At 33.9% G+C, this 59,375-nt stretch overlaps 1 protein-coding gene across 1 annotated transcript; it reads left to right on the top strand.

Annotated features, from left to right (window-relative positions):
• Positions 1 to 20,351: 20,351 nt before the first annotated feature.
• LOC114333101 (uncharacterized) lies at positions 20,352 to 49,253 on the top strand. Its single transcript, XM_028282932.2, has 3 exons — positions 20,352 to 20,496; positions 42,709 to 43,467; positions 49,074 to 49,253. The coding sequence occupies exons 2-3, from the start codon at positions 42,718 to 42,720 to the stop codon at positions 49,137 to 49,139; spliced, it is 816 nt and encodes a 271-aa protein (XP_028138733.1). The 5' UTR covers positions 20,352 to 20,496; positions 42,709 to 42,717; the 3' UTR covers positions 49,140 to 49,253.
• Positions 49,254 to 59,375: the final 10,122 nt, after the last annotated feature.

Consider the following 59,375-nt stretch of genomic DNA (forward strand, 5'->3'; position numbering starts at 1 on the left):
GACTTTTTGTTCTCTAGATCGTATAATTGTGTTAATCTTCTCAGTGAAGATTAGTTCTGGTCTCATCATAGCTGAGTTCATCATAAAGATGGTCTCCTCAAGTATAGTCCCAGTAGAGTTTGTTTAATTCGGCCGTCAAGTATTGTTTGCTTTGATGTTCAAGGTGGTCATAAAGGCTACCGCCGAAATATATATTTCCAGCGGAGAGAGACGTGTGATAGCCTCTAATGAAGCCATTCCTGTACTATTCAAGGATCCTGTTACATATAGAAACGCTTGTCTTTGTAGGGTGGTGAGAGTGGTAGCACAATATTGCAAAGTCGTCTTTCTCCACCAGAGTACTGAACCATAAGTGAATGTCGATCGTATTACTGATGTACATAACCAACAGATTACCTTTAGTGCTAATCCCCAGGTTTTAAATACAACTCGTCTGCAGTTCCAGTAAAGTCGCTTAGCCCTATTGGTTATATTGTTAAATGAGTATTCCAATTGAGTTTCGAATCCTGGGTTAGCCCTAGATACTTAAAGCTCATTGGTTCTTTCCAGTACCTCTCCAAATAATTTCAGCTCACTTAGTCCAGTAAGCTTCCTCTTGTTTGTAAAGTCTACCAGCTTAGTTTTAGAAGGGTTCACGGAGAGGTTATCTTTCAGACACCGGTTCTCTATATAATAACTGTAGGTACAGTTATACCTACAATAACAAAACCCAACGAAAATGAGTTAAACATGAAATAATAGATATAACATAAACAGGCAAATTGTATAAGAAAAATACTTAAGGATTATCCAGAAAATATTTTTAGGGATGCTATATCAAATAGAATCTAAAAAGAGAAAGTCAACAACATATTTATCAAATATTTGTTGTAAAAAGTTGTTGTAAAGACAATACTGCCAGAAGTGAAGGTATTCCTTGTTGGTGCAGTTTTTAGTATTTACGCTGATGATACATCTGTGGTAGTCTAAAAAAACATTTAATTTAGTCGAAGAAAAACTGATAACTATTTTAGAAGACTTAGTACTATCCTATGATAAAAACCATCTGAAACCCAACCCCCCAAAATACAAGTGTAACCTTAGTACCAAGCATGCTCGAAGGGCGCCTTATGCTGGAACACAACGAGACGTCAAAATAACTCAGGATACGTCTAGATATAACTCTGTCTAACCGATAAGTATTATTAAGGGGCCAAGAAAATACCAAGCGTAAGAAATAACGTTATCCGTAAAAGAAAACAAATACAAAATGGGGAGCACAATCAGGCATAGAGTATTTTTTGCCGCCGCTGAATATGGAGCGATAGGGCAAAATGTGCTTACCATAAAAACGTCGACGTGGCTCTAGATGAAATAAACCATGTAATATCGAGTTGCCTGAAACCGATACCCATTGATAATCTATAGGTGGAATTGCCGCACCAGGGCCGTCTTAACCCGGGGGTGCAAGGGGTGCGAGGCACCCGGGCGCCAAGTCCAAGGGGCGCAAGCCGAACACTTGCTAGGCTCCTTAAAAAAAGTACAAATAACAAAAACATATTAATTTATCGGTATTTTCTACAAAGGTTAATAATGCTTACTACACCTACGATTTACGATATGCAAATGAAATATGAAACCCATTTAGAATATTCTTACAATAATTTCAAAAAGGTGACGCGTAAACTACTATTTTGACCCGTGATTTTGACCAATATTGAATGTCGAGTGAAAATTATCAGTGTATCCGATTCTGCTGACAAAAGTATAATTATTGCCGTTTGGGGAGCTATGTATGATGTATGTAAATAAAAGCGACGCTGCGACGCATATAGTCGGTATTTTTTAAAGGTGGCGGTATAATCTTTTATGATAGGAAAATATAAAGGCTGATTTTCAAAAACCTAACTTTCTTAATTACGTTTGCGACAAGAAAGACGTTCATTACGTTTTTAGAAAGACACGAGAAAAGTTGTAGTCACTTAATTTCTATAAAAAAATATGTAGATCTAAAAAAGACTTACTAGAAAGTCATACCCTAGACTCTCTCAATCAAGCAGCAGTTGAACGTGAAATAAAAAGGTGGAAGCGGTTTTAGAAAGAATTGTCGAAATAATAACATTGTCAGCACGACAAAATTTACCATTAAGAGGAACCAGTCATAGGTTGTACTAATCGGATAACGGCAACTTTTTAAAATTAATAGAATGTATTTTCAATTTTTGAAATAATAATACGCTATCAGAACACATTGCAGGAATTCAAAGTGTTCACCATCGTATGCCTCATTATCTTGGACATAATATTCAAAGTGAATTGATAAGTGTAATTGGTGAAAAAATTAAATACACAATTATTGTTGATTTTTAAAAACAACCTAAATATTATTCTATAATTTTAGATTGCACACCTGATATTTCACACAAGGAACAACTTACTATTTTTTGTTAGGTTCGTTTATCTTCGTTTTAAATTTAAATTCGTCAATAAAGCTTGCCGAAGTTAAATAGCATTTTCTAGGGTTTTTACCGGTTACTGATACTACCGGACAAGGATTAGCAAATTATTTGTTAGAATTTTTGAAATTAATGAATACTGATTTAGATGATTTACGAGGCCAAGGGTATGCTAATGGGGCAAATATGAGAGGAAAAATATTGGCTTTCAAAAAAAAAAGAATTTTTAGACGAATCCTCGTGCGTTTTATGTTCCTTGTGCGGCTCACAGCCTTAATTTAGTGCTAAATGATGCCTCTAATTGCTCAATGGAAATAACAAATTTTAATTGTGAAAGAAATTTATGTTTTTATTCGCATCAACATTACGGTGGAATGCCATAATGAATGAGCAGATATGTACCCACCTTTACATTAAAACCGCTTTCAAATGCGCGATGGGAGAGTAATAATAATAATAATATCGCATGGCATTTTTGCCGGGGAGATCCTTTTGGATTGTTCCGGCACCATTTAATCCTGTTTCAAGTAACATCCGGCATCCGGCACTGTTTCAAGTAACTAGTGTCGATGTACACTAGCCCAGGGGGACCGACGGCTTAACGTACTCTCCGAGGCACGGTCAACGGCTCGTACCATTTTTGTAAATGAAAATGGATTGTTGTTGCCGGGGCTCGAACCAGTGCGCTCTGGCTTATGAAGCCAGGTATCATACCGCTGAGCTACGGCCGTCCACGATGGGCGAGTAGAATTGACTCATTAAAAATACTTCGTTTTAATATAGGAAACATTTACGATGCATTATACTCAATCTTTGACAACAAGTACAACAATGACACAAGCAACATTTCGAGCTCAATGATGACAAAATTAAAGAACTCTAAGTTTATCTGCTCTGTCGTGACATGGTACAATATTTTAGCAAAAGTTAATATTGTCGCTTTGCATACGAGCGATATTATTATTTCAAAAGCTGTTAAGATGCTTGATCAAGTTAGTAAAGGTTTAACCAACAACCGCACTGATACTGCGTTCGAGCAGATATTAATTTACTCGGTATTAATTGCTAAAGAACTACATCCCGAAAAAGACATTTCAATTACGAGGCTGCAGACGAACCTCTTTTAGACCCAAAACAAAATTTTAAAGTTAACTTCTATTATTATTAATTGGACATTGCCATTGCAAAATTAAGTGAGGGAACATAATTATAATTTTTCTTTCTTTTAAAGTATATCGAGTTGGACAAACTCGAGAAAAAAACTAGCGCATGGAAATATATCTGATATAGATGGTGAAGATCTATTCCATGAGTTAGAATTGTTACCAATATTTTTATAAATAGAGACACAACTCCACTCGATATTTTAAGTTATATTATATTCTAATAATTTACTCTCCGTTTTCCAAAATCTTTCTACATATCTAAGGATATATTTAACACTCTCAACTTCCAGTAACAATAGCTGAAGGAGAAAGGTCTTTTTCTAGACAAAAATTGATCAAAAATTATCTAACGCGCCACAATGGACCAAGACAGATTAACAAACCTGGCTTTAATAGGTATAGAAAAGCAAGTAAAAATAGATATCACCGAAGCAATAATGATTTTTGGCAACTTAAAAGCTAGAAAAGTTGATTTTGATATTATGTATGTATGTTTATGTATGTTTTTGAATACTGATACCATGTTTTTTAATATATAAAAATAAAGAAAAAAAACATAATTAGTTTTAATTCTATAATATAATCTTCTGACAAAAGGGGGCGCGAAGATGAGTCTTGCACCCCGGCGCCGTGGGTGGTTAAGACGGCCCTGTGCCGCACTACCTATCAAAAAAGCGGTTGCGTCAAACGTAAAACAAAAGAAGCAAGAGACGGATCAAATACACCTAGTGCAAACGTCTGCTACCATAATACATGTCCCTTCAAAAGAAATAACTGCTAGATATAAATTACCTGCGTTATGTCAGCAACTTATTCACTACAAACCCTGAAGAGGACTAAATCCTAAACGGGGACAATCATTGAACGCATTTCTACATAGCATTATATCTCTACACGCAAATCAAACAATGATAGTAGTGTCAGCAACTTGGAAAGATGAGACTACTAGGAGGCCGATACCTGCGATTGTAGCGAGGTTCAGAGTAGTCACCACCAACCAGCCATGCACAAGCATGAGAGAGACAGGGAAGGCAAGTAATGAGAATACTAAAAATAGTAGATTAGTGAATATATGGTGGTAGGTGATGATACATGAAATATTATGTACGGTTATAAATAGAAAGATTCAGGTTACAAACCTGATATTTAAAATGCGGATCAAAAAAACTGTACAGAATGTACAAATGGACATTTTAGAGAGCCGTAATCTTAGAATAACTTCCAAAGGAGTGTACAGGGTGTCTAAGACTAATTTATCCAGGCTATATCTCGTACATGAATAGATATTTTAGAATGGGACCAAAACTAATCTATTCCATTTGTAATACACTTTAATATGTCATAGAAAATATCATCCCCTAAATATTCATCCCTTAGGTACAATCCGTAACTCTAATTTTTTTAATAGCACCCTATACATTTTTTTATAGTTATGGATGTGGTCTTCTATCGTCTATTTAACAGATTTTTTAAAAATAAACGTAAGCAATTAAGAAAATATCAGTTCATTTTTGTTAAATGTGTCCCAGACTAATTTATCCAGGCTATATTTTTTAAACGAATAGAGATTTTCGAATGGGACAAAAACTGACCTATTCTATTTCTAATAAATTTTAATATGGGGTAGAAAAAAATGATCCCCTAAATATTCATCCCTTAGTAACAACGTATAACTTTAATTTATTTAATAGCACCCTGTAAGTAAGGGATGGATATTTAGGGGATGATTTTTTCCTACGCCATATTAAAGTGTATTGTATACACATGGAATAGATCAGTTTTTGTCCCATTCAAAAATCTCTATTCGTTTAAGAGGTATAGTCTGGATAAATTATTAGTCTTTGACACATAATTAACAAAAATTAACTGATATTTTCTTGGTTACTTACGAACCGTTTATATTTTTAAAAAATCTGTTGAATAGACGATAGAAGACCACATCCAAAACTATAAAAAAATATACAGGGTGCTATTAAAAAAATTAAAATTAAGGGTTGTAACTAAGGGGATGCTTTTGTAAGTAATATGTAGGGGATGCTTTTGTCTACGCCATATTAAAGTGTATTATTACAAATGAAATATATCAGTTTTTGTCCCATTCGAAAATCTCTATTCGTTTACGAGATATAGTCTGGATAAATTAGTCTGAGACACCCTGTATATAAGCACATCAATTTAAAGGAGGTAAAGACTGTGCAAAAACTTTTGAGGAATAAATGTAATATCAAAAGGTGTTTTATTATTAGATATTCACTTCCTGTGGTCTCTTTCAACAACAGTTTTTACACCCGTTTTAATATATTAATTATGTTTTATTTATCCTTCATTTTTTTATCAGTTGATATTCCCATTTTTAAATCCTAGTCCGGCACTGTGCTTTGCTCTAATAAAATATCGTCAATTGATGAGACCTGTTGAATCATGTTTGCTGTTAGTGTAAATTCCTTTCTCCCTTAATAGAAATTTTATTCTATTGATTACTTCTCCCACTCAAGCTAGCCACTAGCGGAATAATTTGAAACATAATATCTCGATTTTGCACAACTTTCAATCTTTGCTAACAGATGGCAGTGGAAGCTACAAAACAGGGGAAACATCTAAAAACAGAACATTTTTGGCAATAATTTGTATAATATGATGATGTTATTTTTGTTCCATTCCAGAAAAATAAACAAAAATAATATGAGGAGAGCTACGCGGACAACGCGGATATGCAATGGAAAAATTAACAGAACTAGTTAGAACTAGTTAGAAGAATATTCAATGTGCTCTTGTATGAACAAGATGTCTTTCTTCCTCTTCTTAAAGTCTCCTTTCCTATCGTAGGTTGGATATCATAATGGCTATGGTCACTTTGTTGGCTGCTGCTCTGAATAGTTGTAATGAACACTTAACCATTCTCTAAGGTTCCTCAGCCAGGAGATGCGGCTTCTTCCTATGCTTCTTCTTCCTTGGATAATTCCTTGCATAATAATTCTCAGCAACGCATATTTTTATCCTCTGGTAATGTTACCCAAATATTCCAGTTTTCTAGTTTTTATACTTTTCATAATTTCTAACTCCTTATTTAAACGTCGTAGCACTTCAACATTAGTAATCCTTTGAACCCACTGAATTTTCAATATTCTTCTCTAACACCACATTTCGAACGCTTCTATTCTTCTTATAATGTGTTGTCTCTTCAATGCCCAAGCTTCCATTCCGTATAGCAATATAGAAAATATGTAGCATCTTAGAGCCCTCAATGTGGGAGGCAACTGAAAGTCTTTGTTTGTAAGCACTGTCTTCATTTTTATAAATGCTTGCCTTGCAGTTTCAATTCGGACTTTAATCTCTTTGCTTTGGTCATTTTTGTCATCAACCCAGGTTCCCAGATATTTGTATGTCTTAACTTTTTCTATCTGGGTTTGCTCTATCATTAACCTTTCATTTCCATGTTCTGTTTTTGAGAAAATCATAAATTTAGTTTTTTTCTTGTTTATTTTTAGTCCGTATCGAATGAAATAATCGTTAATTCTATTTAGCAATTCTTGTAGCGATTCCAGGGTGTCTGTCATTATAACGGAGTCATCAGCGAATCTTATGTTATTTACTATTCTTCCGTTTATAGAGATTCCATCACTTAGCTCCGCTATCGCTTCCTGAAATATGTCTTCACTGTACAGGTTAAACAGTAGCGGCGACATAACACAACCCTGAATTTCTCCTCTCTTTATATAAATATTCTCGGATTCTTGTTCTTCTATCTTTATATTGGCCTTTGATTCCAATACAGATTGATGATAATTCGTAAATCTCGTCTCTCTATATCTCTGTTTTTCAATAATTTTATTAGTTTTTCATGTCGGACCCTGTCGAACGCTTTTTCGAAGTCGATGAAATAGGAATAAATATTCAGGTTCATATCTAAGCATCTTTGAGACAGGACATTAAACGCAAACAAGTCCTTTGCGGAACCCAAATTGGGTATCATCCATATCATATTCTAGCTTTCTGTATAATCTTCCATGAATCATCTTTAGAAATATTTTGAGGGTATGGCTTATTAGTGATATTGTCCTATAGTCCGAACAATCTTTGGCTTATATTGTTTTTGGTATTGTTACAAAGGTGGACACCAACCATTCCTGAGGGATTTTTCCGGTTTTATATACTTCATTTAACAAATCCAGTAGTACCGGTAGAGTTTCAGATGAACTAGATTTTCTGAACTGATAGAACACAAGATTTCCTAGATAAACTAAAAGCCAGACATGCAATAATACTGCAACCCTATAAAAAGGAGCAAGAAGTCAATGCATGTAAGCCAATATATCAACTGGACTGCAATGGGAAAATATATAAAAACCAAATTAAAAACAACCTCGAAGAGGAGCTAAATATGAGGTCAAAGGATAGCGCCCGTTAAGATAGGCAAAATACACTCACTCTCAGAATTCAATTTTTTTCATTTTTTTGCGTTCCATGTGACTAAAAAATAAGACTCAGCCCAATTTTAACCCTCCACCGACTACCCACCAAATTTTTAGGTTGATGGGGTGAGGGGGATGATTATAACGTAAAAAATGATCTATCTTAATGGGGGTACCCTTTATGTCTGACGTGGTAAAACAAGAAAACAACATGGGCTATCCTGATGATATTCTATATTCTATATCAAGGTCGCATTCAACACTTTCGATTGGTGTCAGATAATAACTAAGCTCGAGATAGCTGGAGTACCAGATTATATAACAAATATCATATTTATAAAAACATCTCACTAACAGATACGTAACAGTGACTTAATGCCTGGTTGCATCAACAAATTTTAAGCTCCAGCTTACCCCAGCTGAACTTATAGATAGGGCCGCTTTAAGTCTCACTTATACGTTACACTATAATTTTTTATTCTTATCTAAGTAATATAGGTGGCAATCCATGGTGGCAAGCTGAAAATTGATCTAAGACTCAATAGTGCAACGCATATGTTTCGTAAACTGAGCTTAAAGCACGTCTTAAGCTTAAGATCTGTTAATGCAACCAGGCATAAGAGTGCGTAAAAGGTACACGCGTATTTTTGGAGTCAGCGACGAGTTTGTGTACGAATAATCCTTGCTTAAAAAGATATAGATATTTATTTTGACAAATTTAGGAAATACAAAAAAAAATAACAAATACACGGCCCTACATAAGAACTATTAATACTAATATTAATCAATCATATTTTGTTCAAACATGGCATTATGTAACCTACACATCTTTGTTTATTTTTTTTTGTTAATGAAATAATAATTATTTATCTGTATAATATTAAGTCACACAATAAACATTGTTTAGCTAAAACAAGAGGGAAAATAGAACCAATGTAAAACATTGAAGCAAACATAATATTATGTAATTTTCTTTATTTTTATAATCTAAAAGAGACAGCATAGATAATCATTAAGAAATTTTATTACGGAAAAGTATTATTAGTTTACATCTTAAGTCATTTAATACATATTAACTAATTCACAGTATTCGGCAATAAAATTTCTTAACCATTAAAATATTCCTTTTAGGCTAATTGATTTCTTTATCACAAATAAATTAACAGAAAACATCCTCAGCGTTGCACCCGCCATGTTTGATATAGCGTTGTATTGTATATTTTTATAGAAGACGATACATTCAAGAAACCTATTATTGTTGATACATAATTATACACATTTTTAAAAAGGTACTTACATGCATAAAGTTCTACCGTTTTTGGAAGGCCCCGCAGTTGGTTAATAGCTCCTTTTTAATACTGTTCTGAAGCTATATATTATATACTTCTGTCCCAGCTTTAAATTGTGGCTTATTTTCCAGTTAGAATAATAAGCTCCTTTCTTTCAGAGTTGTCCATCATTATACCTAAAAGCATATAAAGATACTATTATGTTTCTTTTATAACCATTCGGATACGCAACAAGATTATTATTGCATCTTAAATTACTCAATTTACTTTTATTTAATACCTATATATGTACGTACCTTCAAAATATCCGTTAATTTTTAAAGAACACCAACAGATCCAAAATCCATCTATATGAACTAATATCACGCCATCTTGACAAACACTGACGATTAAAATATAAATTGTTAATCTGCGCAATTCTTTTGTGGAAGAAAATCTCTTTAAAAGTAACGTTTCGGCATTAGTGATACAGTTTTTATTTTATAACTACAGTTACTACAGAGGGTATTTCTGAAGAATTATTTCTTGTGTTTAAAAATATATATTTGACTGCAAGAAAATTTCTTGTTCACAAATATAAATATGGATTAACTTAACATTATATTTCTTATACTGCAAAATATTTGTTGTTTTTAATTTAAGAAACAAAAACTTTAGGATAAGAAAATTAAATGTAACCATTAATGCATTTCTTAGTAATGAAGAAATTATCTGTAAGAAATTATTAAGTTGTGTTTAAAAAACTCGTTTCTTTATATTTTATTCACTATTCCACGTTGGTAGACTATCAAGATACATTACTTCCAATTCATTCAGTCCTTTCAAAACTACATAAAGATGAATTAGACTTTATGTCACATAGTTTAATTTTATTATATTATTACATACTCTCATTCATTTCACAATACTATATACAATCATATCCTTCACACATATATCTACCTCACTAACAGTAATCTTTAGTTATTTAATTTTGTTAACAACTATTTTCCAACTTTTAACAGACATAATTATTCATTACAATAGTATAATAATAAATTTAACACAATAAATAGCCACCTTTTGTATATATACTGTTTTCTCGCAATATTCTACCGTTTACCTTCAACCTGTTGTCTGCTTGCCTTGTTAGGCAACCAACATTTCATCACATAAAAACACTCTTAAATTCTGGTTTTCTCGGCTTGTTTAGCTTTGTTTTTCCACGCAAGTCTAATTATCTTATTATGTAGTGTATTTCCTTGTTTCAACAAACTCAACTTTCATCTCGTCATTTCACATCCGATGACGTCACAACTTAAACCACGTAATATATCTGCATTAAATTTAATGAATCTATAAGTTATTCTGGAATAGAGAGTTGCTAATTTAAACTTTACAGTAGATTTTATTATTCAAATAATTTAAATTATTTTTGCAGACAATACCTTCGCATTTTATTAAAAAATCCAAAATCAAATGAAACTTTAACCAAAAATTGGCTTTATCTTGTCATGTCATGTCACCCTTGTCAAATTGTATATCCACTTCATAATTTCTCAGTTGGTCTGTGCCCATTGAATTGGCAAGTACCTAGTATCTTCGAGCAGGGAACCATGGCACCCTTTTAGCATGTGTTCCACTTTATCCATTAACATCGACTTGTAGTCATAACATTTTAACATATGTAAACCATATATGATGATGTTAACACTATTTACGGTGTGCTAGTTTCAAAATACTCGGCAGGATGTAAGTATTCCCACATTTTTCATTTTAACAGTCACATTTTTAACCTTTTGCTTTAATCTAACGTGGAAATACTTCATTCTAGGCACTGAAGATGTTCTGTTTAGAACGAAAACGTTCTGCAATCGATGACATTTTATAGTTTTTAAATAAACGATTTTATACCAGAATACATCTCGAAGTTTTTACTTCTGTATTGGTTTTTTACATTATTTACTTTATGCCATTTTGAGTAAAATATATACGGAAGATATTTTGTAATCCACCTGATTCTAAATCACGTTTTCAGTTAACGGCCCACACAAATTTACGCAACCGTGTGGAAGGAAAATTGACAGAGAAAACAATAACTACATAATTGATATTCATGTTTTAGTGGCTTTTTAATAAACTCTGTGTCATACGGATAGATCGGCCACGGGGATTATTGCGTAGAATATTCAAACAGTATGTTGGTGAATTTAGTTACATGTGAAAGCATTTGGGGTATTCAGTTTTGTACATTGTGTTAGATTTGATGATAGTTAATAATTTACTATTTTTATTGGGAACAAGCTACAGTTTTACTTTAAAATTAAGTTTAGTTGACGCCTCAATTTCCTTCAGAAATCATTCTTAGAATATTTCGTTCTTGATTTTATGTCGTCAGGAAATATTAAAAAAATAAAAAAAGTCCAGAATCGCCTGGGCTTATTCAAAATGTATATATGTTACAGTTCAAGTTGATTATCCAGTTGGAGTTGACTCCAACTAGTTGGAGTCAACTCTACCGGCTGGTTTCAGTAAAAGTTGATTATAAATATAAAATGAAGATTTATATTCAACATTTACTAGTAAAAGTAGACTCAAACTAGGAAAAGTATACTCTTCTCAATGCCATTTAGTAAAAGTTGATTCTGATTCACACTGATTTTGATTCTGATACTGAAGAAATTTTTGTTATTATTTTATTACTAAGCGGTTACATATTTTTAATTATTAATAATGAGCGGTAGGAGCGTATTGACGCAGCTATAAATGTGAGTGCGAGTGAGATGCATCATTGCACCATCTTGACATTTAAAAATTCAAACTTCTGTCAAACTACAAAAGTGTCAAAACTTTTTTTGGAATTTATTCGAAGTTCGGAAGAGGCGAAAGTTCTTCTTCTTGTAGTGCTTTCTCCTTTAGTGGAGGTTAGCGACTACACTGGCAAATCTGTCTCTGTCCAATGCGACTCTAAACAAAAATGTTGAATCAAGGCCGGTCCAGTCTCTGATATTTCTAATCCATGAAATCTGGCGCCTACCGGGACCCCGTTTTCCTTCAATCTTACCCTGGATGATCAGTTGCGTGAGGCGGTACTTTTCGTTTCTCATTATGTGTCCCAGGTAGCTAACTTTTCTGACTTTAATGATTTTAGCAGTTCCCTCTCTGTACCTATTCTCCTCAGAACATATTCGTTGGTGGTGTGGGTTGTCCAAGGTATTTTCAAGTCTCTTCTATAAAGCCAGAGTTCAAAGGCGTCCAACTTGTTCATCAATGTTGTGTTATGTCCAGGCCTCCGTTCCATACAAAAGTATTGACCACACATAGCAATGCAGAAAACGACATCTAAGGCTGATATTAATGCTACTGTTACAAAATAAGCTTTTCATTTTGATAAACTCCTGTCGGGCTACCTCTATTCTCGCTCTTGACTTCTTGTTTATAATGAAGTTGATTGTTGAACCAGCAACCAAGATATTTGTACTGGCTTACGTATTCAAGCTGTTGGTGTTTCACATATTTATTGGAAGAGGTAAATTTTTGTTCCTTGATATTCTTATAACTTTGTTTTTCGCAGTATTGATCTTCATCCCCATTTTTTCACAACTCTCAGTAACCCTATCCAACAGTATCTGCAGACTATGGTCCGAATCAGTCATTAATACTGTGTCATCTGCATAGCGGATATTATTTACTCTCTGACCGTTTATCCTGATTCCTTCTGAAGGGTGCGATAAAGAGTTCGCAAATATTACCTCAGAGTAGACGTTAAAAGTATGGGCGATAGCATACAACCCTGTCTAACACCTCGTTGTATTTCAATTGGCCTTGATGTATTACCATTGGTCTTTATGATTGCTGTCTGATTCCAATAAATAGCCTCTATAATTTTAGAATCTGTTTTGTCGACTCCGATGTCATTCAATCTTTCTATAAAGGTCATGTGCTTCACCCTATCGAACGCTTTCTTAAAATCTATGAAACAGATAAAAAGGTCTGCTTGCTGATCTTTGTGTCTTTGTGACAGAGTTTAAAGACAGAATATTGCTTCTCGTGTCCCAATACCTTTCCTGAAGCCAAATTGTTTTTGACCGGTGACCTCATCACATTTTTTATAATATATTCTGTTCTGTATGATACGCAAGAAAAGCTTCAGAATGTTATTTAATATACTTATAAGGCGAAAGTCCTGGCATAATTTGGCGTTCTTCTTTTTAGGTAGTGGTATGAAGACTGATCCAAGCCATATTTTAGGGAGAGTCCCTGTATTGTAAACATTATAAATAGTCCAAGAAGAAGGTCTAAGTTTTCCTCGTTGACTAACTTCAATAGCTCAGCTGGTATTTCATCTTTTTCTACAGATTTGTTGTTTTTTAGTTGACGTAGAGCATATTCCAGTTCGGACTTCAGTATTGGAAGACCATCGTCGTTTTCGGTATTTAATGTAGGAGGTTCTCTGATGTCATAGAAGAGTTCCTTTATATAGTCTTCCCACATGTTTATTTGTTCTTCAGGGCTTGAAATCAGTTTGCCTTCTGCGTTGATTAGATTATTTGGTCCTTGTGAGTATGTTGTGCCTGTGAATTCTTTGAGTTTCTTATACAGATGGAAGTCATCATGTTTTTATATAAGTTTTCGATTTCTTCACATTGTTCTGTCATCCATTTTTGTTTTGCAATTTTTATTTTTTGTTTAATGGTTCTATTTAATGCTAAGTACATTGCTTTGTGCTGTTTGCATTTTCTTCTTTCATCCATTAAATCCAATATTTCCTCTGTCATCCATCTTTGCCTCCGTGGTCGCTGTTTTGTGAGCATTTCAGTTGCCGTTGCAAGGGCGTGTCTGATTTCCTCCCGAAGGCGAAAGTTAAGGATGTTTAATTTTATGAAAGTGTGCTAAAAAACAATGCGAAAAAGTAAAACTCATTTAAAATACATTGTTACTTCAGACACACTTTAAACTCTTCATGTACTGCTATCTATATTTACAATTTTCACACAATAAAACCTTTACATCAGCGGTTCTCAATCCTTTTGAGTCATGTACCATCTAAAGTTTCTTTTATTATATTTCTATATTTTTAGATTGTATAATCAAGGCTTACTATGTACTACTATTTTAAGTTTTTGTGTGTTTTGTGTACCACCGCAAATAATGATATGTACCACCAGTGGTACATGTACCACAGATTGAGAACCGCTGCTTTACATAATATGAGATAGACTAGATAAAAATTATTTTTGTGAACTTGGTTAACAAAAATTGGTTAAACAATTTTTCGACCGCGGTACCGCGTGACACCCTGTGTATTTGTTATAAGGATTGTTATACGGATGTATTTCTTTGGGTAAGTTTGTGCAAAAAATCGAATCAGAATAATTTACCTAACGGGGGCGACGTTACAGATTATACTAATAAGTAGTTGAAACGGTCAAAACAAAGAAACGCACACTCATCAAAAATGCACTTGAGATTCTCGTATAATCAACATTTACTGAATCGATCCAGGAAGAGTCAACTCCAACTAGTAAAAGTTGATTTAAATTTTTAAAATCAACTTTTACTGCTCGTTTCAGTTGGAGTTGACTCCAACTAGTTGGAGTCAACTCTAACTGAGAATCAACTTGAACTGTAACATATACACATCGACGTTCGTTTCACTTTATGTTTTGTTTGAAAATGAATCGTGACGCATGGGAATAGTTATAGCGGACAAACAATAACAGCTCGATATGGTTTAGTTGGCTTAAAGAAAGTCATATATGCATTCTCTGATGATAGCCTAAGAAGGTTTGAAACCAGTTAGAGTGTTTATGACGCTCTCTGAACGAACTGATATATAAGACGGCTTTTGGTGTCGTTTTGCAACGAAATAATTATTTATAATAAATTATGTTAATGTTTATATTACTTAATAGAGAATTGGATAACCTTTTAAATGAGCTAGCACACAACCCCTAGACTAGCTTAAAAAAATTAGCGAATATGTCATCTCGCCCAGATGGATGACGTCACTCGGATGACATATATACCAAAATATCATAATTTAAAAGTACAAATCGACATGTTTCGGGATTTTTCCTTAAAGTCACACTTATTCCTTCTTCTTTGTCAGAAAGTGCATTTCTGAAAATTCTTTCGGAGTAAACGTTGAAAAGCAGGGGCGACAAGAGGCATCCTTGCCGTACTCCTCTTTTAATATTAAGAGCCTGTGATTCCACACAATCTACTAAAACTGAGGTTGTTTGATTCCAATACAAATTTGCAATTATGCGAATGTCTCTGCCATCCAAGCCGATGTCTTTTGAGCTTCGATCAATATAGAGTGCTTAACACGATCAAATGCCTTTTGGAAGTCAATAAAACAACAGTATATGTCTACAGATCTAGACTATATAAGACCCCGAAGAGATTCTAATGTATTTTTGAAAATCGTTTTGTTATAATAAATTAAAACTGAATATTTTTTATATAGTACCTACACCGAGAGAAAAATATCTTGACATAAAGAAACTTTATTAATATTTAAGAAAGATCGACATGGCATATTGCCTAAGAAATATTATATCTTTGTATGTAAGATACAATTTTCTAAAATATTTCAAACACATTTTAATATACCCAAAAAATATATATTAAACATGATTGAACTATCACTTTCTTGCAAACTGCAAACCCATTTGTCAGAAAGAAATTATATTTGTCATAAGAATATATTTTCTTTACAAAACTCTTCTTTCTGAGCAATAATATTTCTTAGTAAGGAATATTGTTATCTTACCATTATTAATTAATGTATTTATTTTTAAGAAATATATTTCGCAGCCATAATTGTATATTTAGAATTAAGTTACATTTCTTAAAAATAAAGTGATATTAGATACGGCGAAATAAATTATTCTGTTAAGGTAAAATTATCCTTTATTAGATAGTAAAAACAGGATATAAAACGTTAGATATTAATACATACAGATAATTTCTCCACTCTTAAACCACTGGCTTCTATACAATAATAAAAGGAAGGAAGGGTAAATCCAACTTCCTTAATTTTTCCTTCTTTTTGTTAATAGCATATTGCATATCAGCAATTACCTAAAACAAAACAGTTATGGAGAAAGAGTAAACTTATTTTAATAAAAAAAAAATTATAAGGATATAAGTACATAATTATTTTGACAAAAGGAAATACAAAAAAAAACAAATACACGAACCCACATAAAAACTAATTCATTTTTTGGTATAAGAACGGTAGGTATCAGTAAAACAGTCTACAATCCAAAAATATTTCTTGGCATTTCTACAAATAATAATCAATCATATTTAGTTCAAACATGGCTTTATTTATCCTACCATCTATGTTAATTTTTTTTGTACTTACATGAAATATTAATTATTTATCTGTATAATATCACACAATAGACATTGTTTAGCTAAAATAAGAAGAAAAATACAACCAATGTAAAACATTGAAGCAGACATATTGTAATTTTATTTATTTATATAATCTAAAAGAGACAGCAAACCTAATCATTAAGAAATTTTATTACAGGAAAGTATTATTAGTTTACATCTTAAGTTATTTTATACCTATTAACTTATTTAGTTTTCGGCAATAAAAGTTCTTAATCGTTAAGATGTTTATTTTAGGCTAACTAATATTTCTTTATGACAAATAAAGCACACGCCATGTTTGATATAACGTTGAATTGTAGGATTGCATATAGAAGACGATACATTCAAGAAACATATAGTTTATACATAAGTATACACATTTTTATAAAGGAACTTACCTGTATACAGTTCTACCATTTATGGAAGCCCCTAGTTAGTTCATAGCTCCTTTCAATATTGTTCTGAAACTTAATATTAGATATATTATTCTCTCCGAGGTGGAAGTCGAAACGTCAATAAAATCATTTTCTAAATTAAATTGTGGCTTATTTCCCAGTTAGAATAATATCCTTTCTTTCAGAGTTGTCCATCAATATAGATATCTAAAATGCATATTAAGATATTATTATATATTTCTTTTAGAACTACATATTCGGATATGCAACAATATTATTATTACATCTTAAAGTAATCAATTTACTTTTATTTAATACCTATCTACATGCACGTACCTTCAAACTATCCCTTAGATTTTAAAGAATACCAACAAATTCCAAATTCCATCTATGAAAATGAACTAATGCCACGCCATCTTGTCAAACACTGAGATTAAATCACAAATATAGTGAATAATGGTTATACTGCGCAATTCTTTTGTGGAAGAAAATTTCTTTGCATGTAACATTTCGGCATTAATGATAACGTTTTTATTTAATAACCACAGTTACTAAAGAGGGTATTTCTGAAGAATTATTTCTTGTGGTTTAAAATATTTATTTGATTGCAAGAAAATTTCTTGTTCACAAATATAAATATGGATTAACTTATAATATTTCTTATACTGCAAAATATTTGTAGTTTTCATTTTAAGAAACAAAAACTTTAGGATAAGAAAATTAAAATGTAACCATTAATGCATTTCTTAGTATTGAAGAAATTATCTGCAAGCAATTATTAAGTTGTGTTTAAAAAACTCGTTTCTTTATATGTGTGAAGCGGTATGTTTAAGTTAATAATATATGATATGGTAACTTTTAAGATAGATAGCTCAAAGAAATCAGTGTGTGTGTGTTCACAAAGAGGGGATGGCATTAGATAAACTTTTTGCCACAGATATTTGAAAATTGAAGATTGAAGATGTCATATTAAATTTTTATTTTAGAATCTTTAAGAAATTGTGTGATAATATCATTAATAGTTTTGGTATTGAAGCTTAGTAGATGTGAAATATTCAGCGGTAAACTTACATTCCGCTCCTGAAGTCTAGCAATTAGTGCTTTCGTATGGTTTTTATTAAGTTCACAATTAAAGATTATATGATTTAAATCTGCAGTAGAGTAGTTATCACATGAACAGAGAGAGTTGATACGCATTCCTATTTTAGCTAAATGTGCAGGAAAATTGCCATGGTTTAATCTTAAGCGACTTAGGGATGTGGAATAAAACCGAGTAACGTGATAATCAAATATGTGTGGGATATTTTGCGGAAGTTGTGGGTATATGTAAGTGTATGGATTCCTCGAAGTTTGTACAAACTTAAGCCAAATAGTTTCCCATTTCTTTCTTAATTTTTTATGCAATTCTGGAATGTAATCGCTGGAGATTGTTAAATCTACTATTTCATTTAAAGTTGCCGAATTCTTTGCCATTTCATCCACTATCTCATTTTCTTTGATTCCAGCATGTCCTTTTACCCAGATAAAGACCAAGTCACTACTCTTATTTTTAAATCGAGCGATTGTCTTTCTAATATGGCATAACAACTCATTGTTGTGTTTTTTGGTTATTGGTTGTGATATTGCCTCAAGAGCAGATAAAGAATCTGATAGTATAACCGTGTCTCCAAAGTTCTGTTCAACCGCGTAAGTTAGGGCTCTTTCAATAGCATAAAGTTCGGCAGTGAAGATAGATGTACATTTAGGTAGTCTAAAAGAATTACCACTTTTTATATTAGAAACATAATAAGCACTACCTACACTATTACATGTTTTCGAACCATCTGTATAGATGTATTTATAATTAGAAAATTCAGATAAGATTAATTTTATAATTTTATTGTTTTGGCATGGTAGGTTTCTATATGTAGGTTTTATGATCTTTGGAAAGATTGCGATTTCCTCAATAGAAAGGTTATATATGGGTAATATTTGTTTAGTGTTAATGCTAAAGTTGTTAGTTTCTAGATAAGCATCTGTAAGAGGGGGAGAAGTTTTAATTCTCCAATAAGAATTTGTTAAGTTATATTCAGTGAGACTGTTAATTTTACTTAATAATTTATGTGAGTCTAAAGTCCTGGTCTTTAATAGAAACTTATTAGACAAGAATTCTCTTCTAAGGTTTAGAGGAGGTTCCTGCGCTTCTGCTAGAATTGCAGCACATGGCGTTGACTTAAACGCACTAATACATATACGTATTGCCTTATACTGAATATGATCGATTTTTGATAAATTAGATTTTGACGATGAACCATATAAAAAGCATCCATAATCAATGATTGACCGAATATACGATTTATAGAACATTAATGCTATCTTTGGGTCGGCACCCCATCTAGCTTTACATATGCAACGAAGCATGTTTAAACCTTTTTCGCATTTGTTGATAATGTGATTCACATGGAGTGTCCAGGTTAGTTTTTTGTCCAAAACCACGCCCAGATACTTATGGTGAGAGGATACATTAATATCAACATTACTTAAATTTATACTGGTAGGGGAACTTAACCTATGTCTAGTGAAAAAGGTGATGCTAGATTTTTCAGGGGATAACGTGAAATTAAAAGCCATAGACCATCTTTAAGAAATCAGTGTTTTAGGAGAAAAGAAATTGTTCTCTCGGCGTAGATAATAATGAAAAACTTATAGTTAAGTTCCATGAAAATTTTATAAGATTTTCATTGAAATAAAACTCAAAAACACAACATTTGTAAAAAAATTAAACTCATGAATTATACATTGTCCATTTTTTTTTCGTGGTCATTGTGGAAATATATTCAACACGAAGAAACCGGTGACAACACGAGGCCTATTCGACCTCGTAGTGCTCAAATGGGTAAAAATCTTACTTTATGGCGGTATGGAGTCAAATTAACCTTTTACATTTTTTTACAATAATTGGACTAGAGTACTTTATAAGGATTTAAACGGTACCAATAACATTAAAATTCGTTCAAAAATAAACATTTTACAGCATTAGCAGGTGGGGACGTTTTAAAAAAATTTCATCCTCCAAATAAAAAGTTTTATAAGCGTTCCGTCAAATAAACCGTTCCCGCAGGTAACGTGTTTTTAGTGCTAAAGTCAAACTTATCACAATAATATCAACCGTATAAATTGCATTGTCTAAATACTCGAGGACAAGGTCATAACGATTATTCAAAATCACAAACACCAATTTGGATTTTTCCCACATACCAACCTTAAAAACTGTATCTGTATCTTTTGAGATAAGGAAAGATAACTACTAAGATAAAATTTAAGCATCAACAAAAATTTAGAATGAGTTTAGTTGTTTGTCTAAGTCATCAATGTCAGCGAATTATTCATTAAGTTTGAACAATTTTATCAAAATATAGGTAACATCTAATAGTGATTGTAGTAGTTTTCCAGTAAGTACAGTACATTTATACAAGTTATAATAATGTCACACTCTTCGTCATATTCCAATCAAGTAACAAGGATTCACTGAATCATTACGAAACCAAAAATCCACTTCTGAAATCGTTGTCAAAATACAAAACATTAACAAGTTAAACAAATTTTGTTTCTGTTACTTGCTAAAATTTTTTTCTAACATAATTTAATTTTATCTGACTCATTCATATTGACAATGATTCAGATATATGTAATTAGGTATACATTTTAAAGTAGATAACTTAAAATAATTATATTGTCCATATTTTTGAGTTGCATTGCTGGGAAGGTTTTATTGGATAATAGTTCATGTATTTGTCATATTACATAAAATCAATGTATGATGATTTTATAATAATATGTATTTTATTGTAAAACATGTATCATCGATATAATAGTGTTATTTTATTTTAAATAATTTCCTCTTTTAGGATTTTTCAGTGGGATCTGCTTATCCATATTAACCCTCGTAAAGCGGTGCGGGGTGCAGCTGCACCCCAGGCCTCGTTTTTCTCACCCATCTTTTTTATTTTTTTTTATTTTTGTCTATTTTTTATACGCATTAAATTCAATTCTAAACGCATTCCACCCATTACAGCATTTAAAACACTTTGCGTTTACGTGCTTTTTTTGGAAAAATGACTGTAGGGTGCAAATGATGAAAATTTCATATCTTGAATTGGACGTTTTTGATGTTCCACCTGGAGCTAACAGAGCTCCTGGACAAGGTCGGTGTTACTTATATCAGAGAAAAAATACCGAAAGTCCCGGCATAACTGTATTGCGTATAAAAACTTTGTGTTGCTCATTCTGTGAAAAATTCCATGTGTTTTTCTTGCAACGATAAAAATTTTTTTAAGAAGAAATGAGTAATTTGTTTGTACAATTATGTTTCCTAGTATAATAAACAAGTCCTAATCATCTTTCAAATCAATTTCCCCGACGTTCACATATAAAAAAATGGTTATACAGATGGGGTGCAAATGCACCCCGCACCGTTGTTTACGTAATAATTTAAGCACCGCCTTGCGAGGGTTAAAATAAAAACTGAATAAAACGAAAATACCATTATTAATAAGTCAATAACATATCGAGCATTTATCATTTATGATTTAAATAACATAAAATCAGAGTTTGCTGTTAATATTCAGTGTAAACCTTTCATGTAAACCTGTATCATGTCGGGATAGTATCGTGAGGGTTTTCCTGGTTTTTACTGTTTTTTTTACTATGGAACCATTAGCAGGAAAATTTTTCTTTTATCGTTGCATGTGGTTATTTTTTTTCAATTCAAATAACATGCTATGACGCGATACTGGCGGGTGTTTTTGCTAATGCTGATTTCATGTAAACGAATGAGCTAACTACCTTACAATAAAGAAGTCCCAGAAGGGAAACTCAAAAGTATTGACAGTCGTTTCCCCTATCATTAAGTTAAATAAAATTAAATTATTGGGAGATTTATTCAACCAGTAACAATTTTTTTTTAATTTATTAATGTTTTGTATTCTAATAACCATTTCAGAAGTGGAAATAAAAACGTTTAGTAAACTTATTTTAAAGTAAAAGTTTGACTTATTCCTAACCAAAATAATAAAATATAGTTCTCTAATAAGTTGAGTGCGTTTAAAGAACTACTCAAGATGAAAGAACAGATGATCAGTTGTGTTTTTAATTATTTTTTATAAATATTTCAGAAACAATATTGCCATATTAACTACTTTTGTTGTATGTCTTCTATTAGTCATCTTTATCACCATACAGATAAAGTCCTTAGGGCCTCGTTCTTCTCAACATTCTTTAGACATTCCTGGAAAGGTTTTCTAATTAGGAGCACCATGTATCCACCTTAATTTTGGTCTGTACAGTTATCTCTTTCCCACAAGTTGCGCTGTTGAAATTCGTTTTAACGTGCTTTCTCTTTGGAAGCGCAGGCCATTATGGAGTTCAGACAAATAATCCCGGACAAAAAATCCCCACAATTTATCTCTGGACAAAAAATCCCCAGACAAATATTCCCGGACAAATAATCTCGGACAAATAATCCCCACAAATAATCCCCGGACAAATAATACCCGGGCAAAAAATCCTCAAGAAATATTTGCTGCCGAATAAAATTTTCCCGTGAATGCAATCGACGCAAATCTTTTTCAGCCTTAGTGCATGTGAGATTAGCGTCATCAAACTGCTTTTTCGTACTTCCGGGCCTAAAGTGACAACTTCACTCCCTTGTGACAGGTACTAAAGTGTCACATTTAATCCCTCCGGGATTAAATATTGACGAAACTCCCGGAACGATTAAATCACAAACAAACGAATTTAAGGGATATTTTATTGAAAAATATAATTAATTAGAATGGTAATTAACGTTAATATTCAAATTAATATTGTGACAGTAATTTACTTATATCAATATCTTCTCTAATGTTAATAACCGATTTCAGCATTGAGTAATGTGCCCAGAGAGTTGAGGCACAAACCGCTTTTGATTTATCATCGAAGTAGACTAACAGCGCATTTTCAGTAGGTTGTCTCACATTTTTTAAGCGGCACCACTTTTTAAAAGCATCGTACTGCTGCTCGTATAGTTTTCTAGATTTCGGTGGTAACAATTCTTCACCTACTTCGGCTGCTCTTTTATCAATATCAGATACACCTTCTTCACTCATGATACCAATAATTATCAATAACAATGTTTCTTTACAATGACACTAGTAATGACAATGTTTCTAAATTATAACTGTCACAACGCAATGTTACTATGGTAACTTATTTTAAAGACAGTTTATTAAATGAGTTGAAGAGAGAAAAAACTGATTGAAATTATTGAAATAATTAATAAAATCATACCGGAAGTACGAAAAGTATCGTATATACCTTGCGACTGAAGTACATTTAATCCTTCAGGTAAATTATGGCCCTCCCTGCGGTCGGGCCATAAACTTTACCTTCAGGATTAAATGTACTACTTCAGTCCCGCGGTATATAATGTACTATTCGGCAGTAAAATAATGACTAGCCATTAAGATTAAGCATGAATTGTAATTTCAATTACCAAATTTCGAATTCCAATTCCAACTCCATGCCGAAAACTTCACATTTTACATGACAAAAGGTGTGATTTTTTCAAAAATTATAGAAGATATGGGAAATATGCTAAGGCTTGGGAATTATGTTAAAAATATTCGCTTAAATCATTTGCTCACTCTACTTTGAATAATTCTGTTCAAAAAATTAACTATTTGTGATGATAACTGCTGGTCATGAAAACGAAAATCTTGATTGTAAAGGAAAAATCCCTGTTCTTTTTTGTGAAAACGTCAAAAATATTTAGTTATAATCAACATCAATGGCGTTATAACTCCTCGAGAGTCTTTGCCGCGTTTACTATTGCCTTTCATGTTTGTCGATTCTGTGCCACTATTTTCCATTGTCTGACTCTCATTTTCTTCTCTGATTGCATCTTTCCACCTTTTTCTATCCATTCTAAAGACCTTCTCCCATCTAGCTACATATGGTTTGATTTTTGGATAAATTTTTCGCATGACATATTCTGAGTCCAGGTTAAACAACAGCGGGGACAACGGATCCCTGTCTGAGTCCGGATTTTACGAAGACAGCATTTGATGTTTCCCCCTGTTCTAACTTGTGCAAAGGAGTCAGTTACACACATTTGCCTTACCTCATCCAGTTAGTTTCTTGGGTAACTGCGCCCAACTCGACCATTGAATTTCATAGTGTTTGACGACGATTAATTGAATCATAAGCTTATTTGAAAACTATAAAGATCTGATGCACTTCTTGATTATACTCCCAATCCTTTTAAGCATTTTTCTAATGAATAGTAAATATTTGATCAGCAGTCGATCTTTCATGCCTAAAATTACACTGGTACCCACCAAATATGGGTACGAATAACTATAAGAAAAGAATGCAACTTCATGATAAGGAAAGAAGACATACGTGAATGCAAGGACTGCAAGATAATAGTTGGTGAGACAGTAAGCCAACAATATAAAGCTGCTTGTTCTGGACATCGAAGTGAAAAGCGAAACTAAACAAAAATATCGGAGAGGACCACAAAATATCAAGTGGTGGCTGCTAAAAGATGAGAAAGAAGGTCTCTTCAGCAGAAGTATAGTAGAAAAAATATGTTGGAACATGGAAGCTCTAATATCATTTGGAGAAAAATGGCCAGTAGTATTAGAGATACTGCTATTGAAATACTTGAGAAAACGTCAGGAAAAAAGTTTGAGGATAAAGAGACTTGGTGGTGGTCAAACGAAGTACAAGGAAAAATAAAAGAGAAGAGAAAATTATATAAAAATGGCAAGAAACCAGATCCGACACAGATCTTCAAAACTATATGGTGGCGAAAAAGGAAGCGAAAGTAGCAGTAGCAAAAGCCAAAGCAGAAGCGTATTCAAACCTATACAATCAACTTGATACCAGGGAAGGCGAAACGAAGATATACAAAATAGCCAAACAGAGAGCAAAGAAAGCAAAAGATTTTAATCAGATTAGATGTATCCGAGATGGAAATAATAAAATACTGGTTCACGAAAGGGATGTCAAAAAGAGATGGAGAAAGTACTTTGACAGCTTATTAAATGAAAACTTTGACATACAGCCTGGAGAGTCCACGGAGACAGTAGCAGCAATGGTCACCAAAAGAACAAACTAGGAAGTGGCTTAAGCGATTCAAAAAATAAAGAAAGGAAAAGCGGTAGGACCAGATGATATTCCTGGGGAAGTATGAAGAACATTGAGAGAGACAGGAACAAGGTGGCTAGCAGGTCTATTTAATAGAATTATGGAAGTTGAACAAATGCCAGACAAATGGAGAAGCAGTATACTAGTACCTGTCTATAAAAAAGGGAGATATACAACAATGTACAAACTACAGGGCTATAAAACTGTTTAACCATCAATTATAAAACCACAGATGCAATTTTCATTATAAGGCAGTTGATGGAAAAATACAGGAGTAAAGAAACAAACGCTCACATATGGTATTCATTGATCTTAAAAAAGCATATGATAGAGTTCCTCGAGAGATCCTGTGGTGGGTACTCAGTAAGAAAGGAGTCACTGACGAATATGTAAAGATTGTGAGGGATATGTATGAGGGAGTAACGACTAGTGTTAGGACAGGTGTGGGAGAGACTGATAAGTCTCATGTGAAAGTAGGATTGCACCAAGGCTCTGTGCTTAGTCCGTATTTATTCTCATTAGTTTTGGACAAGATAACAGCGAAACTACAGGGTAACATTCCATGGTGCTTAGTGTATGCTGATGATGTCGTGTTAGTAGGAAATAGTGAAAGAGACTTAGAACAAAAACTGGAACAGTGGAGGCAAGCTCTGGAGGAAAAAGGTTTAAAACTTAGAAGGACAAAAACAGAGTATTTAGAATGTTCATTTAAAGATGGAGTTACTACAAATAAAATGGTATCTTTGGATGGTGAACTGATTGTAAAAAACAATAATTTTAAGTACCTGGGATCTTAATTACAGAGTAATGGAGAAATATATGGAGATGCATGCAGTAGTATTAGGGCTGGATGGATGAAATGGAAAGAAGCGAGTGGTGTGTTGTTTGACAGAAAAATTCCAATGAATCTGAAGGAAAAATTATATAAAACATCCATAAGACCGGCTATGATGTACGGCACTGAATGTTGGGCAGTGAAGAAGAAAGAGGAACAACGAATGCATGTGGCGGAAATGATAATGCTTAGATGGATGAGTGGAGTGAAAAAGAAGGATACAATTAGAAATGAGTACATTAGAGGAAGTCTAGGTGTGGCACCAATTGATGCCAAAATGAGAGAGCATAGGTTAAGATGGTTTGGTCATGTTCAACGTCGAGACGTTAATCACCCAAATAGGAAAAATAGCTGAAGTTCAGATTCCTGGAAGGAGTAGGAGAGGAAGACCAAAGAAGACCTGGGGGAGACGATAAGGCAGGACATGTTGGTAAAGGGGATTAACATTGATATGACCCAAGATAGAATTCTGTGCAGAAATGCAATTAGGGAAGCCGACCCCGCATAAGGATAAGGCAAAGGCAAGAAAAGAAAGTTGTAATACTTGGGCCACGTTATGAGGCAAAATAAATATAGAGTACTACAGCTAATCATTCTAGGGAAAATAGACAGCAAAACGGGTCCAGGGAGGAGGGGACACTCGTGACGCCGGAATTGCGGCAATGGTTCAGATTGTCATCCGCCGAACTATTCCGATCTGCGTAACAAAGTCAGAATAGCCATGTTAATTGCCAATGTTCGGGACGGACAAGGCACATGAAGAAGTTTCAAGAGAACTTAAATTTTATAATTTAATTTATAAAGTAATTATTGGTTTATACAGATTTGAAAACAAATTTTCAATAAATTTTCCCTAAATCTAATATTTCGTTCCCACAAAAACACGCAATTTTTTAATGAACTTTGCGAATTCTTTATATAATAAAATGGTATTTACAGAAATCCACGTTCTGTTGTTTAGCAAACAAATTTTTTATTTGTACTTGACTCTTGTAAATTTTTCACAAGAATTTAAAAGATATTTGATACATTATTATTACTTCTTTTACTTTTGTGTCGAAATAATATTAAATAACACGAAAGAATTCGCAATTTTATGTTGTGAGTTCATTCAGGCAAAATATCTTAAAAAGAATTCTAAAAATTTCTATTCAGATTGTTCCATTTTGGAGAAACTCGTCTCTAATACTTCAATTCGTGTTTTTGGAAATAGTCTGGGCAGATTATCGAAAATCGGGCCTTTTTTGTAAAAGTTATTTACCAGCTATTTTATTGCTGGAATCGAATTTTAAGATTGCATATACTATATACACTGCGCGTCAGAGAAAACGGGCACCCCGAAAAATGGGTCATTTTTGATGTCTCGTATCTCCTAAACCTATTTTCCGATTTAAGAATTTTTTGAAGTATTTTGTAACCTTATTCTTTGGCAATATTGCTGTAATAAAATTGTTGCTAAACAGGTAAATTTTCATTGTACACCGGGTGTACAAATAAAACTATGTTTTTTTCTTAAAGTTCGCAATACCCTGTGGAATATTCTAGCATTTATAAATACTGAAATTAAAACTACGGAAAGACGACAACTACTAACGCAAAACAAACGCCATACTCAAGAATACATAGAACTTAATAAAACAATTAGAAAAGAACTAAAACGCGACTTACAAAAATGGAACGAGAACTTAATAGAGCGAGTCATTGAAAACAACAGAGGCTTAAAATGTCTAAGACCCGCATTGGGTGTTCAAAAAATCATTAAAATTAAAGACGCCAATAGTAAGGAAGAGAAGGACAAATATAAAATAACAAAAATAGTCGAAGACTTCTACAAAAGCTTGTACAGTTCGCAAAGCCAGCCTAATGAATCAACAAAGGAGAACGTCAAAAGAAAAATAAAAAACGTGGGATCAGAAGTACTACCAAATATAAAGGGATTCGAAATAGAAAGAGCTTTAAAAGAACTAAAAAATAATAAAGCTCCAGGACAGGACGGTATAATTGCCGAGCTCTTAAAAACAAGCAAGACAGTAACAATCCCTATACTAACAGAGCTATTTAATAAATGTCTCCATAATAGCAAGATCCCTAAAGACTGGAACGAAAGTCTAGTAATACTTTTACACAAAAAAGGGGACAAATGTGACCTACAGAATTATAGACCGATATCGTTGCTCAGTCAAGTATACAAACTATTCATGAGAATTATTAACAACCGGTTGACCTACAAAATGGACAATTACCAACCAGTGGAACAGGCTGGCTTCCGCAAAGGATATAGTACATCAGACCATCTGCTGACAATGAGAACATTGATAGAGAAGGCAAATGAATACCAACTACCCGTATTTCTTGCCTTCGTAGACTATGAAAAGGCGTTTGATAGTATCGAGATGTGGGCCATAGAACAAGCTCTTAATAATTGTAGAATAGATTCGAGATATAGACAACTAATACATAATATATATGAAAATGCAACTATGATAGTACAACTAGACGAAAATACAAATCCCATCCCTATTAAGAGAGGCGTGAGACAAGGAGACGTAATATCGCCAAAGCTTTTCAACCTAGCACTAGAAGACGTCTTCAAAACGACAAATTGGTCAACCTATGGCATTAACGTTAATGGCAAGAAGCTAAATCACCTCAGATTCGCTGACGACATTGTGATTATAGCGAGCACATTCGAGGAACTGCAAATTATGATAGAGGAACTCGCAGGCAGCTCCCAATACGTCGGTCTAAAAATGAACATGAAGAAAACAAAAATAATGACAAACACAGATGACCCCAGACGCATAACTATAAATGGCAGTGAGATAGAAAAAGTCCAGGAATATATCTACCTAGGCCAAATCCTGAAACTTGACAAAGAAAACCAAAGTGCGGAAATTAATAGGAGAGCAAGACTAGCATGGGCAGGATTTGGAAAACTTGGTTGGATACTTAAGAACCGCAAAATACCTCAATATTTGAGGACCAAAGTGTTCAACCAGTGCATCCTTCCTATCATGATATATGGGTGTCAAACCTGGACCCTAACCAAGGCAAATATGAATAAACTAGCTACAACAGAAAGAGCTATGGAAAGAGCAATGTTAGGTATACGACTGTCAGATAAAAAGAGGAGCGACTGGATAAGATCAAAAACAAAAGTCGAGGACATAACAACAAAAGTTGCCAAACTTAAATGGAGCTTTGCAGGCCACACTGTTAGACAAAAAGACCAACGTTGGAATGCCACGATACAACATTGGAGACCTTACCAAAGTAAACGACCGAGAGGAAGACCACAGATGAGATGGGTTGATGATATTAAAAGAGTAGCCGGAACGAATTGGAAATATGTTGCTCAGGATAGAGACCGATGGAAGGAGTTGGGAGAGGCCTATGTCCAAACGTGGACGATAGAAGGCTAAGAAGAAGAAGAAGAAATTAAAACTAAACTATAGCCTCAGATTTTAATAACATTCTGTTTTTTTTTTATTTATTCGCTTATGTTGGATAATATAAAAGTTAGGTTTTTTAACAACTAGCCATGTTCTTCATCAGCACAGGGTATTTCTGAATAAGTGCGACAAACTTTAAGGGATAATTCTGCAATAAAAAGTAATGGCAGTTTGCTTTATAATCGTATGTCCGCAAATGCTTCGTTTCGGAGATACAAGATGTTGAATTTTTTTTTACAAACTGACGACTTATTTATTGCTTTAAAACCGGTTGAGATACGCAAATAAAATTTGGTGAGTTTTACGACGTACTTATTGCACATTTTTGGACATACAATTAAGAATTTTATATTCACAATTGGCGTGCGTACGTTTAATAATATCGGTCATATTACCCGTATGCGCGCCAATGGTGAATATAAAATTCTTAGTTGCATGTCAAAAAATGCGCGATAACTATCTCTTAAATCATACCAAATTTCATTTGCACGTCTCAACCGGTTTTAGGACAATAAATAAATCGTCAGTTTGTAAGGAAAAATTCAACATCCCGTATCTCGGAAACAAACCATTTGTGGACGTAGGTTTATCATGCAAACGGTCATTACTTTTTCCTGCAGAATTACACTTTAAACTTTATCGCACTTATTTAGAAACACTCTGTACTGATGAAGAACATGGCCAGTTGTTAAAGTACCTAACTTTTGTATTATCCAACATAAGTGAATGAATGAACTAAAAAGATTAGAGCAGAAAAAAAGAGCAAACCAGATAGACGTCAGTCATTTATGTAACCTGGACGTAAAGGAGGAACTGCAAAGATGTATTAATAATAATTTGAAAATACTTCATGAAAGAGAAACATCTCAGCCAACGAACAACATAGATAAAAAATGGCAAAACGGCAAAAAAAACGCAAAAGAAAACCAAAAATAAAGCAAAGATAGATGACTGATAAAATCCTTCTTCTCATGGACAATCGGAGAATAATGAAAGGAAAAAACGGACAAAGGTATAAACAAATAGAGAAGGAAATCAAAAAAGAAATCAGAATAGCAAAGGAAGATTTTATAAAAGAAAATGTGAAGAAATAGAGCAATTGCAGGCAAAACATGATATTTTTAATGTACATAAAAAAGTGAAAGAACTTGCAGGTACACAAAAACGTAAGCAGCCAAATATTATGTATAATGTCAACGGAAACATAATAACAGAACTAGAAGAACAGTTGAAGACATGGAAAAACTATGTTGAAGAACTCTTTGCAGATGATAGAAAACAATCTGAACTAAGTAATATACAAGGAGACGAAGGTCCAGAAATAACGGAAGAGGAAGTAATGTACGCACTAAAAAGAATGAAAAACGGTAAAGCCCCAGGTCCAGCTGAAATACCAATGGAAATCCTTAAACTGATAGAAGAAGACTCGATCAACATTTTAGTTGAACTTTTCAATATCATTTATACATCAGGAAAAATACCACAAGAATGGCTTTTATCTACCTTTGTTATTATACCAAAAAAGATGAATGCCAAACAATGTAGTGATTACCGTACAATCAGTTTGATGAGCCATGTACTGAAAATATTCCTGAAAATTATACACACTAGCACTAAAGTACACAGAAAACTGGAAATTAACATCAATGATACCCAGTTTGGATTCCGAAATGGACTCGGAACAAGAGAGGCGTTGTTTGCACTGAACGTTATGTCTCAAAGATGTCTTGACATAAATCAATATGTATTCATGTGTTTCATAGATTATAACAAGGCCTTTGATAAAGTGCGGCATGATCATCTAATCAGACTCCTGGCAGAAAAGAATTTAGATAAACGAGACTTACGACTAATAGCAAATATGTACTACAATCAGAAAGCAATAGTGAGAGTAGAGAATAATACCACCGAAGAAATTGAAATAAAGCGAGGTGTGAGACAAGGGTGTATACTGTCACCAACCCTGTTTAATCTCTATTCCGAAGACGTAATGAACAGAACACTCTCTGAGCAATCCATAGGTATTAAAATAAATGGTGTTAGATTAAACAATCTGAGATTGGCCGACGACACAGTTCTGATCGCAGAAACACTTGAAGAGCTACAGATATTGGTGAATAAGATAGCAGACTGCAGCGAAGAATATGGACTATCTTTGAACACAAACAAAACTAAATTTATGGTAATATCGAAATCAACACGAAATGTCCAAAATTTATATTTACACAATGAAAGTATCGATCGAGTTAGCAAATACAAATATTTAGGCACTTTAATAAATTAAGACAATGATAGCTTAGAAGAAATCAAAATAAGAATAGAAAAAGCCAGATCCATATTCACTAAAATGAAAAGAGTGTTCTGTGGAAGAGATTTGAACTTTGAAATGAAACTTCGCCTGATGAGATGTTACGTACTTTCTGTGCTGTTCTACGGAATGGAGTCATGGACGCTGAAAAAAATTGATACCAAAAAATTAGAGGCATTTGAACTGTGGATGTATCGCAGAATCTTGAGAATATCATGGACGGAGAGAGTCACAAACGTCGAGGTCTTAAGAAGAATGAATAAAGAAAAGGAAGTCATATTTACGATCAAAAAACGAAAACTGCAATACTTGGGACGCATTAAAACAGGCGAAAAATATAAACTGCTTCGAATAATTACGCAGGGGAAGATAGCAGGAAAAAAGTCCATAGCAAGAAGTCGAAACTCCTGGCTTAAGAATTTTCGGGAATGGTATAGCTGTAGCAACAAAGAATTGTTTCGGTCAGCATTTTCGAAAATACGTATAGCCCTGATGATCGCCAACTTTCGGAACGAAGATAGCACTTGAAGAAAAAGAAGTAAATGAATAAAAAAACATAATTTTAAAAAAACCTAACGCTATAGTTGGGTTTTAATTTCAGTATTTAACGAATCCTAGAATATTCCACAGGGTGTTGCGAACTTTGAGAAAAAAAAACACAGTTTGATTCGTACACCCGGTATACAATGAAAATTGTCGTTATTGTAGCGACTGTAAATTTTTAATTAACAATTCAATTGTTGCTAAACTGTTACTTCAAATTCCATCGGCTTCTGGAATTATAATCTAGCAAGCAAGCAAGCAATTTGATTAAACCCGACCTGTGGGAGATGTCCACCCTATCGAAAAAGTACATTCGGGTGTAACAATTCATTGGGGCGAGGTGTTTTGACCCGAGTGTAAAACAGGGATCACCCCACCTCGCTCCAATGCCCCAGGCCATCCCTTTCCCCCCCATAGCACGCTGATGCGCGATGGGGGCACAACTATCGTAGCCAAATGCTCTTCACAATGGAACCCTGGGTAATAAGATTCCATTGTGGTGCCCTAATCGAATGCAAAAACTAGGCCCAGCGTGATGCGCTCTATGCCTTTATCCTCTTATTTACTTATCCGCGGGAACTAAAATTGCTTGGTTGCTTGGGGCCCAAGCCATTGCACCAGGCCCAACCGGGCTCGGTACAATGGCTCGGAGCCCAAGATCTTTTTGGGTTTTTTTGTTTTTTGTGTGATTTTTTTGTTGGCTTACGCCTTTTTTGTTATTTTTTTTTTTTTGTGTTTTTTTGTTTGGCTTGCGCCTTTTCCTCTAATTTTCTACTGGTTTACTTACCTGATCGTGATGTTGGACCTACGCTTGGGTTTCGTGTTTTCTTCGGCACTTGGAGTTTCGAGCTACGAACTGACTACTATCACTTTTACTTTATTTTTCACTTTATCGCTTTAGTTCACTATTTGTTGTTTAGGACGTCTGTGCTTCCATCGGTGGAACGCGTCATACCCTAGCATCTCTCGCAGTATGTGGCTTGGGTGGTGCTCCAGATCCGCGAATTTGACCCTTGCCTTGTCTGTCATCACTTCGGTGACTCTCACCTGTTGCAGTTCTCTAAACAGGAATCGTTCTGCTACGTATCTTGGGACTCTGGCTGCTTCTCTTAGGCTGTTGTTATGGACTGCTTGTATCTTCTTTTTGTGGGTTTTACATACTTGTCCCCATGCGAGAGATGCGTATGTTAATACCGGTAATATTATGCTGTTTATTAGTCTTAACCTTGTTTTTAGTCTTAATTTACTTTTTCTGCCTGTGAGTCCTCTTAATGTTGCTCTCGCGAAGTTGGCCTTCTGGACTGTGGCTTCTACGTGTTTTTGGAAGGTTAATCCTTTGTCCATGATAACTCCTAGGTATTTTGCTTCATTTTTCCACTCGATGGGGGTGTCCTGTACCGTTAGCTGTTCTTCTGGCTGTTGTCTTCCCTTCTTGTATAGTACCGCTTGCGTCTTTTCTGAGTTGATGGCTATCTTCCATTTTATGCTCCATTCCTCGATGTCTTCTAGCGCTGTTTGCAGGTTGGTCATTGCTATGTCTACATTTCTGTGTTTGGCCGCTATCGCTGTATCATCGGCGTAGAGGCTCATAAGGGTTCCTGGTGTTCTAGGTACATCGGCGGTGTATATTGTGTACAGCAGAGGTGACAGGACCGCTCCCTGGGGTACTCCAGCTTCCGGGCTTCCGAGGTCGGACAGGACTTGTCCTATCCGAACCCTGAAGCACCGGTCGCCTAAGTACGACGAGATTAGCCTCGTCATCGCTCCGCTGTACCCATAATCCCGCATTTTGTATAATAGCCCCTTGTGCCATACTCTGTCGAAAGCCTTGCTTACGTCCAGGAATGCTGCTCCAGTGTACTGCTTGTCGTTGAATCCAGCTGCTATGTACTCAGTTAGTCTGAGTACTTGTAGCTCGCTGGAATGCTCTGCCCTGAATCCAAATTGAGCTTCTGGGATTATATCTAATCTGGTTGTTTCCGCTTTCAGTCTGCTGAGAATGATTCTTTCCACTATCTTGCTGATCGCTGGAAGTAAGCTGATTGGCCTGTAGTTCTGCGGGAATGTGTGGTTCTTGCCAGGCTTTGGGATCATGATGACATGGGCCTCTTTCCATCTGTTTGGGAATATTTTATATCTTAATATCGCGTTCACTATATTTGTAAAGTACACTATGGCTCTCCTGGGCAAATACTTTAGGGCTCTATTTGTTATTTTGTCTAGACCAGGCGCTTTTCTCGGTGAACAGTTTCTAATATGTTCGTTAATTTCTTCCGGTGATGTTGGTGGAATGATGTCTTCTGGGTCTTCTGGTCTTTCTTCTTGTTCTTCGACTTCTTCCAGGAAGTCTGCGTCTTCGTCTTGGTGGAAATTTAACCTGCATTCTCTTTCGAGCGTGGACCTCATCACCTCTGCTTTTTCCTCAATTTTATATACCATGCCGTTTTCTCCATGGAGTGGTGGGATGGGTTTTCTGTCGCTTCTCATCATTTTCTGGAGCTTCCAAACATTTTTCATGTTTGAGTCTAGTTCTTCCATCTCTTGTACGTAGTTGTCCCATTTTTCGCTGCGGTGGTGTTGCAGAGCCGTTTTGACCTCTCTGTTTAGTGTATTTGCCCAGGTTTTGTCTACTCGGTTTCTTGTTCTTCTGGCTATTTGCTTCGCTCTATTTTTTTCCCTTATCAGGTCTTGTATTTCTTGTGGTATGTCTTTGAACCTTCCCGTGTGGATCTCGACTTCTTCCTCTGTTGTGCTGTTTCTGATTGCTTCTTGGATGATGTTTTCTAGTTCTAGGACTTTTTCTTCTATTTGTTGCGGGTCATTTATAACTGGCACTATATTTATTCCTTCACTCACTAATCTTTTATAATTTGTCCACTTTATTTTCTTTTTTATTCTTTTCGGCGGGTTTGTTTCTTCCCATGTTCCTATTTCCAGTAGAATGGGGTTGTGATCTGTTGTACCTTCGTTCAGCGTGATTAGTTCTGCTTGTAGTCCTAGGTTTTTGGCCACAACGATGTCGATATGGGTGGGAAGTCCATTTCCTGGGAAGTGTGTTGGTTCTTCTGGGCCCATTGCCAGTGTATCTTCGTTATTTTCTATGTAGCTATTTAGTAGTCGTCCGTTTCTGTTCGTAGCTCTATCGTTCCAGTTGGGGGATCTTGCATTTAGGTCTCCTATTATTATGGATGTCTCAGCGATGTTTAGGAACGCATCGAGGTCGTCGTCCATTAGTGGGTCTTGCGGTCTTACATAGGCTGATGTTATTCTGACTGCGCCTTGCCTCATTTTCACTTCTATTGTTGTTGCCTCCATGTTTACCAGTGGTGGGGTCGTGAATCTGGTGTGTTTGATTCCCTTCTTGATTAGGATGGCCGTTCCTCCTGATCTTCTTGTGAGGTCGTTCCTATATACATCGTACCCAGGGAACTTTAGACTGAAGTTGTTTGAATTATAATCTATACAAAAGGGACCTTTACATTACCAAGTTATTTAATGATTGATTAACAATTACTTATCTAAAAGTTTAGTTGAAAATTAAAGATTTTGTTGGAGAACCCCGCTTTTTCCGGGGAAAGTTTTCGTCGAAGTAAATCGGAAAAACACGTCTCTATGCAGAATTTAATTGCGGTGAATTTTTATTTGAGTGTTTTTGGTTTAAAGTTAAAATCTTTGGAGTTATAGAGCAAAAATTGAAGAAAACACGATTTTCGGGCGCCATTTTGTTTATAAAAAAGTAGCACACTATCTGCGGACTTTGCATACCTATATTATTAATATATACAATCATAAGATTCGATTCGAGCAATAAAATTGCTGGTAAATAACTTTTCCCAAAAATGGCATATTCTCCGATAATCAGCCCAGACTATTAGAACTCTTCTTGCGCTTCTTTATCATCTTTATTCGTATCACCATCCATGATTTTTAGTTGGTACACATTTGCTTGTAATTGTTCTTTGTTTTAAAATCATCATCATCCAACCAATTTACGCCCACTGCTGGACATTGGTCTCCCCCAGTTGTTTCGGCACTTCACGGTTTTGTGCTAATTGTTGCCAGTTTTTACTAATCCGCCTGATATCATCTGCCCATCGTGTGGGCGGCCTTCCTCTACTGCGTTTATGTTCTCTTGGTCTCCATTCCATTAGCTTTCGTGTCCATCTTGAATCCTTCAGCCTGGCGACGTGTCCTGTCTAGTTCCATTTGAGTTTAGTGATACGTTCTATAACATCTGCGATACCGGTTCTTTGTCTGAGATCTCCATTTCTTATTTTATCCTGTAGGGTTACGCCCAGCATGGATCTTTTCATACGACTTTGAGCAACCCTCATTTTCGACGCTGTTGCGTTGGTTAGTCAGTCTCTGCTCCATATTTCATTACCGGTCGCACACATTGACCAAACACTAAACTAATCGGTATACTTTTCCTAAATTATACCCAATCAAGAATTAATCTTCTTTTTATTTCGCATGTTTGGTTATCTCTGCCAATTCTAATTTTATGACCTAAGTAATTGTACTTTTCCACTAGTTCTACTCCTTATTCACGTTAAATCAGCTCTCCGCTAGGAATTAGGTTAGTCATAAATTAAGTTTTAGTAAAGTTAATTTTCAGGCCTATTTTCCAGCAGATAGCGTCTAACTCATTTAGCATTTCCGTTACTTCTCATATGTCATCAGTTATAAGGATTATGTCCACTTTATCTCAACTTTTTTACATTCATTATGATCCCTCTATTGTCCCAGTTGAGCATCTTAAAGGAATATTCCAGAACAGTTATGAATGGTTTTGAGGAGAGTGTGTCGCCTTGTCCTACACCGCGTTCTATGCTTATTTGTTTGGTTTTATCATGTTACATATCATGTATCTTAACACTCATTGTTACATCTTTATAAATATTATAGATGAGTGCATATAACGATAGTCAATGTGGTATTCATTTGGAGCTTTTATAATTCTATCCACCTCTATCATCAGAGCCGTGCGGTACATCTTTTCAATATAATGCAATTCTTTGAAATGCCGCCCCTTAATAGTTATTTATGATATAAGTGTTCAAAGTACAATTTTAAGGCACGCATGTGAAAGTTTGCAGAATGAGCGAAGCGAATTCTGCAATTCACATGAGTGCCTTAAAAATGTACTTTTTGACACGTATATCATACAATATTTTTTCTACAAACCTCTTCTATATCAACAATTATAATTTATTCATTCTCAAATACAGGACAATCAGCCCTATTCTGTAACTTTTAACAAATCGAATAGAAATGACCAAGTCGAATCGTAATTACCCAAAATCGGAATGTTTGATATCTATCGCGTCATTTTTGTGTTTGGATTGGTATTCTGTATCTCATATCGTAATCGAAATCTCTGACTTTTATTTCACGCGGTTCTGAGGAGGCGGCAACCGCGCATTAACCAGTGTTCTGTGACCTGGTTGTTACTCGAAATATGCCACCGTTGCCATATCCTCAATGTTTTCATACTTTCTTCATACTATCCTCAAGTTTTGAAAAGTAAATAAAATATTAGTGTAAATACTGGATGCAAAAAGCTCAAAAGAGAATAAATGGTTTTAAATTAGAGTTAATTAAAATTGATATAAAAAAGAAGATAAACTGATAAATAAAAAGATAAGTGAAAGTAAATATAAGAAGTATAAATGCTTTTAACGCTCGGTTTTATAATCAGTTAAAGTGGACTTTAAATTTTAAGTTGGTACCTTTATCAATGCAATTCATACGGGTAAATGTCAACTTTAAAGTGAACTTTAGTTAATGTTCACTTTAAGTTGATTATGAAACCGGGCGTTTTAAATCAAAGATATTTAAGTTGATGTTATTAGGTTTGTTTCAACATGAACTTTTGGACGGTCCAAAAACCGTCACGAAACTACTTGTACCGTTTGTTGTGCGCATGTTCGTAATTGTGTCGCCCAGTTATCGTCCGATGACGGTAATTTGGAAACTGATGTTGGAACGGTTACCTGACTCATAACTGATTTATCTGTCAATATGTATATTGTTGTTGGTATATCCAATGATAAAAACCAAAGACGTATGCCGTAGATATATTAATTATTATGTGACACATGACGGAAGCTCGAAACAAATGACAATCAATGAAAAACTTATGAAAAAAAAATGATTACTGAAATGGTCATCACGAAACTGTCACTACAAGATCACAATTCTTGTTGGAACAGTGGGAAGGACGATCCGATGACGATCATATTTTGTTGGAACGGATTTTGTTTAAATAAATTATTTAAAATTGATATTACTAATAATATGCAATCTTTAAGATTCGACTCCAGCTGAAATAACTGAAACAACTTTTCCCAAAAATGGCAACTTTTCTATAATTTGTTCAGACTATGAGCGTTGACTGATAAATATACAAGTAGGTATACTAGTATAATATACAAATATATATATTTATCAATCAATGCATAAGAAGTCTATTGTATGCTATTCTCGTAAATTATACCATTGATTGAAATTGTACAAGAAATAAAAGCAAAAACAGTATGGCAACACTGCGAGTGGCAAACATTCAGATGTCACATAGCAAATAAATAAGGTTAGGTTCTACAACATGTCTAAATTAAATATATAATTATCTAAACAAATAAAACCACAGACTAAAAATGAAGCAGCTAAAAAAAGGTAGAAATACTATAAATAATTATAAATAAGTAGTAATCAATTATTTTTATATATAAAATATAAACGCCAAAACAAAACAAAATGCGCTTGCGTCAACCACAATTCCGATAATTGAAATTTCACCTCGACAGGGTAAATGCTGTCGAAGTGATTTCTATTCACTATTACGATTGTAGAGATTCCGAAGTAGTTATGGAATACGGATTTGGACTATTTCTATTCGACTTAGCCACTTCTATTCGATTTTACTGACTTCTATCATCGAAATGAGTTACAGAATAGGCTGTATTACCTACAAAAACTTTTACTTAAACTTGAATGACATTCAATTTTTATATTTTTCTTGACATTACATCAAAACTGCCTATAATTTCAATACCAATACTTTAGTTTTTTTCTACAAACGTGTTAAAAATGCAATAATACAGTTTAAATTAAATTTTAAAAAACCTTCTAAACCACATTTTTCAAATTGCGCAAGTCGTACTATGAATATTAATGTTAATAAATGAAACATAAATATTTTGGCGTTTCACAATTTGACAATTCACTTTTAACTGCAGTACCTTAAATTTTTTAAAGCACTAGTGCTTTAAAGTAGCATTTTTAACTTGAAATGAGTGCTACTTTTTTAGTTTTGTTTGCCTTATGGAGCTTCGTAAATAGTTTTTAATAATTTTTAATTTTGAAAAACTTCTTTCCTCACTAGCTACCGAGACAGTGAGTGTTAATAAAATTTTTAGCGATACAACTACATTTGGGCACAGTATAAAGAGGGAACCTCTATATACTGTGATTTGGGTATACAAAAATACTTAGTTCAAAACTTCTAAAGGTTTCATGGACTATGTTTTCATTTGGGATATACCACGCAATTCTTCTAGAAGATCATTTGCCTGTATATCTGATTCTTTTTCTATTGAAAGTATGGAATGATACAATATTTTTTAATGTTTGATTATTTATTTCCCTCAATTTAAAAATATTATCAAAAATTTATTTATTTATGAATTTCTAGTAGAGGAATTATAGATGAAAAAATTCATTTTAAATTTATCTTCTTCTGACGCTTTATTATTGACGCTTTTTTCTCCTGGCTCGAATATCATTTTCCGCTGGAAATTCGGAGCTTATATCAAGATTTTCTGCAATTTCATTAGAAGTAATTGTAATTTTCGTTTGGTCATAGCCAGATTGTCTGTAACTTTTAATTTTTTTTTTTTGTTTCTGACAACCTTTTTACACAATCTGACAAATTTATAATTATATGTTACAACATCTTCGAGGCTAAATTTATATGAAATAAAATATGCCAAAGAACTCCGCATATAAATTTATAATTTTTAATGTTTTTTGCTAATCCTCGTGCTTTGACTTAAGTTTCTGTATCTTTGTTGACTTCTTCTATTATTTTGAATAATGCATCATATATCACAAAATTGAAATCAAGGTTTTTCATGCATCTATTCGACTTGGCCATCTAGTATCGATTAACAGTTTTAGAGTTAGTTGTGAAACATGTTTTATCAGAACTTCCCAACGCTTTGTAGAACCAGAAAAAGTGTAAAATTCTTGTATAATACAAAAAACGTTGTTGTTTCTGTAGAAGACGCTTTCACTTTTAAAAGTAAGTTTACAGAGTGGCATGCGACACGCTTTAAACTCGAGTGATACACTCCATCGGATATTTTCAAATATTCTATTTTGCACACCCTTTCTTATTCCTATGATTATTTTGATGTATTTTCATTTTACTGATGCCTGATGCAACTGCCTCACCGCATCATAGCACCGCACGGCCCTGTCTATCATGTCAAAAGCTGAAAATCCACGAACGCTAGGACATTCTAAAATAGTTTTGCTATTATTTCAGATATTTTCAACAAATATATATGTTACCGTTAAAACCCGATTTCAGTTAAAACTCGAATTTACTAGGAAAAACTAGTTTTAACTAAGCGCTTTAGACAATTCTAGTTTTAACTAGTGAAAGCTAGATTTGACTGCTAAATTCAGTTAAAACTAGAAATCCCGAACAAATTTCATTTAGAGTAGTTTATACTAGTTTTTACTGGAATTACTAGCGAATACCAGTTAAAATCGTTTGCGAGAAGAGACAAATACGATTTGGCGTTTTCGGGGTAGGGTTACAAACGGTAACAAACTAGTGTGTGCAACTGTTGATTTTTCTGCATCGTTTTTATTGGTTATATTATCATTACCATTATTACACTACTGTGTATGATTCACCATGAGTGATAATGTCGAAGATCAGGTTGAGAGCAAAGATATAAGAACTTTGAAAGGACGTTTTTGGAAAAGACCTTGCAAAAGGAACAGACCGAGAAGAAAGAAAGTCACTACAATGTTGTGACCAAAGCATGTATAATAAATTAATGCCCGAAGTACAAGATGCGGAACTGTCTGCCCAGAAAACACTAAAACGATTTGAAGACAGAATTGTTGAAATTGGCTAAATAAAAAAGTTGGCTTCTAGACCTGAACCCATCAAATATTATGTACCTGCTGAAGATATTTTTGACATAATTGAAGCAGTCCACGTTGCTATTGGTCATGGAAGTTGGGATAGGTTGAAGACTGAAACCGCCAGAAAATACGCAAATGTAACAATTGGTATGTTCAATAATTTTATATCAATTTGTGAGACCTGCCAGCGGAAGAAGAGTAAAGCGAAGAGGGGTCTTGTGTCGAAACCTATATTGCACTCAGAAATGAATAGTCGCTGTTAGGTAGATTTGATCGATATGCAATCACAAGAGGATGACGGCTACAAGTTTATTATGGTTTATCAAGATGATTTAACAAAATTTGTTTTGTTGAGACCATTACAAAATAAGAGGGCGGACGAAGTTGTTTATCAATAATTAACGGATATATCCTTGACTTTTTACATTCATGTATTTTACTTTCCGATAATGGCCGAGAGTTCGGTAATGTAGTTATAAATGCGGTAATGTCATACTGACCTAAGTCAAATTAGTTCATGGAAAACCAAGGCACAACCAAAGTCAAGGTTCAGTAGAGCGAGCTAACTAAAACATCGAGAAAATGTTAGCAGTCTGGATGCAACACAATAACAACAACGTGGTCAAAGGACTTGCGTTTTTTACGTTAACGATCTTGTCCAGTATTTTACGTTTTAGAGAAATTATTTACAAACAACCAGAGCAGCAAATTATTTACCGAGTTTTAGTTGAATCTAGAAATTACTGAAAAGTTTAGTAAAAATTAGTTTTGACTGATATATGTTTAGTCTCAACCAGAATTAACTGAAAATATTTGATAGTTCTAGTTTTCATAAGTTAAAACTAGAATTGTCGAAAGCTCATAGTTAAAACTAGTTTTTCCTAGTAAATTCAGGTTTTAACTGAAATCGGGTTTTTACGGTAACATATACACCGCGTTCTATGCTTATTTGTTTGGTTTTATTATGTATCTTAACACTTATTGTTTCCTCTTTATAAATATTTTAAGTGAGTGTACTATAACGATAGTCAATGTGGCAGTCATTTAGAGCTACTAAAATGCTATCCAGCTTTATTTTGTTAAAGGCTTTATGAAAATCCACGAATGCTAGGACATTTTAAAATAGTCTTGATATTATTTCAGATATTTTCTAACAAATATATTTTTTTAGGTTTGTGATATGTCGTTGGCAACATTCCATGATTTTTGCAATAATGTCTACCAATGCGCAGAAAAACTAGGCGACGAAATCGAAACTAATATAAACTACTCACAAAATCTCATTACAACCAATGAGACAATAGATGTGAAACTTCCCCTGGAAAAAGTGAAATTGTATCACTATTGTGAGATAATAAAACTCCTACAAAATGTAAAAAGAGATGTTAAAAAAATACTCTATCACGAGAAATCCATCAATACATTAATATCCACCAAAAAACTCTCAGGAGAAGAGATCAAACATTATTTTTCAGTTGAAAATGTGAACGAACGAAAATCTACAGAATATTTTATAAGACAGGAAAGAAGAAGGAAGGCTTCCCAAGTATCTTTATATACACTAAGTACGTGGGAGGCTTATTTAAAAAACAAAGAACAAGAAGAAGCAGCTATTCCAGAAGCATCAATTGAAGCAAGTGCAGTACCCAAGAGAACTGCTCCAAAGTCCAAAAGAAAACAAAAAAAGTTTGTATCTTCTACCTTTAATGATATCTTGGAAAACGTTGACACCGATATTGAGAGTAACTGCAAGTCTATAGTTGAAGAGAATGAGGATGAGGATGATGTTGGTTATGATATAAAGCTCAGTAAACAATTTCAAAGTTATAGCGAAAACAATTTAACAGAAATGGTTGAGTCATCAGAATTAAGATCCTGTGTTAGTGTAGATAATTTTGGACCAACGAAACCAAAAATAGTTGATGTTTTGGTAAGTAATAACGTTATTTAAACTCAAATATACATGGTGTCCCGGAAAATAGTTCGCTCCTTTAAGGTATGAATAAAATACACAATTTAGAACAAAAAAAGTCGTATACCATTGTTTTCTAAAGTTAATGGTTTTCAAAAAAAAAAAGATTACATTGTTTTCCATACACCTGTATTTTAATGTTTAGAAATTTAAGTAACCTGGCAACATCGTACGCACTACGGAATAACAGATAATATGAACTGGTTTGTGGTTTAGAGTATTTAAAATAATCCAACCTAAGCCTAATTGTCCTTATGTATTTACTATTTGTTTACTAAAATTATTTTTTTAATTGTATTGAAATACCTATTGCATAATTTTAAACGAATTATAAATCTTTTAACATAAAAACACATCTTTTAACGAAACTAGTATTTAGTAAGTTTTAAATGTGTTGAATGTTGAATGCAGAGGGCTTTAATCGAATTACATAGTTTACAATGGAACTTAAATATACCAGATAATGTATCAATAATTTGTTTATTTGTGAACTAAAATAATTAAGTTGCACTTACTTTAAAATATTTGTTATAGCTAATAAATGTTCAAAGTAACCGAATTTCACGCATATGCATTCATACGATGAGAAATACCGGCAAAAAATTTTGAAAAAAATTATAGTATGCCTCTCCATTTAGTGATCTGTAATAAATAACAAACATAATAATATAATAGGTAATGAACTCACCATTCGAAAACATTTTCGGCATTGACACTAAACAGGATTTTTCCAAACTATCTGTTTACAAAACATGGGACGCTCTACGTTTAAATTTTCGTATCTCACATAGTTGCCAGATTTGAATTTGCATACCAAAATGTATTTTAGTTTTTTGATCAAACGGTTTAATTTAGAAAAAAAAATGTTATAAGAGTTTTTTGTTCTACATGGTGACCTTTACTTACACCTTTAAGGAACGCACTATTTTCCAGGACACCCTGTATGGCACTTTGAAATGTCTTCAGTTATGTTTTATAAATCATTTATTTATAATTTTAAGCGGGTTTCCCTGATCTGCATACACATTCCTTTTAACACGGATAGTGTATAGACCGGTCGATATTATCACTTTATTAAGTGGAGAGTGTATTAGACGGGTGTTTTCCTTTCTTCTTATTATAGTGCGTTGGCGAATTATATTAACGTCATATGTCTGTCTTTTGCGGTATGCATAAGTTCGCCAGTCCAGTTCGCAATGTCCAGTCCTTTATATTTCGCAGCGACGAGACTTTTTTGCGACCTACTCCTCTCTTGCCCTCAAACTTTCCTTGGAAAATTAGTTGAGTGATTGCGTATATTCCTTCACCTTTATCCATAAATGCAATGGAGATAGGTGAAGTATAGTCACCATGGAGTCGGTTGGAGGAACAGTTAACAGGTCTGACTACTGACTTCAGTAAATATTTTTGGGTTTCATACCCCATGATTTTCCACAAATCCTTTGGCATGTCCAAAAAGAAAGCTTACAGACCAGATAAAAATAAAACAGCAGAATAAATAGATCTTTAAATACAGAATTTATCGACATGCAACTTTTTGCATTGTGTTGGGAATGAATGGGAATGTATAATTTTATTGAAGATATTCTTCTTTCGCGGCGAATCGATTAAGGGTAAAATTTGATTGATCCGCGCGCATGCGCACACCGACAGTATGGTATTTGTTGTTATACGGGCTCTGATCGTGTGTTGAAATTTTGAAATGATCTATCAATAATTGTTCAATATGGAGGTTATCGGTAAATAAAAATATTGTATAATATTAGTTTTTATTAATGTGTGGACAGGTATAAAATCTAATTTATAATTATAGTGATTTTTTAAATAGTTTTGAAAAGCCGCAGGTACGTAATTCTAAATGTTTCAGTTGGAAATACCTAATAGTTTCAATACCTATCTATTTGGAAAATGTAAACAAAGTAATGTAGTTACCTATTAGTAGGCAATGCTTTAATTTACATAATCTGATTACGAACAAACTTTCTACAAATCTTCATCTCACATATCGTTTTTTTACTCTATATTTTGTTGTATTTTATTTCGACAAAAATCAAACTAATAATTTTATTAAATTCATATAAATTTATGGTGTAAACGTTTAGTGTGTGTATATTCCCACATGACGTATACGAGAGTTTGGTGCAGCTTGAAATGGCGTCCACTTTCGTACGGCGCGGTAGACGTGAAGTGGGTTCAAGCCCCAAGCAAGTTATTATTTTTTTATTTTTTTTATAGATTTTATGATTGTAAGTATATTATTATATAATTTTTAAAGATATTCTTCTTTTTTGAAAGTGGTAGATAAGAAAGTTAGTTTGATTTTTAAATAAAATAAGTACAAATAACCTTTTAAATATATTTACTTCGTTTAAATTACCTATTATATAATAGAAGGATATCTTCTTACGTGCGTACAAAGTACACACACATTCATTTTTTATCTACTTTATGTCCTATTATGTATAAGTTTTTAGTTTGTGAAAACTGTCATTATAGATAGCAGTGCGTGAAGGATTTAAAGTGTGCGTGAAGTAACAATGCATTTTAAATGGGATTTACTTTTTCGCACTGTTTTTAATTTTCGAGTTGTCAGGGTGACAATCCTTAACTTTCGCGTTTTCATGGTGATGACAATATGAGTAATGAATTACAACACAGTGTTTTGAGAGTTTTGTGGTTTGAAAATAGTTAGAATTTTTAAATGTCAAAGTTCTAAAAATTGTAGAATAGAAATGAATTCCAGTGACGAAGAGTTACAGCTTTTTTATTTGTTTATAGTAGACAAAATATTTTATGACACTGTGCTTGAAGTACTTTTTGCGAACCTACGCGATTTATAGCACTCGCTCCGTTGTTGCTCGTGCTCTAAAAATCGCATGCGTTCGCAAAAAGCATACTTCACGAACTGTTTCATAAATAACTATTATTTAAATAAAAACTCTATCTCATATTATGTATAAGTTTTTAGTTTGTGAAAACTGTCATTATAGATAGCAGTACGTGAAGGGTTTAAAGTGTGCGTGACGTAACAATTTTAACTATTTAGAATGGGAAATAAGCCACAATATTATTAAAAAATGATTTTTATTAACGTTTCGACGCCCAAATCGGGTGCCGTTGTCAAAATACAAAATACTTAACAATGTCGCACTGTTTTATGGTAGACTTTCATATAATTTTAAAATATCCTCAACTTTCGGGTTGTCATGCTGATGATATGTGAGCAATAAATTACAACAAAAGTTTTGATAGTTTTAGTCCTGTTGCCCGGGGGGTTCAACGGCCTCCTTCATTCAGATGGACTTACCCAAGTTTTTTTTATGTATTTTGACACGTAGAATACGAATTTTTTGGGTAATAGTTGATCCGGATGTCGATAAGATTGTTATAAACAAACAAATTGAGGAATTCCATAACAGCCAGTTTTCGCAAAACATTTTTTTGTATTTTCTTGGTTATTCTAAGCCAAAAATGTCCTTAAAAGTTTTTTCGTAAGATGCATAGTTTTCGAGATAAACGCGGTTGAACTTTCAAAAAATCTGAATCCGAATTTTTGAATCCGAATAACCCAAATAACCGAAATAAAATAGCAATTCTGCTTACCGCATTTGAAGGTTCAAGTCAAATAATACCGATTTTGATTATTTGCATTGCTAAAAATTAATTTTTTTATTGTCAAACACAGCTATAAACAGTTTCCCTTTCCCAATGCATGCTCCGTAGAAATAGCCTGTTTATTGGCGCGCCTACTCGTTCGATTTTAAATGAGGAATGCATTGAAAACATTACTCAAACACTATGTGTTCATAGCTTTGTTTGACAATAAAAAAATTATTTTTAGCAATGCAAATAATCAAAACCGGCAAAATTTGACTTGAACCTTCAAATGCAATAAGCAGAATTGCTACTTTATTTTTTAATCAAAAGTTGTTCGGGTTCGAAAATTGCAATTTTTCGATTGTTTGAAAGTTCAACCGCGTTTATCTCGAAAACTATGCATCCTACCAATAAACTTGTAACAACATTTTTTGTTTAGAATGGCCCAAAAAATACAAAAAAAATGTTTTGTTTTGCAAAAAATCGCTGTTGTGCCATTCCTTAAGTTCTTTGTTTATAACAATCTTCTCGACATCCGGATCAACTGTTACCCAAAAAATCCGTGTTCTACGGGTCAAAATGTATAAAAAACTTGGTTAAGTCCATTTGAATAAAGGAGTTTGAATTTTTAAATGTCAAAGTTCTAAAAATTGTAGAAGAGAAATGTATTCCAGTGACGAAGAGTGGCAGTTATTTTTTTATTTGTTTCAAAATTGTATGAAACTGTGCGTAAAGTACTTTTTGCGCACTTACGCGATGTATAGCACTGGCTCCGCTCGTGATCTAAACATCGCGTGCGTGCGCAAAAAGCATACTTCACGAACTGTTTCATAATAGTTATTTATGAAGCAGTTCGTGAAGTATGCTTTTTGCGAACGCACGCGATTTTTAGAGCACGAGCGACAACGGTGCAATAAATCGCGTAAGTTCGCAAAAAGTATTTCATGCATAGTTTCATACAATATTTTATCTACGATAAACAAATGAAACAGCTGTAACTCTTCGTCACTGGAATTCATTTCTATTCTACTGACATTTAAAAATTCTAACTCCTTTCAAACCACAAAACTGTCAAAACTTTTGCTGTAATTCATTGCTCATATTGACATCACCATGACAACGCAAAAGTAAGGATTGTCGCCATAACAACGCGAAAGTTAAAAACAGTGCGAAAAAGTAAATCCCATTTAAAATACATTGTTACTTCACGCACACTTTAAATCCTTCACGCACTGCTATCTATAATGACAGCTTTCACAAACTAAAAACTTATACATAATATGACATAGAGTAAATAAATAACTATTATAGGGCATGAATCACATCCAAAAGTACATAAAGATGTCAAAATTAGCATATTAAGGGTCAGATTTTGCTACTCGCAGGTTTTTGGAGCCACTGAAAATAAATACGCCATCAGAACCTTCCCCCGGAGCACCTGGTGCTCAGGGTTACTGCTAAGGTACGTGATCTGGAGTTTCTAAGGCTTTCGGCAATGCAAACAGATTACTCGGGGACTTTTTGGGGTTGTTGAATACGAATATGACATCAGAACCGACCCTCTGAGCGCTAGTGCCCAGGATGACTGATATGCACGTAATCTTCTGACATTTCGAGGGTTTCTGGTTTTCGGAGATTGGTTCTGATGGAGTATTCGTGTTCGGCAACTCCAAAAACTCCCCTTCAGAAGTCTCAAAAAAATAAGAAATATAACAGACAAAGTCGTGCAAAGTCTAATTCCCTAATATGCCCTCTTGTACATGTGTTACTTGTTTACATTGTCTCTTAATTTTGTATAATAAATAGTACACAAAAGGTAAATACTGTCAAGAGAACAAGTTGGGTAATTTACCAAAAATACATAAGAAAAACTGACATATTGTAAATCAAGAATATATAAAAGTTCAATACATAATATTTCAGAATATATGTAATATTTCAGAACTAATATTTTTGTTTTGTTTTAGTACAAGAAGCCACCAGTTACAGAAATGGGTTTAATTCAGAAAATATTTTATCCGAATATTGGATAGAGAATGACGTATTAAAAGGACATAATAGTTTACTTATATTTGTAATATAAAATATATTTATAAAATATTTTAATGGAATATTAAGATACAAAAAAAGTTAGATATTTGGTGCAATTATTGAGTTTTTTGTTTCTCCGATATACATAGTATGTGCACGCATGTTCTTCTTCTTGATATGCCTATCCGCGACACATGTTTCCGATCATGATGGCAAACTTTATCTTATTTGCAGCAGTGTATAATAGCTGCACATATATGTTGAATTCAATCAGGTTCTAAGGTAGTTCAACCAAGATGTTCTTCTTCGTGGACCTCGCTTTCAAAATATTTCCCTTGTAGGATTGCTGGTAGAAGGGCATTATCTGGATTCATTTCGCATAATTTCGCATTTTCGAAGTATTCTAACTGATGAAAAAGATCTGTATTCAACAAGACCAAGTTTGCAAAATTCGATTTAGGAGAACCGGACTTACAGCTATTTTTGATAACAAGGTTCCCACTCATCCTCACCACTTATTTGTAAAGGTAGACTTAAACTTGTGAAATTAAATATGCGCGGAATTTTATAAAGAATAAGATGATCGAATTTCCAGTGCCCCTTCATTAGAAAAATTTTGTTGGAATTTTTAATTTTTGATATTCAATTACGCCCTCTAGCGGTGGACCCACTATTATGAAAATAATTTCCAGGCTTTTCCCGAGACAACTTTTGTTATAACATTTTTTTTCTCAAAGCTGTACTTTAAACGGTTCCTGAGATATGGCCGAGAGCCATTCTTATTGGGACACCCGGTACCTATATGTTGATCGACCAATTATGTAATATTTTCATGCTCAGTAACTGAAATAATTAAAGGAAATATCAAATATGAACCAATTGCGATAATAATACGATTAAGGAAAGAGGACTAAAGAAATCACACCAAAAACATTGTTGTTTTTTAAAACTAGTGCTTCGACCGCTTGGACATTGGCATGAAACAGTAGCATTAAATTATAATAACTTATAATACATAACATAAAATAAAGGAAAATTAAATAAATTGAAATTCATTTATATAGTCACAGGTATTTGTTATTACTACACTCCACATACTAATAAATAAAATATGAACGTAAAACAGAAACACTGATAATATATCATACAAAAAAAAAGACAAAAAAGATAAGTTAAGTTTTCCATAAGGTGGGGGAATTTCCATTTTTTAATTCAATTTTCCATTTCCAACAATCGTTTTTTCCGATTATTGCGCCATCTACCCTAACAACACAAAACATTCCAGGAGTGTACTATGAAAGTTCTGTTAATGTTTGAATGTCCTGGACATTTAAGGAACATTCGGTGAACATCTGATTAAGTTATTGGTGGAATGTTACCACAAGACATTCTATGAACATACTATTCTTTTTCTCATGATCATCTTTCAGTGCGTCACAGTTTTCCAATTTCTTTCTAACGCATTAAATTGTATGTGAAAGAAAAAAGTCACGTCCGTGATTACAGACATTTACAACATTTATTATAGTTATTCTAGTTGTCGATAAAGGGCGCCATAATAAAAAAATAATAATTTTTTTTAGTTAGATAATAATATTACAAATATAATCTGTATAATTTATAAGACTATACAAATAAAAAAAAATACCATTTTATAAATGCAAGAAATACATTTGATTTGTTTTTATTCCAAATTGAAAATAAAATGTGACAACTGTCAGATTTAACTAAAATGTCATCTTAGAATAAATGTCATAAATTTGTATTATCACGGACTTGCCCTTTTTCCTATCATTTGTTACGCACTGAAAAATGCTCATGAAAAGAACAATACCAATGTCCTGTATTTTAAGAGAGGCCATTCACTATTCAATTTGCATTCATTTTCAAATTTGCCGCGCGTGTATATATGTATTTAAGCAATCCAAACCACGTGACTTCTGCTTCTGGTTGGCATACAAAAAGTTACAGGTTACAGAGGTTATGTTTGTAATATCATTTCATTTCATTGTTTATCGTGTACTTTGTCTATTTTGGATTCATTTAGTTACTGTTCATATAAATGGTTAATTTGACTTTTATAATACTATAAAAATAAAGTTCGTAATTAAGTTATGTTTTTTATTGTTTTGAGTTCTTACATACTCTAAGTTTTATGATTTTATGAAAGCAGAGCTTAATTAGTAATAGATATTTTTTAATCGTTCTTTTTGGTGTGAAACAGCAAAAAAATAGTCATTTCGGTAACACACTATAAATAGGACTAAATACATTTTTAAATTTTATATTTTTTAAAAACTAACCTAAAATGATAGTATTTTACTACAAGTCATCTTAGGTGGTAGCTAAAGTTTAAAACTGTTTTTCTTATGTTGCAATAATTAATTTTTTTTAAAATGCACAATATATTTGACTTTATTTTATTCTAAATTGCTCTAATGAAATTAATGGTAGTGTTTTTTCAACTTGTTAGCTTATACTTTATTTATAATTAACAACTATAATGTTTTTTCTGGTTTTAGTTAAAAAATTTATGTTAAAAAATTATTTTGCAGGCGTTACCGAAATCACTCAACGTTTCCGAAATGATAACCCTTATACTATTTTAAAGAAAACGCACATTTATAACTATGTATTTATTGCCATAAAAACGAAAAACGAACAACAAAACAAGGAACGCAAACGTAAATGGGGAATTAGATAACTATTGTGTTTAATTTTATTTTCTAAAACATGTAGGGCAAAGAAATATTTCACTATTTTTGTTAAAGTGATGTTTAACAATGCATTTAAGATGATAAGTTCTGCTACAGTCGAAACATTTGCGTCCTTCATTTTGGATGTTTAAACTAAAAGTACAATCGTAGCAAAGACCTTTTGTCTCTTTAACATTCCTTTCAAAAGTCTGTAATAAAATATTTGAAATTATCTTAATTTTAGGTATTGTATTTTTTTCATCTTCATCTAAAGAAAACGACGACACATCTGTTTCACAATGTTAAGGAAAGTGTATTCATATTAGTTATGCAAAAATGTATTATTAAATAAACTTTCATTAAATAAATAATTAAAGACAAATTATTAAGGATAACATTTTTGCACACTGCTACGCAGTAAAAATATAACTTATTAAAAAAGGATACTGGAGACATTAGAGAGTTCCATGTCAGAACAATTTTTTGAAGCCAAAGTCAGATTGGGACTAATATATTGTTCTTGTTTGGAGGTTCCACCAACAGATTGTAATTTCTGTTTCTTAAAATCTGGTAAATAGTGATTAAGAAAAAGAAGAACTACTTTTGCCAATAACATTTCAATATTTTATAAAAAGGATATTTTTGGTTTTTGCAGCAATTAGTACCACTGATGGCTTCAAACTGTAATGAATGCAGGGCTCATCAAATTTGCATGCAAAACAGCTAAGTTTTCTTAAAAATAGTTTGTCTGCAAATTTTTTGCTCCATGTCACTTGGTGCATAGACATAATATTTGGAACTTGACTAATATTATTTGGGATTTCAAGTTTTGCGTCTTTTATCTCTTCTTCCAAAACTTCCCAAATTTTAACCGAACTTTCTTTAAGCTTATGTACAAAGTCACCTGCACATATTATGTCTTGTCCTTGCAACACCAATCTATCAGCTTTTCGTTTGAGTGATCCTCCTACACCATCCATGGGTCCCTTGCCATGGCCACTTTCACTATAATTCCAGGACATTGACTCAATATTTTTAAAATACTGGGGAATTTTCTTGCACATCAAGAAACAGTTATTTCTATTTTTATACTGAGATGTAGGACCATCAGATAAAAAATGTACTTGTGTAATATTGGGAAACCTGTTAGCCAACTCCAATAAAATGGTATGTAAGTGGGCCCATATTGCGTGTGATTGATGATCTAGATTGTCACTGACTGAACAAAAGCTCTGAGATTTTACAAGAGCATCACTTTCTGTACTGTAATAGTAAACACCAGTGTGTAGTGAAATCTGCTTTTTTGAAGCACCAAAGTGCATTGACTGGATTTCGCTTTCATATTTTGCAACATAATTTTCGGAAAAATCAATCTGTAGTAAAAGTTCATTTGGTTGCAAGAACTGTTTTAGTCTTTGCAATTCTTTCTGCTGGTGTCGCATAAAAAAAACATGCTTCATGTACGGCGTAAATTGAACTAGTAAAATCTTCAAAATGTTTTTAACAATGTCATTTTTTTGAATTTTTACTGTTTTGCGAACGTCTTTAAACTCTCCTTTGATTTCCCTTTTTTCGGCTTTTGATTCCCACACTGCGTATATTATGATTTTGTTTAAATTTTCATTTACTTCGCTTTTTACAGGAATTGTTCTTTCTTTGCATCTAGGACAATTGCGCAACATGCAATCTATATCTTTTTCATCACAAACCATAGCTTTCAAAAGTTCGTCCGGTTTCTTGGTTGGTATAGTTTTAGCATTATACAGTGATGCACATATCATTTCTACATTTGAATGCTTTGAGCAAGCGCAAGTTTCTCTATCACTTTGCTTTGGAGCGACTACCCAAAAAGGTCTAAATCTACAAAAAGTTGTTCTGGAAACTTAAAATGCGAATTCAGTTGCTAAATATTTTTGTGTAAGTTGCAAAGAGAATCCAACATAATACGTTTTTGTTTTTTAACTTTATTTTTAGTTATATAATCCTTTTTTCCTGGACACATTTTTGAGTTTTCATCCCTTTCTAAAAAAATTTGAACTGATTTTGACAACTTTTGGATAACTGCATGGTTACGTTTTTTTCTTTCGTATTGGGAATTATTAATGAATTTGCGATGCATTCTGTACGAAAGTATTTTTGAAGTCTCGCCCCTTAAACGATATTTATTTGTTATGCTTACAGACCCAATCGATAACGTATCCTTAGCTTTGTGATTTTTTAACATTTTGGCGTTTTCTTCTAATTGATCTTTAATAACTTCCCCAAAAACTAACTTTCTTTTGATTTTATCTGGAACTTCGATATCAGCTATCAATTTAGTCACCCTTGTTTCAGGAGATTCTTTTTCTTTTTTTTATTTTAAAAATTGTTAAATTTAGATTTCTCCCTTTGTAACCTTTTTCGATCTCTTGCTAACTGTTTGGTTAGGTCTCTAATTTTTAATTCTGCCTTTTTTAATTTTCTATAACATGAAGATTTTTCTTTTTTCACTATTTGTCGGCCAACATTTTTTTGCCTTGAAGGTGTGTTTTTCCTTTTGACAACATCCATAACATCTAAATTTTCCGCAAGATCCTCATGAAATGGGTCGTCCTGATTTTCAATTGTAACTTTATCTTCACTTGTTGCGGGTGAATTATCTCTAGCAAATCTTTCGGTTTCACCTTTCATTTTTTTCTTCTCTCTATATCTCTTGCTGTTTTTACTCCATTCCTTTCTTTTTATTCTTTGATGTCGTGGTGTCAAGTCTTTTATAAACTTAACTTGTCCTTCTTCTTTCTTTTTGTTTGTATCGCTCTCGATCTTTTCTTTTTTTTTCTTCAAGTTGCTGCTCTGTTAATTTCATTCTATGTTTCTGAACTCTTTTTCTTACTTCTTCTTTCATCTTTTCGTTACATTTCCTCTTTTTAATAATAATAAATAATAATAATAATATTAGTGAACGTGCATAAGTGAAAATAGATATATTTTTTGTATTCTCTAAGAGTTAGATATTAACATGTAAAAAGTTTTTTGTTCATTTTAATAAAGGTTCTGAGAAAAAAAATCTTGAAAAATGCTTATTTTTAGACTTCTAAAGTGTACTAGTACTTTAAGATTTTAAAGTAACCCCCCACCCCACTTCCGTGATGGGTCGTGTTTGGTGCTATTCGATTGATTTCTCAAAAGTATTGAATACGTCTATTTTGCAGTTTTTCGATCTGATGTTCATTTCGCGAAATATCGCGGGGTTTGAATTTAAAATTTTAAATTAAACCCCACCCCTCTCCGTGGAGATCGTGTTCGGTATCATTCGATAGATTTTCGAAAAATATTAAACACGTACTTTTTAGTTTTTAGATACCTACAGGTATCTAGTCCACCGAGGAGTGGAAAGAACGACCAAGCTCATTCCTTCTACTTAGTGGATGGTCTTTTACACTTCTGAAACTAGAATCGGTGGTCGTGTCTCTGTTAGATGTTAGCTAGTATTAAATTATTTGATCGTCTTTAAATAATGCTGTTGTATACTTTTCCCATTCATTGCAGCGCTTCCTAGTATCACTTAAAATTTTACCACTAGAGGCTTGCAAGGTATTTGTTCTGTAAATTCTGATATTACCTGTTAATTCTATTAAATCTGTTAATTCTTTCAGTTTCTTTATGCAAATGAAGCAATCGTGCCGTTGCTTCAGCTTCTCAATTTTTACACCGGACTCTTGTAGCCACAGGCTTCTTGCTAGTTTAAATGTTTTTCGAATTTTCCTATGTATATCATTGTATTTTCTTTATTTTCTACTTATCCATTAGCATATTTTAGTTATTTTTGAAACAAGGGCTTCATAGATTTACGTGTCATTTATTTACATTAAATTTTCAATAACACTATTACATTAGAGCAAATATTTTCCTTCCTTTAACCCTTTTGTTGATTAACCAACCATCAAGTTTCAGCACTTTATCGTTGACGTAAATGTAGTATCATTTCGTGCTGATTTGCTAACTTTTTGACTTCCCCTTATTCTTTTGCACCTGCTCAGTTCCACCATTCATCATAAGACCTAGCTTTGAAACTTTTGGACAACATATAAATACACATACACTCACCGGCACAAAATTCCGCCACCCAAAATGTTAGCTTAAGTTTGATAATTTGTAACTTCATTATTTATACTTTGATTTTCAAGATTGTTGCATTAGTTTGTAGGTACATGTATTGGTGTTGTTTTTATTATTCCGGTAAAAGAACTTTTTGGTTAGATGGCATTATACGGGGGTGAATGGAAGCGTAGAGTTTTCTCCTAACTTTAAAAAATTCTGTGGAAAAATTGGAGGACGGATTTTGTTTCAAACTCTTTTTGGTATCCTGAAGGTATCAGTAAGGTTTTGTTTTTTGAATTATCCGAATGTTTCTTTTATTGTAAGAGCTGTAAATAAAAACACTACTTTGAAGGTTTATTTAATTAAAAATATCAAACGCACTACTTACTTACTTTCCGTGTCCGGAACACCAACAACTTTAAATTCTGTATTTCCAATGGTTGGCCACATAGATGGCCCTGTTATTTGCTATAATTAAGTCTTGTTCTGTGCAGGTCTCTCTCATCTCTGTGCATGATAGTAGATGCCGGCTGGTCTGAACCGCGCCACAGTCGCAGGTATCGTCCTCCTGGTATCCCCATTTTTTCAGGTTACTAGCACAACGTGAAACGCCGGTTCTTAGTCTGTTTAGCGCTTTCCAAGTCGGATACGGTAAATTGTGTCCAGCAGCCATTTCCTCCGAGGGAGGAAAATGTGTCGCGGTAGCTGACGCTTGCCATAGGTGTATTCGGCGCGTCTCTGGCGCTTTGGGGATGGATCTTGATATTTTCAGGAAGCTTTTCCGAGATCTTAGTCTGCTTGGCTGAGTTTGGTGGTCATATAAGGGGTGTCTTCGGTCCGTCTCCTGCTTTTTCCGTTCTACCTCTGACGTGACCTTCCTCGTGATAGGTGGTGGAGCAATTCCAGCAATGGGGTATACCTCTTCGATAGGTGTCGGTTTCAGGCAACCCGATATTATACGGACCGTTTCATTTAGAGCCACGTCGACATTCTTTGCGTGAGCAGAGTTTGCCCATACTGGTGCTCCAAACTCCGCGGCCGAAAAACATAATGCCAAGGCAGAAGTGCGGAGAGTGTGTGGTTGTGCTCCCCATTTTGTATTAGTTAGCTTGCGGATGATATTATTTCTGGCACTTACTTTCTTCTTGACATCTTGACAGTGGTATCGGTAAGACAGAGTTCTATCCAGACGGACGCCAAGGTATTTTGGCGTCTTGTTGTGTTCCAGCATCTGACCACGCCATTCCACCTCCAGCGACCTTCGGGCATGCTTGTTTCTCAGGTGGAAAGCACATACCTGGGTTTTTGTGGGATTGGGTTTCAGATGGTTTTTATCATAGTATAGAGCTAAGTCTCCCAGGGCATCTGTCAGTTTCACTTCGACTTCATTGAAGGTTCTTCCCTGAGCTGTCACCGCTGTATCATCAGCGTAAATAAATTGCCTTGTTTGTTGGTGTATGGGTTGGTCGTTGGTGTATATGTTGTATAGAATCGGCGCGAGGACACTTCCCTGTGGTAGCCCATTTTTTTGTTCCCTCCACCGACTGTTCTTGGACTGGAGCGTTACGTAGAAGCGTCTATTCTGGAGGAGACATTTCACTAACCTTGTTAGTCGGAAATCCTTTGTAGTTTCGTAGAGTTTTGCGAGTAGCCGTTGATGGTTAACTGTATCATAGGCGGCAGTTAGGTCTATGAACGCTACTCCTGTTATTTCCTTCCGTTCAAAACCATCTTCAATATGTTGGGTGAGATTAAGAATTTGACTGCAGCAGCACTTTCCGGGCCTGAATCCTGCTTGTTCTGGAATAATTTTAGTCTCCACATATTCTGCGATCCGGTTCAGTATCATTCTTTCAAAGGCCATGAAAAGGTGGCACAAGAGAGATACAGGTCTAAAACTCTTTGTATCCGCCGGATCCTTCCCTGGTTTTAAGAGGGCTACCACTCTAGCTTTTCTCCAGATTTTGGGGATTTGTAATGTACGGATGCAGCAATTCATCATTTTTACGAGCCACTCTACGGTTTTTAGTCCAAAGTTCTTTATTTGCTCTGTTCGTATATCGTCCAGACCAGCCGCTTTATTATCTTTCATTTGATGGATCGCGCCTCTCATCTCCTCTAGACAAAAAGAGGTACCTAGAACATCTCTTTCTTCGTCGATATTCCGTTGAGCTCTCACCTTGTTCTTTCTTGATGTCGTCTTACCGTTCATTAGAAGATGATGGGCTATCTGATCGGGTGTGACTTCTGTCATGTTGACTGCCGGAGCAGCGGGATCGTTGCCAAGATTCCGAATCAGCTTCCAGGCACGTCTGCTGTTTTGTTTCATGTCCAGACTCGTGACCAGCTTGCACCACCTTTCCGTTCTGTTGGCGGATAACGCATGTAACATGTTGGCATGTTGGCGGATATCAAACGCACTAAAATTAACAAAATAGAACAAAATTAACAACAAAACAAAACAATTCTCTGCTCGCAATCTGTTTGGCATCGAACAAAGAGGTGTTATCCTTGTCTGGGGAATAGCCCGATATTTCTCTACCAGGGCCATAACTGTACCAAATTTTCTGGAGGCCTAGGATGACGGCAAATAGCTATTTTTAATTCATCCCATAAATTTATTTATTTTTTTTTTATTTAGCGTATGGCACCTGACACCTTTACATATATTTTGTATAAGACAATACATAGGTTCACAAACGCACATCTAACTTATTTACATAGTCTATCGACTCTGGAGTCGCCATCAGGAAATCCTCTGACCTGCCATGATATAATCTTGTGGAACACTGTTCTGTGATGTGATAGATGGTTTGTGGTTGTCCACAGTCACAGAGTGGGATAGTCGTTTACAAGAATCTACAGGTCGAGCAAGACTTGTAAATTTCACGATTGCGAGCCACGTTTCACGCAACCGTGTTTGCGTACTTGTGTTTCGAGTTGCGTGGTCGTGCGGAGTTATATTTACCAATTCGCGCAATCGTACTTGAAACGCTGTGTCAGGTGAGGTGTTTGAAAATTTGTGTAACTTGATTGCTTGATTCTGTGGTGTGAAGGTGGTTAAACTTTTGTTTTATTTTTTTTTGTTTTGTTTGTTTTTGTTGTTGCGAATATATCGCAGAAAGTTTTTAGATGAAGTAATTGTATGATGAAGATAACACAGAAAATACAAGAGGGCAGCATACTTTGCAAAACAATTGTTACAATTTGAAATCAACAATTTGTTAAGTTGTTGTCTTGCAGGTAAAAAAGTGACTTTTTAAAAAAATTATATCTTGGAAACTAAAAATTATTTTTATTTATAATTGAAACATGTAAAAGTATAGTACTCTCAAAAAAATGTCAGCCAAAAATATTCATTTTTGTAGAGTTGACTGCAATTTTTCGACAACAGCCCTTTTTTGCAGTGAGCAGCATAACAAGTCCAGTCTCATCTGAAATCAAAGTTTCTTGTAGTTTATA

This window comes from Diabrotica virgifera, chromosome 1 (genome assembly GCF_917563875.1).
Source record: "Diabrotica virgifera virgifera chromosome 1, PGI_DIABVI_V3a".
Classification (NCBI taxonomy): Eukaryota; Metazoa; Arthropoda; class Insecta; order Coleoptera; family Chrysomelidae; genus Diabrotica; species Diabrotica virgifera.

What these genes read in the sequence shown, in the direction of transcription:
- LOC114333101 (XM_028282932.2), top strand. Translation starts at nt 42,718, where the DNA reads ATGTCGTTGGCAACATTCCATGATTTTTGCAATAATGTCTACCAATGC. An exon ending in CAAAAATAGTTGATGTTTTG is followed by an intron (nt 43,468 to 49,073) that starts GTAAGTAATAAC and finishes GTTTTGTTTTAG; the next exon opens with TACAAGAAGCCACCAGTTAC.